The sequence below is a fragment of the Amphiura filiformis genome, chromosome 2 (genome assembly GCF_039555335.1).
Source record: "Amphiura filiformis chromosome 2, Afil_fr2py, whole genome shotgun sequence".
Classification (NCBI taxonomy): Eukaryota; Metazoa; Echinodermata; class Ophiuroidea; order Amphilepidida; family Amphiuridae; genus Amphiura; species Amphiura filiformis.
Genome location: NC_092629.1, coordinates 15,173,157 through 15,245,245, shown reverse-complemented (window position 1 = coordinate 15,245,245; position 72,089 = coordinate 15,173,157).

Below are 72,089 nucleotides of genomic sequence, written 5' to 3'. Positions count from 1 at the left end.
TCATCAGGATCGTTCAAAAGTCAATTAAATACATAAGTTCTGGCAACAGACCAAAAAGAATGAAAGAACTCACTCGAAATATTATCAACTCTATCAGGAGTCTTGTTCCCTCTGTAATGACTGTGGTGTTTCTAGAAGTTGGCAGTCCTAAGTGGCTGTAATGACGTCGTTCCATTTGGAGGTGACAGTTAACCGTTTTGATATGATCTGGTCAATAAACTCTGTCCAATTTGTATGCTCCCTCGTCTTTAGCTAAATCTTCCACAGGGGTAGTGTGGATTTTAAATGGAATATCCCATTGCACGAAGTTTATGACAGATTATCTCAAAACGGCAACCTTCAAACGTGGTGATGTTATCACAGCCACAGAGTGAACAAGACCCCTCGAAATATTTCGAGTGAGTAATATCATTCTTTTGGATCGGTTACCGGAACATATTTATTTAAAGGCCCATTCAGTGGTTTGCTATCCGGACGATCGTAAAAATCATCAAAAATTCAGATTTTGATACCTTTGTCATTGTCACAGATGTGCTATAACATAGCCTGCTAGTGGTCCAGCCGAAAACCGTGTATTTAACATGTTTAAGACAAAATAAGACATTTTACATGAATCTGTAAATTATATACTGACAGTATATAAATTAGCTACATGCATTTGAATGGGGCTTCGACTTCGTAAATACTGCTGTTTTCCTCGTTTTTCCCAATTTGACAATTTGAATGACTTCACTTTTAAGCAATTTACACTTGCGCTAGAATCACTGAATGGGTCTTTAATAAATGGCATCCTTACGCATGGTTGTAGTATAACTCAGATCTCCTCGTCGTAGGATGGTAATATTCAACGAACCGTCATCTTCGTTAACAAAGTATTCCGTGCAATCAAGTAAATAACAAGCCTCTGGAAAAAGAAAGCATTTAATTCAGACCAATGAGGTAGCTCGCTTTTCCCAACGCAACAAAATGCGCTCCACCTCATTGGCTAAAAACCAATCGCTATCGCTCAGCGATGGAGTATAAATTAAGCTTAATCCTATACTTGATCGTAAGAATATTATAACATATTAATAACCAAACCTACATCTACCTCCGTGTTATTGCTTAATAATTACGGATCTTTGATTTGTAAACTCATCAGCCAAAATTCAAACAATTGCAAGGTAATTGATTGATGGTAACATTTCCCAAAAAAGTGACAAACTCTCCCCCTTAACGTGTCCGGAAGATATCCTGCCCCCCCCCCCATACACACACACCCCTACTTCTCATCCTGCCTGACTTTGCCCTCCTTACCACTGCACTTCTTACCCTACCTACCCGTGTCTTCCACCATCTCTTCTCATTCTACCAGTGTGTGTCCTCACCGTCCCTTCTTACACTGATCACCCGATTCCTCTCATCCCCTAATTACCATACCCGCCCATGTCTTCCCCATCTCTTCTCGTCCTACCAATTTGTGTCTTCACCACCCCTTCTTCCACTGATCATCCATCTCCTCCCAATCACTTACTCTGCCCGCCCGCGTCTTCCCTATCGCTTCTCATCCTACCAGTATGTGTCCTCATCGTCCCTTCTTACACTGATCACTCCTATCCTACCGGCCATATCCTTCCCACACCATCTTCTTACCCTGCTCACCCGTATCCTTCCCACGCCCTTCTTACCCTGCTCACCCGTATCCTTCCCACGCCCTTCTTACCCTACTCACCCGTATCCTTCCCATGCCCTTCTTACCTTGTTTACCTGTATCCTTCCCATGCCCTTATTACCCTGTTCACCCGTATCCTTCCCATGCCCTTCTTACCCTGACCACTCGTATCCTTCCCAACCCCTTCTTACCCTGCTCACCCGTATCCTTCCCATGCCCTTCTTACCCTGACCACCCGTATCCTTTCCACGCCCTTCTAACTCTGCTCACCCGTATCCTTCCCATGTCCTTCTTACCCTGACCACCCGTATCCTTCCCACGTCCTTCTTACCCTGCTCACCCGTATCCTTCCCACGCCCTTCTTACCCTGGTCATACGTATCCTTCCCACGCCCTTCTTACCCTGACCACCCGTATCCCTCCCACGCCCTTCTAACCCTGGCCACCCGTATCCTTCCCATGCCCTTCTTACCCTGGCCACCCGTATCCTTCCCACGCCCTTCTTACCCTGCTCATACGTATCTTTCCCACGCCCTTCTTACCCTGCTCACCCGTATCCTTCCCACGCCCTTCTTACCTTGACCACCCGTATCCTTCCCATGCCCTTCTTACCCTGACCACCCGTATCCTTCCCACGCCCTTCTTACCCTGACCACCCGTATCCTTCCCACGCCCTTCTTACCCTGCCCACCGTATCCTTCCCATGCCCTTCTTACCCTGGTCACCCGTATCCTTCCCACGTCCTTCTTACCCTGCTCACCCGTATCCTTCCCACGCCCTTCTTACCTTGACCACCCGTATCCTTCCCATGCCGTTCTTACCCTGACCACATGTATCCTTCCCACGCCCTTCTTACCCTGCTCACCTGTATCCTTCCCACGCCCTTCTTACCTTGACCACCCGTATCCTTCCCACGCCCTTCTTACCCTGGCCACCCGTATCCTTCCCACTCCCTTCTTACCCTGCTCACCCGTATCCTTCCCACGCCCTTCTTACCCTGGCCACCCGTATCCCTCCCACGCCCTTCTAACCCTGGCCACCCGTATCATTCCCACTCCCTTCTTACCCTGCTCACCCGTATCCTTCCCATGCCCTTCTTACCCTGGTCACGCGATTCCTTCCCATGCCCTTCTTACCCTGACCACCCGTATCCTTCCCACGCCCTTCTTACCCTGCTCACCCGTATCCTTCCCTTAGGGATTCAATCATGTTTCACCGTTGTTCATCTTCGTTTAACAATGATGCGGAAGCTGCCCGAGCGAAGTAAACCACGCAGACGCGCCGGACGCGAGTTGTTAAACGGTGATGAACAACGGTGACACATGATTGAATCCCTTTCAACAACTAAAAGAAGCTAAATATCGTATAATTCACGATTATTTTACGAGAAATGTCAGTTAATCATTGCCACTCAGCCTTACAAAAACTTCAAAGATTTCTCTTTTGATATCAGCAATAAAACTACAGAATAAAACGGCAATGTTTAGCCGCTACCTGAAAAATACTGAATTTAACTTGTAAGCTGGCATACGCACAAAGGTTCCAGGCATGACGAATTTTACGCGCTCTCGCGTAACGCGTAGTTTCGCTCGCGTTCGCGTATACGCTACAGTAAAAGTGTGGGTTTATCACGGTTTAACAACGGTTGGCTCCTGTACAAAGGTATAGGAAAAGTTGTTGAAATGCTTTTCTTACCCTGCTCATCACATTTGTCACCAATATCGTCATCATCAGTGTCTGTTTGATCCGCATTAGCTATGTTTATACAATTGTCGCAAACATCCCCAACACCATCGCTATCAGCATCTGTTTGATTAGGATTAGAGTCTTCCATACAATTGTCACACACATCACCGACACCGTCATTATCAGTGTCATCATGATTTACGTTCCCCAGAAGCACACAATTATCACAAGCAAGACCAATGCCATCTCCGTCGATATCCAATTGTCCCGGATTGTAAATGTTCTGGCAATTATCACATACGTCACCAAATCCATCGTCATCAGTATCAGATTGATCCAAGTTCGAAATTGTAGGACAATTATCACAAATGTCACCTAGACCGTCGCCATCAGTATCCGTTTGATCGGCGTCTGATACGACACCACAACCGACACATGAGTTGGGACATTTGTCACATACATCGCCAACACCATCGCCGTCTGTATCTGTTTGATCTTCGTTTGATATATCCACACAGTTGTCACATACATCGCCATGAGTGTCCCCGTCACTGTTTGTCTGATCTCCAGGTGTGTCAGGGCAGTTATCGAATTCATCGATTGTTCCATCCATGTCTTCATCTGTAAATTGAAATTGAATAAGCATGATAAGGGCAATGTTGAGACCCCATGTCACGTCAGGCCACTGTTCGACTTAAGATACATACATCGCCATTTTGAAATAATATTATTAACGTATAGTCCTTGTTTGTTAAGGTTTCCACCGGGTAGTCTGTGGCTAGTCTAAGAGTACCTTTGACCATGCGCAAAGAATAATTGACATGATATTCTGGCTAAATCACTACAGGAAGATATTTAAATGTGATTCGTAGATATCTCAAAAGTCAACGTCGTATTGGATAGATTTACCAAAGAATAGTTTGTAAAGTACCATACTTATATTTAGTAATTGGGAATCGGGGATATTTTAACAAATCATTGTTTTTACCAACCGGTATTACAACTCGTGAATAATATTAGAGAGAGTGCCTGGTGACCTTTAACGTTTCCCCTTTGAACTCTAACCTTCTTGCAATATGGCGTCTATTGCTTAAGATATATGTTCTTAATTTTGACGTAATTTCAGACACCCTTCCCATAAGTCATCAAACTATACCCTGATTGAAAATTTCATTTGGCACATACCCTCTGTCTGAATTTCCAAGAACGTATGGAATAATAAAATGAATAATGAATCTGTTCATCTGGACTTACTACTTTGATAGCGACAGTATCGCGTCTCATCCAAGACGCATCATCAGGCTGATCAGATGATGAACTATTGACCTGTAACGCACTTGGTGGTATGACGTCACAGGAGAGTCGCCGGGGTAGCTTTCTGATTGCTGTGTCGTAGGTCCTTGTGCATCTTCCATTTTAGCCGAAAAACACCATGTTTTGGGCCAAAATAGTGTACAAAATTGCAAAGTTTTGCGCGCTTCGCGCGCACTGGCCTATTATATACCGAAATTCAGCTTCAATTTGGGCTAAAATTGAATTTTGTTTCCGCGCTTCCCGCGCAAATGTCCTAGTAAAATCGAAAAACTTGGCCACATGCTTTACGCACGGTGCGTTGGGGGTTAAAAACATATATTGAAATATTTTGAAATGTGTATTTTGGGGGCTCTTTACTTTAACCTTTATATTAAATTAAAAATTTCGACGTATAGCCAAGAAAACAACCAACTTTGTGAAGAATGTTATTATCACTAAAATTGGTCTGAATGCCTTTCACCGAATGTTTATGCCAGCAGCCATCTTGGTTTTAAAAATGTCCTAGTAAAATCGAAAAACTTGGCCACTTGAGTGCACATGCTTTCCTCACGGTGCGTTGGGGGCCTCCGGGTTTTAAACTGGCCCAGGGCCCCAAAAAAGGTAAATCCGGCCCTGGTCCTCACAGTCAGAGTCATTTTCCTGTGATGTCATACCATCAAGTGTGTCACAGGTCATCATCCGATCAGTCAGCCTGATGATGCGTCTTAGATGAGACGCGATACTGTCGCCATCAAAAATAGTAAGTCCAGATGAACAGATTCAATATTCATTTTATTATGTTTATCTACCTGGATGATTGCGAAGTTAAAGGCGTAACCGCGTAGGGCTATATTGCTTAAAATCGCGTATAATTCTGGATACGAAAAAGATAACTTTGATAATATGAGATACTTGTCCGTCTCTTATTTTGACCAATGACTTGAATCAAGTCTTAAGTACATTATCGTAGGCCGAACTATCTTTACTCTCCTTTCCAGTTTTGTGGCTGTGAACTATCTTTACTCTCCTTTCCAGTTTTGTAACTGCGAAAGTAATGTTTCCCAATTAAAAGTAACAGGCCACTGTGTTGTAATTTCTGTCTGTCGACAATCTTATTTTAAATCTGATATTATATTTTGATACTTTTGATGAACATGGAGTTGGAGGACATCTCCCATTCACCAGGGTGTGGTGAATTGACTACGTAATAATCACACACTCAAGGGTATAGACCAACTGCACGTATTCATTCCTTTCGAAAGCCGTATCTTGGTTTTAAAAAATGTATCAGGTACCATGCAATATTTATATAATATTGATTTTTGTTTTAGTGTGTTACAAGAATATATTGCACAAGAAAATATTATCGAGTGCAATATATTCTTATATCACACGAAAATAAGCCATTCAATATTATTATTATATCAGGCTTTTGTATGCAGTAAAATGAAAATTTAAGCTTACCTAGCCACTGGGTTTAACCAGTGTGTATTGTAATGTAAGCTTACCTTTTGACCTTCTTGTTTTCTGCTCTTTACTCTCCCAAGACAATTTCGGAATAAATATATATAGGTTTATTTGTAGATGAGGATTATATTTCATCATCAATTCATCATCCAGAATTGCCGCGAATTAAGTTCGTGATTTTACTTGTTTAATACAGTATACAGTACGAAATCTCCCGCCGTTACGGTGTCTCTATTGTTGTGCTGTTGTATTATGACGCGTGTAAGTGCGCTAGAAATTGGGGAATGTCAGTTTTAACACGGAAAACAGCTAGCTTCTCTTTTGATATTTACTGGGGTATGGAAAGTGTGGCATTCAACACGTAAAATTGGGAATACCATTTAGCAGAACAAATGTTAGTTTCCGATACACTGTGGAGCAAGGAAAGTGGTTATTTGCATAGTAAACACACTATTAAATCACGGCGAGATGTAAATTGAGTTTGATACTCGGTGTATTGGAACTTGTTGTTATGATCTTACTGATTGTGTTTAGCAAATTCATTGATTGTCACTATCTATTACATACCTGGACCCACATATAGTGTAACACATCTTATTTCCGTGTACTGACTGCAAGTAAATAAAACACATGCCAAAAGTATTAAACGACCCAATACACACATATTGTACATGTGAAAACACTGTGACAATACGTAGTGTATTGTCACAGTGAAGACCGTGCTTGGAAGAGTATGCTGAGTATGATGAGTATGCTAGCATACGTATGGTCACGGTGTATCCCGTTGTCAAAATATCACGTACTTTAGTACAGTAATAGCGCCCTCTGTTGGTTATAATTCACTTTAAAACGTATTTTCAACGTAGTGAAGAAATATTTTAGGTAATATAACACTATAGAATATAAAAACTAGTATTTTTAGAAGTTACATTTCAAGGTCGTTACATTAAGGTTACTCAAGGTTTTAACACTAAGGCTTTTTTTTTAAATTAGAGACAGCCCGTCACCCTTAAGGTTATTCATTGTTGTTTGTTGATGCTGGGGCCCAGTATCAACCAAAAACATCAAGGCCGCAGGGTCGGTAGGCCCGAGGCCGGAGACTCCCATACGACGACTAAACACTCCGAGTGGGACCCCAATATAAGGGCCCCGCAGGGCAAGAAAGCAAGAGTAACCTTAAGGATGACAAACTGATAACGAAAATTCTGTTATATTTACGGACAGCTCGTCACCCATTTCATAGGCCTATTTTTACATTTTTTTTTTACTCTTTACCCCATAATTTCCCTCATTCTTCAGGCCCTGCCCTCTATCGGGGGCTAATTTATAGTTTAAGCTTGTTTGCTATTGTCTTTGGAGCAACATTGTTTCTTTATAAGCCTGCGGCGCAACCTTGAACAATATTGTCTTAGCAATATTGTCTTTTGAAATAATGCCCCGTAGCCACCCCCAGCCAGCCCCATACCTCATTTTGATTTTTAACATACCAATATTCTGCTTTTTATGGGGTCGCATATTACCTCAAATATTTCTTCACTACATTGAAAATACGTAATTATGACCAACAGAGGGCGTTATTACTGTACTAAAGTACGTGGTATTTTGACAACGGTATACACCATGACCATACGTATGCTAGCATACTCAGCATACTCAGCATACTCTTCCAAGCACGGAAGGAGTAATTGAGAATGTTATGAACCGGTTCGTGCATACGTTCATTCCCATGTTTATATGTACAACCTTCATGTAACTCATCTATGAAATTATTAGTACCTGGATGAATGATAATCTTCACAGTCGTAACTCATATATAGTTTCTTTTTCTTCCACTTCATTTTGAAAATCACCAGAAAAACAATATAAATTTTAATTTAAAAATACTTGAAATTAAATATTAAAATAAATACTTTGAAAACAAAACAATCTACAATGATAGAGCCGGAGCTGGTAACCGCGCGCTGTACGTTCGCATTTTCAATGGTAGCTCCGCATGAATGCAATGGAAAATTACATACAAGAGCGGAAGAAGGTAAGTAACCATGGTAACGGAGGTGAGAAAAAATAAGAGGGATTCCGATATAGGCCTACTTACCAACCATCATCAGCGGTAAAGCATAATATATTTGGACCTGCATCGTCCGCAGTTGGAGTCCATGTTTGAGTTATAAACCTCTCATCACCATCAACCATTAGAGCCGATTTAGTCATTCCTTCGGGGGATATTGTTGTAACAGCTGTAACTCTGAAAAGAAATAAAAATGTAATTATTAAAGGTTAATATAATGAAGGACATATATAAAAAGACTAGTTTGCGTCTGACGTCAGGGCAAAGGCGTGCCGTGATTGGTTACCGACCTGCGCAGTACGGTATTTTCTGTCTAGTTGTCAGAATTGTAGACGCGAACAAGTCTTTTTACAAGCCGACGACGGAACGTCGGCTTGTTCTGTCTTCTTCCAATTCTTTCTTCTTACAAGACGACGTCAAACGTCGGCTTGTGCTGTCACTTTCCAATTCTTCTTCTTTCTTCTTCTTTCTTTCTTTTTTCTGGCAACCGCAATCAACTGCATCTAGCTCTGCAAGGGATTGACAGATTTCAACCAAACTTGACCCAAAAAACCACTGGGCTAGGCCAAACCTCCCATTTGACTTTGACCTTGCTGTGACCTTTGACCTAGCTATAATGGTCAAAAATGTGATTTCATAAAAAAATGCTACTCCTTCCACAAATTTCATGCGATGAGAACATGGTTATATCATGTGACTTGACTTTATTCGGTGTCTATAGGGTTAAACATGTTAAAAATATTTATGACCTCAAAGGTTTAGGTCCAATTTTTGCTGGTTAACAAAAAGCAGGCCATTGTCTCATTTCGTGAACAATGGTCCACATACCATTGTTTCCTTGCGTTTCCTTTATAATCCGTTACCCAACTGAAGCTGTATTATAGCAGCTCATTGCGATACCGCACATATAAAACAGACACATGTGCACAGCCAGAGAAGATCCGATTTAATCAGTTGAGCTGTTTCAATGAGTGTTATCTTGGTTTAATAGCTTTTAATAGAGTTTAAGTCCTGCAAAGGTCGAGGTGAATTCTACTGTAGACATGACTGCATCATGTAGTTTAAATCATGGGTTTACCCTTTATTTTTTAAGAAATAAAGGGTAAACCCATCGACCATAACTTAAAAGTAATGGCCCTGGAGAGAGGCACTTAACACAAATTTACCATATTGGTATGTTCCGATCCCCAAAAAGATTCTGGGGGAGTATACCCACCATACATTTATTATGTGCCCCTGTCTCCCGGTGCTTACCGGGTGAGCGAACCCTTAAAGATATCACACCACCAAATAAATCCCTATAGAGATATGTACCTCAAGAAAACGTCATTTTTTCTTCGCAAGAGCGACTCAGTTCTTAGCGCGCGACAGCTATGATGGTTGAAATTAGCCCTAGCCTGATCCCTCTGACTGGGAAAAAATATAGGTTGACCGTCATTATTTTTTACGACTGGCCCTCGAAGTCTATGATGTCTGGGAATTACCTAATTTACCTCCAAAATCATGCCAGTGTATCTGTACAGAAACGACTGCTTAAAATTATTAAAAAATACTCGATCTCTCCCATCTGTGGTACACTTGCAGGATTTGATATTACTAATCATGACCAATCCAAATTTAGCCAAAGTTATGCAAATTTCTGCTCATTTTAATACTTACGTTTTTTCTGAGAAATGCAATCAGGGTGCACGACCGTATAATACTATTTGGTGGTGTGAAATCTGAAAGCCCTAATTTTGACCAAAATAGAACTCAGAAAGACCGTTGATTTTGATCATTACAGCTGTAAAGACGAAGGAATGAGCACACTCATGGTTCCGTTTCAACATAATCACACCCGCTATTAGTTTGATCAGCTCGTAATAGGAGGAAAATGTTAGGCTTTCACCACTACCACATGAAATTTCTTAAAATAAAATATGTTGATTTATCCGCGATGTATAAAGGCCCGTCGATTACGAGCTGATCAAAGTATAATCCTGTGTTATTACTGTAAATTATTGAGCTGTCCATCATTTTCAGACTAATGGTAGGATACTATGGTATTAATTCTACATTTCTTATGACTATACCTCGAACCTTGTATAAAGCTTAGGCTCAATAATTTATTGTGACTCCTAAAGTGATTATCTGCAGTATAATCAGCACGGGCGTCATTCCACCTTTTAATAATTCAGCCCCCCACACATACACCCACACACCCTTATACATACCTCCAAACGAGGACCTCAATACTATCTAACCGAGGACTCACACACAAGTTCTTAAATGACACTACGTGGACCTCAAACTCACACACCAGACCACTTGTCATCCAACCGCGGCCCGCCCTATACCCCTATAGGTGGACACATTTTAAATGCATTTTTACATTATTTGCGATGCCCTGGTTATATCGAGGACGTCCACGGTCGGATTCGAGTCCTAGTTTGTCACGTGTGTATCCATAATGTAGGTTCTCGTTTTTAGGTATTTACAAACGCACCCCCATCAGCACGTCCACACACCCTTAACCAATCTAATACCCGTTGTTTACGTGGCCCTCTCTTCTAATAATTGGTTAAGAGTCTTAAACTTTGCCACTGTTTAAAATGTTACACAATTATTGCTTAAGCCTCAACCCAATAAATGCTTTAAACGCAGGATCACTCAAAGTGGAAAATTTTAGACATTGTTTTGTATTGTATCTTTAAAAGTAATGATGATAAGGAAATGATGCATGGGATCCAACTTAGATACGGCACGATTTAGGGTCGGAAAAAACGGGACATGTTTTGAAAAGAAACCCTAATACCTCATACTCATTTGAGACACTAAACAATATACCATATAATGCGGGATAAAGTAAAAGACAAAATACTAAACTTAATATAAAGATTCTTTTCAATAAATTTGTAATTCTCTTAATTTTTTTTAGATTTACAAACCCTAATAAAAGAAAGTCAAACATAAGAATTTCTAGATTCTTCCTTTCAATGCTTATTTTCCATTCTCATAATTTTCCTCATAATACAATGAAAAACAAAAGAAATGGATTTACAGATCCTAATAAAACAAAGTCAAACATAAAAATGACTTTTTTCTAGATGCTCATTTTTAATTCTCATAATTTTCCTCTTAATACAATAAAAAACAAAAGAAATATAATACAGACCCTTATAAAACAAAGTCAAACATAAGAATGACTTTTTAGATGCTTATTTTCAATTCTAATAATTTTCCTCATAATACAATGTAAAACAAAAGAAACATATTTTCAAACCCTAATAAAACAAAGTCAAAAATAAGAATAACTTTTTCTAGATGCTCATTTTCAATTCTCATAATTTTTCTCATAAAACAATGAAAACAAAAGAAATATTTCTTATTCTTTTTAATTATTCTTATGTTTGACTTTGTTTTATTAGGGTTTGTAAAGTTATTGCTTTTGTTTTTCATTGTATTATGAGGAAAATTGTGAGAATTGAAAATAGTCATCTAGAAAGAAGTTATTCGTATGTTTGATTTTGTTTTATAAGGGGTTTATAAATCTAAATTCTCATAAGTTTCCTCATAGTACAATGAACAACAAAAGAAATATATTTACATTTTCTAATAAAACAAAGTCAAACATAAGAATGACTTTTTTCTAGATGTTTATTTTCAATTCTCATAATTTTTCTCATAATACAATAAAAAACAAAAGAAATGGATTTACAGATCCTAATAAAACAAAGTCAAACATAAGAATGATTTTTTGTATAATGCTTATTCTGAATTCTCATAATTTTCCTCATAATATAATGAAAAACAAAAGAAATATATTTACAGATCCTAATAAAACAAAGTCAAACATAAGAATGACTTTTTTCTAGATGGTTATTTTCAATTCTCATAATTTTCCTCATAATACAATGTAAAACAAAAGAAATAGATTTTCAAACCCCAATGAAATAAAGTCAAACATAAGAATAACTTTTCCTAGATGCTCATTTTCAATTCTTATAATTTTCCTCATAATACAATGAAAAACAAAAGAAATATATTTATATATCCTAATAAAACAAAGTCAACATAAGAATGACTTTTTTTTAGATATATTTTTATTCTTTTTTAATTATTCTTATGTTTGACTTTGTTTTATTAGGGTTTGTAATGCTATTGCTTTTGTTTTTCATTGTATTATGAGGAAAAATATTAGGAATGAAAACCTCATACTAAATTCCCCCTAAATCGTGACATAGCTGATCCAAATAGCACGGCGAATTCCTGCAAAAAATGAGCAGTTTTTGATTTTCCATGCAATTTTGTTTGGGGGGTCCACCAAAACAACTTACCTTAAATATTCAAATTGATAAAAATTGCATACTAAAGGCACAAAACTAGATCCTGTTTTCTGACATTTTTAAATTTTTCCTTCGTTTTAAGAATATACGGTTAAAATTGAAAAAAAAAAGTCAAATTTTGACCTTTTTTGACCAATTATCACATTAATTAATATTCCTTTATTAGGATTGCAGGCATTTACCGCTAAAATTTAGACTTATTTTATCTATTGTTACGAGTCGTACTTGACTCAGGGCCAAAATCACCTTTTACCCGATTTCACACGAATGCACAACACAAATACACTGTTTGATTAAGCTAACAAAATCTAAGTCTTTAATTGAGAGCACGTTATGATTGGTACAATATATGACAACAAATGCACATACACAATAATCAAATATAATCACTCTTTAACTATTTAGTACTTCTTCTTCTTGGTGATCATAGAGTTCTTGCAATGTTCTGGACGACTGATGTAATATATACTTATTCACCTGTCCTGCGAAAATCAGCGAAGTCCAGTGAACACTTGCGTTTATAAATATCCTTGCGTACGAAATCCTCACACAAAAATGGCGTTGCTTTCTCCTTGCGCTGCTTTCTCCAAAATTAACTCCTTGCGCTGCTTTCTCCAAAATTAACTCCTTGCGCTGCTTTCTCCAAAATTGGTGCTATTTCCACCTTTCACACAATATCTTCAGGAAGCAGGATTTCGATGCAGTTGTTCCAACTTATATTGACAGTTGTGTTGCTCCATTAACCAGACGTCAGCAAATCGGCAGAAGAATATATATTCCTTTCTTGGAAGAAGTACGTCATTTGACGTATTCTAGATCTTCTCAGACAACACCGGCAGGCAGTAGTGCATTGACTACGTAAAATATATCTGGATAGCAATTTCCTTTCTTTGAAGGAATTGGACTGTAAGCATATTAGCTAGCTAGCCCAGATCAACACTATAAACTGTGAAGAATTATGTTTACCTTTTCTTATATACCAAGCAGTGGGAAATCCCAAATATTAATAGCCAAATGTGATCTTGGAAATTCCCAAGCCTTAATTATAACATTAACCTTTCACATGACAGCATTTCCTGAGGAGAATCCCGTGATGTCATCTTCACTTTACAACCTCAGGGGGGTTTCCAAATATTCCAAATTAGATATGATTCAATTTTGCTCAATTTAAGAGGGGATCCCCCCCCCTTAAAATGTCATCACTCATGTAATTTTGTAAACAAAGATAAATAATCAAATCAAATTGTGGGATAGGCTTTTACGACGGGAATTCATAACAATTAGTGGGTTTTTAGCGGGTTCGCCGTCGGACAAGTTTAGAACTGTCAAGCTTTCGTCAGAAGTAGCTCTGACTTCTTCAGGACAAAAGTACCTAAGATTGAGACATGTAGACCGCCCCTTGTCTACTGATGACTCTGAAAAGAGTCGTTCACTGAAGACTGCCCCTTGTCAACAGAGAACAAGCAGAACTCGCCTATCTACTAATATAAAGGTTTTGGTGGCTCTGAAAAGAGCCGTTTGCTGAAGACTGCCCCTTGTCTACAGAAACAAGCAGATCTCGCCTATCTGCTGATTTTTAAGTTTTGGTGGCTCTGAAAAGAGCCGTTCACTGAAGACTGCCCCTTGTCTACAGAAAACAAGCAGACCTCGCCTATCTGCTAAATTAAAGGTTTGTTGGCTCCGAGAAAGAGCTGTTCAATGAAGACTGTCCCTTGTCAAAAGAGAACAAGTAGACTGCATATACTGTAGTAGAGCTGTATACTTCTAAATTAAACAATTAGATTTCTCCGTATAACTAACCCATGTTCATTCACACTGCTAATACTTAAATCATCCTCTGGTTCAGGCCTGTCAAAATCGAAAACCATAACACTATAAGCCTCAATTTCAACATAGGCGTAGATCCCGGGGGCGGGGGGATGGGGGATAAAAAAAAAAGCCCAATAATTTACCAGGGGTGGTCCATACAATCATCCCCCCAATGTTGACGCCTGTATGTGGGTTTCAGACGAAATTAACCTCCTATTTGGCCATTTTAGCCCCAAAAGTGCAATTTTTTTGTAATTTATTTCATTTTTGCACCATATTTCAACAGTTTGCTTAAAAATGGCAAATTTTTCGCGCGCGAAACGCGCATTTTAACGATAAACTTATGTCGCCAAAAGGTGCTGAATATACTTCAAGAAATCTTTCCAACCCCATCCCTTCCAATGTCAAAAAGAAATCTACGCCACTGAATTTCAAGCCTAATTTTAATCCAACGATGCCCTTAGCAAGCCCCTAACCCTAACCGCCCTGGCGACGGGAAGGGAAAGAAGGAAAGAATAAAGAGAGAAAAGAAGGAAAGAGACCCCTCGCATGCCAAGCACTCGGTCGGCGACACTTTGCCACGGGTCTTGGGCTTCGCTGGCCAGCGAAACCGTGCCTATATCACTTAGGGCGATTGCGTCATCACACCACGTGGGATGCATGCACGAACAGCGCATATATCAAGTAGTATTTTGTAGTATTCAGGAGCGTTAGGGTTAATGAACACCAAATGTTAAAACCTGATATAGGAGAGCTTATACTCACGGATAACTCGAACCACTTGGCATCACTCTTATTTCACCACTGTACGTACTGCCAAGAGCTATGTTTATGATTTCATCTGCAGCTGGTGTGGGTGGTTCCACAAACACTGGTACATCATTACAAGCAGCATCTGATTCGCACTCACATACCAGGAATTGTAGTGGAATCTTGCTGATAGGTGTATCACCAGGATTGTAGGGAGCCATGAAATCTTCTATAGCTATGGTTATGCCAAAACAAGCTGGTTCATCATCCTCAAGGCGATCACCACTATCAAAATCGCTTTGAAACGTCATTACGCATGTTTCCTGGGAGAGGTATAAGATAATAAATACTCGAGTACCTACTACAAAAGTGTTGTACAGATTTATACGTTGTTGGTAGTAGACATCAAAGAAAAGTAGTCAACAACACTCACGTTTTTGTCCGAATAATTTCAGAGTAACCATACTCCGTCATCAGCGGTGTGATGCTGGTGAATAATTAATGTATGACATTTACTTCTTGTTGACAATGTCCTTTTTTGACCTTTTGTCAGGTGTTTCTAGAAGCAAAGTGTAATAGATTTTGGAAAGTTCTCGGCCCCGTCCCTATAAGGGTCATGAGGGTGGGGCTGTCTTTCTTGATGTAAATTGCTTCTCTCACTTTTCTTGGCGAGCAAGAATAAATCAAAATAGTGTTTGGCAATTATAACATCTCCACCGTCTTCAAACCACATCAAACTTTTGGTGAAGTACTTGTCGCGCCCAAGGATAATGATGAAAAATCAGGAGTGGTGTACCGCGTGTGGAGATTACAACAACGTACACGTGGGAGAAACGATGCAAGGTTTAGGAGAAAGACTAAAAGAACACACTGCCGACACCGCCTCAAATACATCAGCAATTGCAGAGCACCACAAGCGCACAGGACATGATGCTGACACTGACAACGTCGAAGTGCTCTGCAGAGAAGAAAAGCTATTGCCAAGAAAAGTGAGAGAAGCAATTAATTATCATCAAATAAGAGACCAGCCCCATCCTTAATAGGGACGGGGACCGAGAACTTTCCAAAATCTATGACACTTTAATTTTTGCTTCTAGAAACACCTGCCAAAAGGGTCAAAAAAGGACATTGTCAACAGGAAGTAAAAGTCACTCACCAGTATCACACCAGCTTAAACATCATAGAGTCAAGAGTGCACACACACACACTTCTTGAGCTCCCAAACATTTGTCAATTTAACTGTCTTCATCGAAGTATACCACATAAATTTTATACGGTTGTAACCAGCTAAGCACCAGGATTCTACACATGTGCTTTTTATTTTGTATGGACATATAATTTTGGAATTATATTGCATTTTATATATTAATTTTGAGTAATATCTTCAAGGATCTGTGAACTGTACCAACATAATTATTGATTTTCACCACTGCACATCCTGTTTTGCATCCAGCCATCATCTATTCACTGGACAATAATGTCCTAATTGAACAACGGTATCTTCTCTGAACAGGACAATTGGCTCAGCATGGAGTACTTTACATAGTTTTATGAACTTGTCCTTTGCTGGATTTACAAATGGAGAAATCTACAACACTGATAAAAAGAAAATTACTCCAAAAACATTCTCCACTACAATAACTGTGGATCCTGAGTGTGTTGATGAAATTCTCTACCACTTATCAGCTATGTATGGATCCCCTGAAAGCAAGGGCAAATGTGGACTTATCTTCAGATCTTTAACTCCAATGGCAACTATTACTGTGTATACTTCAACATCTACTATTTCTGTCCAAGGCACCTAACATACTGAATGGGTAGACTCTGTGCTTCCTGAAATCAGTGACAGAATTGACTCTGAAACATCATTTGTTAAGCAGACTACTCCTGAAACCTGCAACTCATCCTTAATGGACAGTGATGAAGAAGATATAATTCCCCTCCCTTTACCAGTTACATCTACTCCAAAGGCAGAACATTCTCGGCCTTGTTTCAGTTGGAATACAAACCACCACTGTACCTACACACTGTGACGCTTCTTGTCAGACAGACATTTGCCATGTCTCAACATCAACTGAGACTGATGATATGAACACTACTGCAACAGAAATACATGTATGTGACCCCAGTGTGCATGAACCTGAAGTTCAACAAGTGAATGCATCTAACTTTGAACACCCTTCTGCTGATCTAATTGATGTTCCATCAATTCCTACAAGTAATCCCTTCAGTGTCCTTGAAGTGGATGATTCCCCTGAGGAACCTGATGATGATCTACCCCTATTCCCTTACCATGGAAAACTGTACCTTCCAAGAACTCTTCCCAGAAATCAACTAAATCTGCAAACGTTAAGGCCGTACTACACCCATATATTGGTTTGATTGGTCTAAAAAAAAAATTTCATTTATAGCGAGGCGATATATGCACGGATCATGTGAAATAAAAAAATAAAAAAATAAATAAATAAAAAAGGTGCTTTTAAGCCATTGTATAGTAAGTCATTTTAGCCCTGTATATTTTTTGTTTACCGTATCCTGGTAACTCAGATGCGTGTTTCATAACAAACCATAATTTATTCTTTTCAACATGTTCAAGTAGGGTACATGAATAGAATACATCAAATCCTTTGTTATACTCTCTATAGAAAATCTAGTGGTGCTTGCAAAATATATAACACTGAATAAATTAAATAAATACTTACACAATGGATGAATAGTCATTAGTCAATTTGATACTTTAATGTGTTGTTAGGAGAAGAAAAGGCTATTAGGTCACCGTATGTCAGGTTATAGGTCAATTGGTTCAGGTCAAATTTAAGCATCAATTTTGAATACACATGTGAGAGTCTGTGATACAAAATGTATCAAACTGAGGAATAATTTTGATATTCTGTCTTTAACTGGATATATATCGAGAAGTGCAAGGTGGATATACTAATATACCTTGGGATGTAAATGGTGAGTACAATTTAGAATGCCTAGTTGAGATGGATTTCACAAATAAATATAAAATAGTTACCAAAATCACAAAAGTTAAGCTTACGGAAAAGTACCTAATATGGTGGTATAGGTTACAAGAAATACAATATTTTTCAACATTGCTGTAGTATGGTTGTGGTAACCTTTTACCTGTGGCTTAATTAAGTTTCAGTGAAATAATGTCGCAAGTTAAAAATACAAAATATAGCTCAACATTGAAAATAGAAGCATTTTAACCAGTTCCTTTTTGATAGTTGTGGAGCACCAAGTTCATGAAGTCATAAAAGAAATCAGGAACCACTTATTCCCATTTTACATATCAACTGTATTTCCCTAACGTGTTAGCAACACATATCCAAAATTTTAACGAAATCCGTTGATAGTAAGCTTTCCAAAATGAAGTGAATTTAAATCATCAGTGATGTACCACCTTTTGGCTTCTACTTTTAAAAGCATGCAAGCTACGTTGATACCGATGCCACCAATAAAACGAGAAGATTTGCCCCTTCATTTTGCATACCACTTTGTCCAATTTTTTTTGTAATTTCTTAACAATCAATGGGTGTAGTACCCCCTTAAGCCTACAGAAGCTTCAAGTACATCTACTAAATCTGCAAATGTTCAGCCTACAGAAGCTTCAAGTACATCTACTCCCCCGCCAGATCCAAAACCCTCATCTCCATCTCCGCATCTCCATACAAAGAGCCGAACTGTACTCATCATTGGGGACTCGATACCCAAATATCTTGTAGGGAGACGCTTATCACGTAGACTGAAAGTTATCAATGAATGCATACGTGGAAGCAATATCGAACATTGGATCAAACTTGCCCCCACCCTAATTGCAGATACTCAACCATCTTGTGTGATCATCCATTGTGGAACAAATAACATGGGAGCTTGCTACCCTGAAGAGTGTCTTGATTTACTACTTGAACTTGGAAATATTATTAAAAGGACTAACGCTAATATTCACATTGCTGTGTCATCACTAACCGCACAAAATATCCATTCTGGAAGGACTGCATGGCTGAAAGAGTACAATACTAGACTCTCTGAAAAATGTAAACTGTTTGATTGGACATTCATCGATAATTCAAATATAGGACGCAAGTACATAGCACGCGATGGACTGCATCTCAAGAGAAGTGGTACTACAACTCTGGCAAAGAACTTTATTTCTTTTTTAAGATATACGACAGCCAGCAGCTTGAACACTTGAAAAATGTGACAATATGCAAAGATAATAATTGTAATTCTATGTGTGATAATTGTTTAAACAAAATAATCAAATTTGATATTTTTGTAACTTGTAACAAATGTAGTCTTGATTTCCATGCTAATTGTATTGATATTTCTGATGTTGATAAATCTAAAACTTGGTTTTGCAAATGTTGTTTCTCTAAGACCTGTGATGATGAGCTTCCTTTCAGTGATGGCTTTATTGATTTAAACTGTAAATTGCAAAAGGGATTAAAAATAGCTCATCTAAACATCAGAAGTCTCATTCATAAAGTAGATTATGTCAATCTCCTTTTTACATGATAATGGTATTGATGTGCTTTGTTTAACAGAAACTTGGCTTACAAAGGATATTGATGATTCAGAGATTAAGATAAATGGCTATAATAGTGTATGTAGGCTTGACAGGCAAAATGAAAATGATGAATCACACGGTGGAGTATTATATTACATAAAAGATAATATTCCATATAAGCAAAATACTGATCTATATGAAACAGATATTGAAGCTCTTTTCATGGAAATTAACTTGCCAAAAACCAAACCTATTGTCATTGAAATGTGTATCGTCCACCAAGCTGTACTGTAGAATACTTAGATAAACTTGATTATGTTCCAAAAGTGCAATAATCTTTATGATGATGTCTATATTTTAGGTGATTTCAATTTGGATATTTCCAAAACTGATAAGAAAAAGAAAGTGTCAAATTTGGCAAACAATTCACACATGAAACAGCTAATTAAAGATTATACAAGAATAACAGAAACTAGTAAAACTATAATTGATTTAATATTTGTGTCTAAGCCAGAGCATGTGATATCATCTGGTGTACATAGTTTAGGGCTCAGTGATCACTCATTAATTTATGTTGTAAGAAAATGTAAACTACCTAAACTTCCTCCAAGAATTGTAAAATCAAGATGCTTTAAGAATTTCAATGAATTGGAATTTATCAACACTGTCAATAATATTGATTGGGACAACATTTGCTCTATTGACAATGTAAACAATGCTCTAAACAAATTTGAAACCTTATTCACAGAAGCTTGTGATAAGCATGCACCATTCAGTTAGGACACTGGACAACCGATTGTTATTGTTCTGCAAGGCTCACTCAGTCATTTAATAAGGCAATACAAACGATCGAATTTGGTATTCAAATGAACAAAATTTTGAGTTACACCTTTTCAGTGTAAAATTTTTTTTCTCGGCCAAATGAAAAACAATAATTTTCATTTTTTCAGTAAATGTCAGGAAAAACTGTAATGCTTGATACTGTAGTTTTTTTCAAATCTTAGTGTTAAACTTAGTCGTGAAATTCAGTCATTTAGTGTAAGATTTTCGATTTTGATAGGCTTCAACTCTGCCCGCGAGCCTTTTTTTGGATCAACCATTTAGCTTTTCAAAGTAATATAGTTCGCTAAAGAAGAATTTTTCCCAACTTTCTAACGCACATCACCGTGAGCGATATATCATAGTTTTGTCAGAATTTCCGTTTTGATTCCATAATTTTTGACTACCAGCTGAAATATTTTCAAATCCACGCGTGAAATCTTCGGCTAATACTACCATTGTGGATCGATATCTCTGGGTGCCCGGCCTGGATAGAGTGTTGCCAGAACTTCAATATAGCAAAGAAGTTACCTGGTGTTTCAATTGTCATGAAGGTGACTGGGTATAGTGCCTTTTGTTTGTTTTTGTTTGAAATTGCTTAAACCCACCGAAAGTCATAATGAGGCAGCCAAAACAATACAAGGTTAAACAAGGAAGTTTATAACAACCTATTATAATGACCTAAAGGAAAAATCATTTATGGCAACAATGAGCCTTGCATTGTAAGTCATGGTTAAAATGTGTTGAGTACCCACCCCACCCCCATAGGCCTACATAATATTACATACCGGTACCTTATAATATTTATATAGCACGGCTATAGCTATACATTTATAAAGTAGGTCCTATAGCGCTAAATTATGACAAATAGGCCTACACAAACCCGAACGCAAGTCTGAAGGGTGTAATGAAAATGCCAACCCGCGATGGGCGGGGGGTCATTCAAAATTCACCTGGAGATAGGAGGGACAGAAAATTAAAATCCCCTCTAATAACACGCGAATTTTTCTAGGTTTGGACAGTGGATTTTCCCATGGACCTCATCCTAGGTAAATAAACAAACAAACAAACAGACAAAATGGTTTTCATAATCATGGAATCCATAGCCCCTATAAATTGAAATTGCAGGCTATCACGGGAGCAAATTTCCAAAATTCACCTCATTTACCAGAATTGGGGATTTGGGCTACCAAATCGCTGGTCAGGCAATCCTGGTTTTCAATGGAAAAGGGACCTGGTTGACAACAATTGAAATATCGATTATTTCTGCTGGTTGCTCTCGAGATAAAGTACTGATGTTGACATTTTCGGAGCATGAAGGGAAAAAGGGTAAAATAAAAACGGAAATTCTTACAAAACTATAATATATAGACCCACACGATGTGCTTTACAGAGGTGGGAAATATCTTTCTTTGGCAAACTATATTAGTTTGAGACGCTAAAAATGAATTCTGTAAAAAGCTCACGGGCGAACTAAAGGCCTATAAAAATAAAAAATATCACACTAAAAGACACAATTTGATGCTTAATTTTAACACCAGGATTTTTTAAAAAAATGTTCACCCAAGCACTATGTTTTTATTTGACATTACTGAAGAAAAAAAATTTTTTGCTTTATATTTGACCGAGAAAATAAATTTCATAGCAAAAAGGTGTATCTCGGAATTGTGCTGATTTTAACATGTATCGATCGATTTTTAGCGCGACTAAGCAGAACAAAAGAATCGGTTGTCCTGCGTTTAGACTGCATTTAAAGAGAAAAAAATTAAAGGGTATCTGCCAGAGTGGATCAATGGAGACTTTTTAAGACTGTGCAAAGATAGGGACTATTATTTTGCAAAGGCACATAAAACAAATAATCAAGAGGATTGGAAACTGGCAAAGTCACTCAGAAATAAAGTCAACAATATGAGGTTTTATCTGAAAAAAAGTTATTGTAATGATGCTATTATTAATTATATGCATGATAGTAAGAACTTATGGAAAACAATCAAGAAAATTATACCAAATAAGTCTTCAAGTGTACCAACTTCAATTTCCAATAAGGGCACATGTGTATCAAATGATAAAGCGATTGCCAATGAATTCAATGAGTACTTTACATCTATTGGTAATCAACTTGGCAAAAGATTTAATGAGTATGATAATATCAAATGTCCATGTAATAATGTGTGTTCTGGACAATATTGTAAAGTAAATAAGTTTAAATTTAATGAAATTACGTCGTACACCTGAATTTGTTTGTAATCATATTAGTAATATGCAAAATAACAAATCACCCGGATTGGATCAGTTTAATGTCAGGTTGTTGAAATTGGCTGGACCCTTCATTTCAAATAGTCTAGCTCATATCTGCAACCTGTCATTGAGTGGATCTACTTTTCCTGATGAATGGAAAAAAGCCAAGGTGACACCAATATTTAAGTCAGGTGATAAAACAGATGTAGGGAACTTTAGACCCATTTCAGTATTGTCAATTCTATCTAAAATATGGAAAGGGCTGTGCATGATCAATTGTATATGTATTTAACTAATGCAAGCCTACTGTCTAATGCTCAATCAGGTTTTCGTGCAAATCATTCCACTTCCACCACACTACTTGATGTTCAAGATTTCATTCTAAATAATATGGATGATGGATATGCTACAGGTGTAATATTTCTTGATTTAAAGAAAGCGTTTGATACAGTGAGCCATGAAATTCTTATTAACAAATTTCAGAAGTATGGCATAGAGAACAGTGAACTTTTATGGTTTAAATCGTATTTGAGTAACAGATCGCAGACTGTTAGTGTAAACTCAACACTTTCTGATTTTCAATCTGTCAACATAGGAATTCCTCAAGGCTCTATACTAGGCCCATTATTATTCATAATTTTTGTCAATTGCCTGCCTGATGTTGTTGGTTGTAATTGTAAAACTGTTATGTATGCTGATGACACATCATTAATGTGCAAAGCTAAGACTGTTTCTGATCTTCAAATGCAATTAGAGTCATGTCTAAGTAAAGTAGCTGATTGGTTCAAAGCTAACAAACTCACTTTTTAAATGTTGACAAAACTAAATTTATGATATTTGGCACAAAACATAAGCTTGAAAGGTTCAGTGAAATTCAACTTATCTATAATAGTAACATTATTGAAAGAGTTGATGAATTTAAGTATCTAGGTGTAAAATTTGACTGTAACTTGTCCTGGTCAGCTCATGTTGATTATATGTGTAAGAATGTTTCAAAAAGAACTGGTATTATAAGGCGTGTAAAACACTTTCTTCCATTCCATACCACTGTAATGTTATCAAATGCCCTTGTTCTTCCTCACCTTGACTATGGAAGCACAGTTTGGTCAAATTTTTCAATTGAATTTCATAACAAATTACAGGTTCTTCATAATAATTTGGCCAGATCAATACTTTCTGCAGATATTAGAACGCCAATAAATGAATTGATGGAAACAGTGGCTTAAACTAGAAAATAGATGGTATAATCAATTATTATTGCTCATTTTTAAATGCTTAAGGAGTTTAAGTCCATCATACTTATCTTCTCAATTTGACTTTGTACATGATATCCATACCCACCAAACTAGAAATCATAGTACAAATACATTGATTGTGCCAAAATTTAAATCAAATTCAGGGCTACGTACATTTCATGTGAGAGCAGCCTATGCATGGAATAATTTATCTCCGGTAGTTAGAGCAGAGTTGGAGAATATTTCAATAGGCCAATTCAAATCAAAAGTTTACCAAGCTCCTGTTTGAAAAGTTTATCCTTGAGTATATTGTAATTTTCATTCAATTTCATTATTATCACATAACTTTTTTGTTGTATTTCTAGTAACATACCATTTTTTTTTTTTTTTAATGTGTACATCTTGTGTAAATTTTAATTATGTCTGTATATATTATAATGTACTTTGTATGAGGGTCTGCTTGGAAAGCAGTGCTTGTCACTGAAGCTGTTTTACCCTCAATAAAGAAAGATTTCTATCTATCTATCTACCGCTGACGACGGAGTATGGTTACTCTGAAATTATTCGGACAAAAACGTGAGTGTTGTTGACTAGTTTTAAACTTTTCTTTAATACAGCAGTGTTAGTGGTTAGATGCTTTAGTTGAGGGCGCTTTCAAAATAGCCGCCAAAATCCTATGAAGTATGTTTTGGGGTCATCTCAGGAACCTAAAAACTTTGGTTTGGTTGGATGGCGGGTGCAAAGGAGGTGGTCCTAGCTCCACTAGCATATTTCTCTTGTTTTGGATCAAATGTTTAAAAAAAATAATTTTGATGTCCTTTCTTTAAAATGCTTGCACTAAAATTCTATTCATATGGCTCATCGGTCTCCGAGATACTTATCATTCATCAATAATATTACTTTGAACCCCGGTCTCGGTCTCGGATCTGCCTGTCTCGGTCTTGGTCTCGGACTGCCTGGTCTCGGTCTTGGTCTCGGATAGGCGAGTCTCGACTACATCACTGACACTACTACCGGCCTATCCGAGACTGAGACTGAGACCAGGTAGTCCAAGACCGAGACCAGCTGAAAGAAATATCATTATTGAATGATAACTATCTTGGTGACTGGTAGATGATGAACGATACCTATTAATACCTTGACTTATTTATATATTACTACCAGCAATACTCATCCAAAATCTGGTAAATTATATATAAACTGGCCTCAAAAAGAAACTTATAATTTTTCACAAGGTCATATCTTAAAATCCTCTCCATAAAAATGAACAAAAATTGCACACAGGATAACTTCAATACTCTACTCTAAAAACATGTCAGTAACCAAGCAGTTGTCCAACTGACACAACAACAAAATGCACTGACATAGAACACCTTTCTGGACCAAAATTCACATCCCAACAGATTTCTTTTGTTGGGTTCCAATTATTCGCCTGTGAATGTGGTCTCGGAAGCTGTTCCGTGTCAGTGCTTTTTACTGTTGTGTCAGTTGGACAACTGCTTGGTTACTGACATGTGTTTAGAGTAGAGTATTGAAGTTATCATGTGTGTAATTTTTGTTCATGTACAGGCGAATAATTGGAAGCCAACAAAAGAAATCTGTTGGGATGTGAATTTTAGTCCAGGAAGGTGTTCCATGTCAGTGCATTTTGCTGTTGTGTCAGTTGGACAACTGCTTGGTTACTGACATGTGTTTAGAGTAGAGTATTGAAGTAATACTGTGTGCAAATTTGTTCATTTTCATGGAGAGGGTTTTAAGATATGACCTTGTGAAAAATTATAACTTTCTTTTTGAGGCCAGTTTACATCATAAGTGACCATTATGTGTTTTTCATAAACCTTTGGCGACCATTTTGAAAAGTGCCCTCAGCTGTGACCTTCTGGTACCTTCCCAATAATTCTGTGACTTATTTATACTTACTGCCAACAATACTAATTCAAAATCGGGTAAATTATACCTCATAAGTGAAGCGCATGCATATGGTTTTCATTGGGTTTTTGCGGCCATTTTGAAAAGCGCCCTCAACTGTACCTCTTTGCACCATTCCTATTAATTCCTTAACATAGTTGTACATTAATGCCATCAATACTAATCCAAATTGTAGTTAATTATATCTATTACCTGACTATTTCAACCGAATAATTGCTTTACATTGGATTTTGGTGGCCATTTTGAAGAAGAAAAAAGGGCCTCACATTAAAATCTCTCAGGTTACAGGCTTTTTACCTCATAAACTCTTGTTCCCCATGCAAAACTGGTCCAGAAAAACCATATGAGAATCTCTCCTTTTCTTAGTGGGGCTTTTTATAACCGGTCTAACATTTTCAGCGAAGTAGTGCAAGATGGGGTTTTTATGACCAAGAGTATAAACCTTAATGTCAACGATTTTGTTTTAATAAACATGGTTGGGTTTTAAAAGTATCTCAGATGTAATTTGGGCAACAAATTCTACAATTAAATGCCAACACAACTACGATTGGATCAGGCAGATGTATTTAACATGTTTTTTCTATTGAATCGGATCACATTATTTATACGTCACCTGATTCCTAAATTCTGCATATGCCCAAAGTTTTTCTTCTATCACCTGAAAGGGCATAATGTCATTGTTATATTTCCCAAGAAGGAAGAAAAACAGGGTATCAATCCGGCAACACTGAGTCATTAAAATTGGTTAATAATATAACACATTGCTGGGGTTACTCAACTGTCAAGTCTGTTTGGGCAAAAAATCTACCATCTTAAAGTGCAGTTTTTGCAAAGTTTTTTTTAATATCTTTTTTTGTTTTGCATTGGGGCCAAATAGCTTCTACCTCCCAGACTTGGAGCAAAATCCAAGAGATGTCGTGTCCAAGAGTTTGTCAACGTAGAAAAAAATTGCTTTTATAACCCTGAGGATGACATCATATGAACTCGAGTTGTCAAATCATGCCCGGGAAATCAAGTTTTAAGAGTACTAGCGGGATACCCGCGCTTCGCGCGGGTCCCCGCTAGATGAGTAAATGGGAGCGTTCACTATAACAGGAAGAATTACTGAACAGGTAGAATCATTGAAAAGTACATTTTATTTATCTAAATCTGTCTATTCTTACATTTTCTTTTTTAGTTTCTTCTGCTTAGCTTGTGATTTTCCGTTTCCATGTTATTTATTTATTCAACCCCGTTCCCATTATTTTCTAAATCTGTTCTTTCTTACATTTCCCTTATAGCTTCTTTTTTATTTGCTGCTTGTGATTTCCCGTTTCCATGTTTTTTATTTAATTCTGTTCCCATAATTTTAGCTTCTTTTTTTGTTACATTTCCTGATTAGTTTCTTTCCTTCTTTGTTTCGTTCCCGTTTCATTTCGTTACTTTAACCCGTTGTAAGCCTATACCTTTTTTGTCCTCATTTTAATTTTATTTTTCTTTATAGTATAGTACCGCTTCATGTTGTTCATTCAACACACATCCTTTTCACGTATTTATTACGTCCTTTATTTTTCCTTCTTTCCGTATTATCATGTCCACTGGTCTCTGACTCGCAAGTCGCGTGGCTCTGCGCCGTTTACGCGCGCATTGGCGTAGTGCGCATTACGCACGAGGTGCCGACGCGCTGCCGGCCAGCTGCAGTGACGCGTAGGCTGGCAACCCGGCAATTTTCATAACAAAAACCCCGTTTTTACCCAATATTTTCACTGTTTTTGCAGCCAATTATTGACCGTTTTCAACCAAATTATCGCATTTCCGTCTCGGTATATTCCTCGATCTCCCGTATGAATTTGGCGACATTTGGATCGAAACTGACGGAGCCTTTATACACATACATAGATAGATACATAGATACATACAACATAAACCTATTTATAGTAAGATTCATCTTTCCCTGCAGAGTGGCCGGCGCGATTCCAATATTAAAGCCATATTATAACATTTTCAAACAAAATAGATTAGCATTTCTTTGCCATAAAATGTTAGCCTTTACTGTCAGATATATCCCTTTTATTTTTGAGCCGAAAACTACGGCAAAGCAAAGAAAATTGGAATTTACTACCAGCGCACATGTCGCCAATACGTACCACTCCTTCGGTCATGTTGTGGTACGACCCTTTGTTGTGTATATCACCGTCCCGCACGCCGTGTACGTACTGTGTCATGTGTGTGTTATGAACATCGTGTATGCGTTCGACTAATCATTCCATCGTAATAATAGAGCGCCGGATTCGGCGTTTTATTTAAAATCTCGAATTTTGAGAAAACTACAGCACCTAGAGTCTTGATTTTTGCAGGGTATATTGGTTTACTAAAGTACAATTTAATCGTGTAAAAAAAGGAATTTTAAAAATTCAGTGAGGGCGTCTTCCTCTGCAAATGTTATAATATGGCTTTAATTACGCACATCAAGACTGGAAGAAGTTACCTGTACCACAGACCATCTAATGGTTAAATACCACTAATTATGTATTACACGGGTTTCAATGGGAAAATGGATAATTTCGGGTGGAATTTTCTCATATTCAGAACTCTCACAGTTAAATGACACTAATATCAGGTGAAACTATATGATTTAGATGCCAAATGATCAAAACCTCAACATACTCAACTTGGAAGAGCTTGTTTCCAAAAGGCGCTAAATCCACTTTTGGAAAATTGAGTTATTGGTACCAATGTATAGTGTTACATCATAAGTTTCACGGAATCAAACTATTTTTTCCAAAAGGAGCTCAATCCCATTACAGGATGGGCCAGAAATTTGACTTTTTTTGCAAAAGGCGCTAAATCCATTTCAGTTTGTTTCCAAAAGGCGCTAAATCCATCCGACCAATCACCGTGCTCAGTAGGGAATTAAAGACTAAAATTGCATAGGACTATTCACTTGTTGACAAGGCAACTATTGATCAAAATTTAAATCACAAAAGTTTAGAATTTCAACTTGTACACACACTAGTACACCCCCAGCAAGCACAGACGACACTTTACGTGAAAAATGGAATGATTTGACAGAATTTTCGTTTGTTGAAATAAAGTGCAGTTTGCTTTATAAAAAAAATATGTGTGTGTATTTTGTTTAATATTGCAAATTATTTTGAATATCATTGAATATTTTGTTTCCAAAAGGCGCTAAATCCACGGTTATTGGATATTTTGTTTCCAAAAGGCGCTAAATCCACTTCAAGCTGTTTAATAAAAGAATACTTACAATTACACATTATAATCAGGATCTCAAAAATAGGTGTTTTTGTAGTTACTGACATGAGAACTAACATTTATAGTCCAGGAGCAAGATCCCACAGGGGGCCTAAATAAGGACTTGGTTCACCCTCCACTACATACAAGGTTTGACACCATAGGTAGTTAGTATGGACCCTCTAGATCACTGCAAGGTAGGTAGTGGACTCAAATTGTGGTATCACTTTTTTTTTTACAGGTCATTTTATGTATGGACGTATAATCGCATAAAATCACCAAAAATAGGACAAAATTAAGGGGTAGGGGAGATATAAATTCCCATAACTCAACTTTTACTCGTGGTTTTGAATTCATTTTGATATCAATATGTAGCTAAATGATTTTCCTAACTTTCTAGTATTATTTTTAAACAAAAATCGGTTTCATTTGAGCATATTTGGAAGTATATAGTCCATAAATGAGTGGTAATCTGATTTTTTAAACCATATGTGTAAAGTTTGACATTGGCCTCAAATCTCACAACTATACCACTTTATATTTTCAAAATTGATTCAGTTTCCATTTTTAATTTTTTAATTTAAATTTTGATGTTTAATTTTGTTTTTAATGTTAAGCATATCAAGGGAAACATTATTGTAACAGTTCCAATCATTATAATATGTATGAATTCGTTGGGGGTGTCTGTGGGACGAGGTGTGTGTGTGGGGGGGGGGGTGGGTGTACATAGGGTATGTGTGGGGGTGAGGGGATGAATGTGTGTGTGCATGTCTTAATATGTCACTTCACTGCACCAACTTCCATTTACAAAATCCGTTAAGTTTCCATTGATGTGAATATTTATGTGTAGGACGTGAGTAACCACTGGGAAAAAGAAAAAAAATGTTTAAAAAAACCAAAAAAAAAAAAACAAAAACTGATGTTGATTTCCCTCGTATATCAGCATAACATAGAAAAATATTAAGGGGTAGGGGAAAATAAATCATCAGAACTCAATATTTTACTCATGATATTGACTTCATCTTGGTATTAATTCTATTCAATTCAATTTAATATGTATATCTAATTGATTGTTCTAACTTTTTGTATTATTTTAAAGCAAAGCGACCATTAGTTGTCAGGTAGATACACAGAAACTGTGAGAAAAGGGTACGTTTTCTATGTCTAACAGCGTAAATATGACAATATTAAGGGGTAGGGGAAATATAAACTGCCATAACTCAACTTTTACTCATGAAAATGAATTCATCTTGGTATCAAAATGTATCCAAGTGATTGTTCTAACTTTCTAGTATCATTTTAAAGCAAAGCAACCATTAGTTGTCAGACAGATATACAGAAACTGTGAGGAAAAGGTAACTTTTCTATGTCTAACAGCGTGAAGATGACAATATTACGGGGTAGGGGAAATGTAAACTGTCATAACTCAACTTTTACTCATGAAAATGAATTCATCTTGGTATCAAAATATATCCAAGTTATTGGTCTAGCTTTCTAGTATTATCTTAAAGCAAAGCGACCATTATTTGTCAGGCAGATATACAGAAACTGTGAGGAAAAGGTAAATTTTCTGTGTCTAACAGCGTAAAATGACAATATTAAGGGAGTATGGGAAACTTATAACTGCCATAACTCAACTTTTTCTCGTGAAGATGAATTCATCTTGGTATCAAAATGTATCTAAGTGATTGTTCTAACTTTCTAGTATTATTTTAAAGCAAAGCGACCATTATTTGTCAGGTAGATACACAGTATTTGTGAGGAAAAGGTAACTATTCTATGTCTAACAGCATAAATAAATATGACAATATTAAGGGTAGGGAAATATAAACTGCCACAACTCAACTTTTACTCATGAAAATGAATTCATCTTGGTATCAAAATGTATTTAAGTGATTGTTCTAACTTTCTAGTATTATTTCAAAGCAAAGCGATCATTAGTTGTCAGGTAGATACACAGTAACTGTGAGGAAAGGGTAAATATTCTATGTCTAACAGCGTAAATATGACAATATTATGGGGTAGGGGAAATGTAAACAGCCATAACTCAACTTTTACTCATGAAAATGAATTCATCTTGGTATCAAAATATATCCAAGTGATTGGTCTAGCTTTCTAGTATTATCTTAAAGCAAAGCGACCATTATTTGTCAGGCAGTATATACAGAAACTGTGAGGAAAGGGTAATGTTTCTATGTCTAACAGCGTAAAATGACAATATTAAGGGGTAGGGGAAATATATAACTGCCATAACTCAACTTTTACTCATGAAAATGAATTCATCTTGGTATCAAAATGTATCTGATTGGCTGTTCTAACTTTCTATAAACAAAGCGATCATTAGTTGTCAGGTAGATACACAGAAAGTCATTTTCTATATCTAGCAGAAGAAGTCATTTTCTATATCTAGCAGCGTAATAGACCGTTCACAAACACTTGTAAGGGGGAGGGGCCTGATGCAAAAAAAATTCATCGCAAAATATTCTTTCGAGCCCCCCCCCACTTTACAGACCTCAAAAATTGTAGGGCCCCTTTTTGACATGAAAATTATGGGTCAACCCCATAGAAAATCATATAAACTCAATTTTTCCAGGAAAATTTGTGATCATTTTTGTCAGACCCCCGCAAAAAATTCAGACCCCCCTTTTGCATCAGGCCCCCCTTTCAAGTGTATGTGAACGGTCCCTAAATATGACAATATCAAGGTAGGGGAAATATAAACTCCCATAACTCAACTTTTACTCTTGATAATGAATTCATCGAACGTTCTGGTATCATTAGTTGTTATGTAGATACAAAGGAAATGTGAGAAAAAACTCACATGTGTAACAGTGTCAAATATGATAATATTAAGGGTAGGGGAAATATTACCATAACTCAACTTTGGCTGCATTAACTGTGAAGGGGAACACAGGAATACAAATCGTTGCACCAAAATTTGAATGTAGTATACGATTGAGGTTTCTTACGTTTTTAAAAATTTGACCTTTATTTATGATATTGATATATTCGACGTTATAACCCCTGAACTAAGCTTCGTAGAACTATGACAATTGTCTTTTTTTTTAATTCTTAGCGATGAGAGGAACAATTTGAGACTACAACATTACAACATGATAGGATAATTTTTAGTATTGGCCCCATTATGACCTTCAACCCTCGTGGGAAACTTAATTGCTTTTAAAATAATGCCAGAAAATGAGAACAATCAAATAGCTACATATTGATGCCAAAATGGAATTCATTTTCGTCAGTGAAACTTGTGTTTTGGTGATTTGTATGTCCCCTTACCCCTTAATATTGTCATATTTTACGCTGTTAGACATTGAATATTAACATTTTCATACATTTTATATCTATCTACCTGACAACTAATGAATTTTAAGTTGCTTTTAAAATAATACTAGAAAGTTAGAACTATCAAATAGCTACATATTGATGCCAAAATGGAATTCATTTTCGTCAGTGAAACCTGTGTTTTGGTGATTTGTATGTCCCCTTACCCCTTAATATTGTCATATTTTACGCTATTAGACATTGAATATTAACATTTTCATACATTTTATGTCTATCTACCGGACAACTAATGAATTTTAAGTTGCTTTTAAAATAATACTAGAAAGTTAGAACTATCAAATAGCTACATATTGATACCAAAATTAATTCATTTTCATCAGTAAAACTTGAGTTTTGGTGATTTGTATGTCCCCTACCCCTTAATAATTGTCATATTTTACGCTGTTATTGAATATTAACATTTTCATACATTTTATGTCTATCTACCGGACAACTAATGAATTTTAAGTTGCTTTTAAAATAATACTAGAAAGTTAGAACTATCAAATAGCTACATATTGATACCAAAATTAATTCATTTTCATCAGTAAAACTTGAGTTTTGGTGATTTGTATGTCCCCTTACCCTTAATAATTGTCATATTGTACGCTGTTAGACATTGAATATTAACATTTTCATGCATTTTATGTCTATCTACCGGACAACTAATGGCTTAATTGCTTTTAAAATAATACTAGAAAGTTAGAACTATCAAATAGCTAAATATTGATACCAATAGGAAGTCATTTTCATCAGTAAAACTTGAGTTTGGGTGATTTGTATGTCCCTTACCCCTTAATATTGTCATATTTTACGCTGTTAGACATTGAATATTAACATTTTCATACATTTTATGTCTATCTACCGGACAACTAATAGCTTAATTGCTTTTAAAATAATACTACAAGGTTAGAACTATCAAATAGCTACATATTGATACCAAAATGAATTCATTTTCATCAGTAAAACTTGAGTTTTGGTGATTTGTATGTCCCCTACCCTTAATATTGTCATATTTTACGCTGTTAGACATTGAATATTAACATTTTTCTCATATTGTATATTTAACTACCTGATAACTAATGGTTTAATTGTTTTTAAAATAATGCCAGAAAATGAGAACAATCAAATAGCTACATATTGATACCAAAATGGAATTCATTTTCGTCAGTGAAACCATGTGTTTTGGTGATTTGTATGCCCCCTTACTCCTTAATATTGTCATATTTTACGCTGTTAGACATTGAATATTAACATGTTCGTACATTTTATGTCTATCTACCTCACAACTAATGGTTTAATTGCTTTTAAATAATACTAGAAAGTTAGAACTAACAATTAACTACATATTGTTACCAAAATGAATTCATTTTCATCAGTAAAACTTGAGTTTTGGTGATTTGAATGTCCCCTACACCTTAATATTGTCATATTTTACGGTACTACACATGAAAAATTGACATTTTTTAACATTTTATGTCTTTCCAGCTAACAATTAATGGTTATTTTGCTTTAAAAGATTACAACAACCAAATAGCTATATATTAATGCCAAAATGAATGAATTATAATGAATAAATGTCGAGTTACGTTGGTTTGTACGTCCCCTAACCTTTAATATTGTCAAATTTTACGCTGTTACACATTGGAATATTTACATTTTTATCATATTTTATGTCTATCTTATGGTTTTTCTGTTTAAAATAATACTGGAAAGACCAATCAATTAGCTACATGTTGATACCAAAATGAATTCATTATTATGAGTAAAGGTTGAGTTATGGTGGTTTTATTTCCCTACCCTTAATAATGCCATATTTGACATGGTTATACATAGAAAAGTAACCTTTTCTCACATTTTATGGCTATCTACCTGACAATTAATGTTTGCTTTGCTTTAAAATAATACTAACACGTTTGAACAATCAATTAGCTACATATTAATTCCAAAATGAATTCATTATCATGAGTTGAAGTTGAGTTATGATTGTTTATATTTCCCCTACCCCTTAATATTGTTACACACGCTGCTACATGTGGAAAAGTAACTATTTTTTTTACATTTTCAGTCTATTTTCCTGACAAACAGCGGTTGATCTCACCCCACACATATAAATATTCAAAAATATTACATGAATGGCAACTTAACAAACAAATTTTGTTAATAGAACTTATATAGTTCAGCTGAGTGACATATTAAAACATGTAAAACCCCCCCACCCTGAACCCTACACCCCCCCCGCACCCCCCACACATACCCCCCCCCCCCCCACACACACCTACCCCAAACCCACACAACACAAACCAACATGCAGGCAAACATGCACATACATAAATATTTGAACCAGAACATCAAAGTTTGCCTAGATATGCTTGATATTAAAAACAAAATTTAAAAAAGGAAACTTAATTAATTTTGAAAATAGTAAAATTTGAAGCCAATGTCACAAAAACACCCACCCTGCGCATCGTTGTGAAAAATCTGATTTTTCACTAGTGTATGGACTGGCCACTTCCAATCATGATCAAATGAAACCTAGGTTTGCTTTCAAATAATACTAGGCAGTTAGAACAATCAATTAGCTACATATTCATACCAAAATAAATTCATTATTATGAGTTAAAGGTGAGTTATGAGAATTTATATCTCCCCTACCCCTTAATTTTGTCCTATTTTTGGTGATTTTATGCGATTATACGTCCACACATAAAATGACCTGTAAAAAAAAAGTGATACCACAATTTGAGTCCACTACCTACCTAGCAGTGATCTAGAGGGTCCATACTAACTACCTATGGTGTCAAACCTTGTATGTAGTGGAGGGTGAACGAAGTCATTTTTTTGAGGTTGCTGCTCCTGTACTATTAAAACCAAAAAATAAATTAATAAATACCAATAAGGCTTTTAATTTAAAAAACGATGATTTTCTCCTATTTCACTAATATGGATTTAGCGCCTTTTGGAAACAAGCTCTTAAGACTTTTCTTGTTTTAACGCACTGAACCGTAAACACCTTAAAATGGCAGTGCGCCCTCAAAGCTGAAAGATACAATAATGGTAGGGCGAATATTTACTAATAAAAATTCCTGGAATGGGGCGCCGCTTGGACGTGACGGTGAATTCCATGGTGTGTAGATTTGGTATTATAATGATTTTTCTAGGGAAGAGTAGAAGATGATCAAATGCAAGAGAAATGTGTTTGATTGGGGAAGGTGTATGACAGGACCGTTTTGGATGAAATAAATGGGATTGAAGCTTTCGTGTCAATTTGCGATTATGTGGGGTGGGGGATTTCTGTTTTTGGGACCTATTGTAGTGAGGAGATTGCTTTGGATATTGAATATTGTTGAATTTCGTTATGCAGGGGTATATGATGAATAGTGCTTGGACGTGATATGGTGAATTCCATGGTGTGTAGATTTGGTATTATAATGATTTTTCTAGGGAAGAGTAGGAAATGATCAAATGCAAGAGAAATGTGTTTGATTGGGGAAGATGTATGACAGGACCGTTTTGGATGAAAAAAATGGGAATGAAGCTTTCGTGTCAATTTGCGATTATGTGGGGTGGGAAAAAATTCTGTTTTGGGGACCTATATTATAGTGAGGATATTGCTTTGGATATTGAATATTGTTGAATTTCGTTATGCAGGGGTATATGATGAATAGTATAGAAGACACAAATAAGTACCGTAAGCTCCCCTGGCAAAATATGGGGGGGGGGGGTTATCCCCCACCCGGGATCTACGCCTATGTTGACCAATAGAAAACGTTAAGTTTTTATAAATGTATAACGTCTGTGATACATATACATCATCTACTTGCTAATACACTGAAAATCAAATAGAGATGAAGGATAAAGAGGAAGAGTCTTTCAAAATGACACAGTTCACGAATCAGGTGCATAGTCATTTGTTGTAACTTTCCATTTTCATATCTAACCTACTCTGCACTAAATCTTACAATAATTCGTGATTTGAGTCATAATGATACCTACATCCTGACTCTGACATATAGGCCTATAACTCCCCAGCAAACAAACTTTCCAAGTCAATTATACCATGCAAATAATAACACTTGGCCTACTAGAGCTCTAATTAAGATAACATCTAATTAAGCAAACATTACTGGGTAGCATCAAGGTTTAAGAACTGTTCCCATGATAGATAAGCATGTTGTGGATCCTAGTGTATGGTCAAAGTATATGCCGTGTTGTTTCCATACAGTTTGCCGCCCAATTGTGCCACCATATTACAACTCTGGCAATAACCGCTCTATAGATTTGTTTATGGTAATTGGCAAACAAAGGCCATTGATCTTATGGTCAAATGTCATCGTCTATCGGGTTTTAAGACAAACGGTGGTCAGGTTGAAGGCATACAAAGGTCGCGGATTATTTGGTGTTTTTACAAATCCATTAATTTTGTCTTTTAAACAAAGAATATACGCACACCATTTTATCCTGTGCATAACAGAAAACAATAATAAAATAAAATCCAAACATATTGTGGTTTTATTTCTGAGCAAGGGCATAATTTTAGCAAAACAATTGCGGAGTAAATCTAGTAAGAGTGAAATTAGAAGCTTCTCACAAACACATGCCTATATTGTGGGACGCCTCCGTAGAGGGCGCCCCAAAAACCGAAGCCGTGTGTATGAATTTTGGTACTATTACAACAAAAATGTCATATGAGAGAAAATATACCATTTTGAAGCATCAAACCCTAAAAAGTACTTTTTCGGCTATATAACTTGATTAATTTCAGCGATTTTAATGCAGTCTTTTCAGATGCCATGCAAACAAATAGTTACTCGTCGTATTTCCATGTATCGCCCAGTTAGTGGTATGTAACCTAATAATGGTTTGTACCATATCATGTCACATTTTGCGCTGGTACAAGCATGATGGTCTATATAGATGGTTTATGCTTGTACCAGCGCAATGAAGAATAGGACCACAGTACTGGTCTGGCCAACACATGTTATTCATTCATGCTGTATGTTGACAATCTATGTTTAAAAACATACTGAGGTCATGGTCGTGTCCTAAAAGTACCCACCACAGTTCCCAGTCTGGAAAACTCTCAAACAACATAGCAACATAGTGTCACATTTAGTGCAACTTAATAGCATGTAAATCAGAGCAAAACCATTTGACCATTGTTTCCTCTGTTTACAGCTCAAGTTATTTCTATTATTGTGAGGTAAAAGAAAAATTTTGTGATTCAGACATGTGACAATAGACGGCCACGTGGTCAGCAAACTGAGCTACTGTTCAATTAGCTTAGATTCTTGAATTATTAAGATATTTGAAAAAATAACAAAATGTGGTCAAAGTCATCAAAGACAACTTAGTGTTAGCACAGCCTTAGACCCAAAGTGATTTATACTTTTCAAATTCCAATTTAAATTTAAATTTAAAACCCCATTTCTTTTAAATTTTGCCTCATTTTAGGCAGTTACTTGGGTCCGCCAAAAGGGTTCGCGACCATTTCACAAATCGAGTGGGCTGGTCCATTCTCAACTTAGGTCATAGACCCTATTCAATGTATCAAAAATTCTGTCCACCAATCTGTCTTACCATTTCAATTGTTATACCGTTCCGGTTATTGGATAGGGTCTATGTGATGAAAGTCCACCGGTTTTTGTTGCACGCCTGATTATAATAAAGTATAGGTGAAGATCCGTGAGGTATGCGCGATTACGTGTGATGCATAACATTATTCCGAGCATTATTTTTTTCCTAAACAATAACATTGAAATTATGGATTTCGTTCTTATTTTAACTGGTTTCATCGATATACAATGTAAATTGAGTTTTGTTTAATGCCATCATTTTCCCAAGAATATCAGCGTTCGCTTGACATTTTCAGATAGAGTGACTTTACAAAAATTGTTTTCTGTAACCTAAGTCATTGTTTTACATAATATTTTCTAGTACAAAAGTTCTTTGTTTCCAATGTCCTTCTCATAGTTTGTATTCAACAAACAAAACGAAATAACAAGTTGAAAATAAATGTGTAGTTTTATAATAGGTCTAAGCCCTAAGCCATCCACACAATAAATAAAGAAATAAAGTAATAAATAGATAAATTAATTAATTAATTAATTAATTAATTCCTTGCGTATTAATTAATTAATTAATATTGTTAATATTATTATTGGCAAATATAGCTATTTTGCTGGACAATAGACCGTATCGAATAAACTCAAGCAGAACGGTATAACAATTGAAATGGCAGCCACGTTGGTTCTAAGTTTTAAGTAACAGGGGGACAGGTGTCTAGTTCGATTCCAAAACCATTCATACCTATCACATGTTTATTGTATTATCGTGCGTATTGCCCTGTTGTACACAGAATTTTATTTAAATAAGGACAAGTGACGTATATTCGATAGGGTCTATACTTCCTGATGGTCGAAATAAATACTATCACAGCGCATCTAATTCTTATGACAATCGTCCCCTTGGCACTAAATGGATTGATTCTAAAATGTTTATGGTACCCGACGTCCTACGGCTTGTTATGTATAAAAAATATCCCGGGAAAAGAACAAGATTGAAAAGAAATGGGGTTTCAAAATGAACTTTGGAATTTGAAAATTTATAAATCACGCTGGGGCTAAGGCTGTGCTAACACTTTTTTTTTTTGATGACTTTGACCATAAGAATCTAAGCTAATTGAACAGATAGTATTAGTAGTTCAACATGCAATTTATTGATTTCCACCGGTTTGATCAGTGGCGTAACTACGGGGGGGGGGGGCAGAGGGGGGCAACGTGCCTCGGGCGCCACCCTTAGTGGGCGCCAAATTGACCAATTCAGCATCGATTCTGCGCCCCTACATCAGACATATCGAATTGCATTCTGAATACGAAGAATGTCTTTCTGATATCAAATAATTTCACAATACAATACAAATTTTATGACAAATTATTAAAATTTGATATTTTTCACATCTTTGATATATAACAGTTCTCGTAAATTTTATAAATCTAATAATATATTCTTAAAGTGTATGTAGCTGGGAGGAAAAGCCGACGATAAATTGAAAATTTTGACCTTTCATATTGAAGATATGGATTTTTTCCCCAAAAAGACCTAATTTTTTTTTGTGTGTTTGGTGTTATGGGAAAAAAATCCATATCTTCAATACGAAAGGTCAAAATTTTCAATTGATCGTCGGCTTTTTATCTCACCTTCATACACAAGTACATACATAAGTATAAATCATCAGATTTATAAACTTCGAGTTCTGTTAAATATAAAAAATATCCATTTTTAATCATTTGCCATAAAATGTGTATTACATTGAGAATTTCAAAAAATCTAAATTATTTGATATCAGAAAGACATTCTTCGTATTCAGAATGCAATTCGATATGTCTGATGTGCTCTAAATGTCTCACAATAAATACTGTCCAAACGTTCATACCCATCCCTTAAGACAATATTCAACTTCTAGTAACCAAAATTAATTAGTGGTAGGCCTTATTTGTCCAAAATTTCGCGCGCTCCGCGCGCAATTGTTTCAAGAATTGGGGAGGGACGTCTAAGATATTCTCGGATGGGGGTAGGTAAGTAAGTAGAGTCACAATGACGGCGGTTCGGGATGCTATGGTCCTTTTTTCTTATTCCAACCTCAATGTGCGCAATTAATTTTGGAATCGCGCCGGTCACTCTTGGGGAACGTGGGGAAAGATGAGCATTCGTGAGACTTAACAACTTGAGTTGATCAAGGTTTTGTGAATATTTCAAGATGACGATAGCTTATTTGCACGCTATTCCTCTTACATCAAGAACTCACCTCGTCAAGAGAATATGAACTTGTAGCAGACTGACCCGCGGACCCAGGCTCATCAATTCGACCATAGTTATCGTAATCCCAACGACACCTTACGACATCGCCATCATCATCAAACACTAAAGAAGTGGAATAAAAAGACAATAAAAAAGAATGATGATGATGATGATGATGATGATGATGATGATGATGATGATGATGATGATGATGATGATGATGATGATAAGGAGGAGGAGGAGGAAAGTAACAACCCATTCTCATTCTTATTTTGTACATAAAATACAAATGGTCAAAGAAGTTAAAATGTATATATGATACAAATTACACCATGCGCAAGAATGGATGCGCAGTAGTCAAGGATCTTCATCATTATCATCGTCATCAAATTATACGGCAGTAAATAGCGCCCTCTGTTGATCAAAATTCAATTTAGTAAGTATTTTTAAGAGAGTTAATAAATATCAATGTAACACAGAGGGCGCTAATTACTGCCGTGGTAAATATACAAAATAAGCACCATCACTTCCATGAAATGCGCAGAAGTTTGGTTTTTCTAAAAATAAGTATGGCTATGGGTGACGAGCTGTCGATAACAGAATCCCATTTTCGGTTTCATACTACCCTGCCGCTTGCCGCTGGGCGGCTTGGCGCACGCGTATTGCAGACAAACGGACACAATCAAGGCTTGTCATTGGTTGAAACGCCCTGCCGCTTGACGCAGCGGCAAGCGGCAGCGGCAAGCGGCAGGAAAGTATGAAGGAAGCTTAACCCTATCCCACTAACCCTAACCCACTAACCCTAACCCACTAACCCTAACCCTAACCCACTAATCCTAACCCACTAACCCTAACGCACTAACCCTAACCCCAACCCACTAACCCCAACCCTAACCCACTACCCTAACCCACTAACCCTAACCCACTAATCCTAACCCTAATCCACTATCCCTAACCCTAAACTTAATGTAACATTGACCAACAGTAACCTTAATGTATAAAATTGCCCAACAGTAACCTTAATGTAACACAGTGGGCGCTAATTTACTGCCGTGCTAAATATACAAAATAAGCACCATCATCACTTCAGTGAAATGCGCAGAAGTCTGGTTTTTCTTAAAATGTAATATATTTACATTTTAATCTTTCTATTGCGCATGCCTTAAAATGTATAGCATAAACGAAATTACGTGTTTACGATTTGTAACATACGAGTGTATACAATTTAGCTAGAGAATGACTTGCAACATCATCATGTTGATGATGATGATGACGATTATGTTGGTGGTGATGATGATGATGATAATTGTTTGATATAATAATATGCAAAAGATAAATGCTATATTTACTTGAATTTACTTACCCGGAATACCAACAATTAAAGGACAATCTGCCTGGATATGTACCACTGGTATCATAGCAGTTATAGGTGATGTGTTGATGTATCCTGTATCACTTCGTACAGACAAATCAACCGTTGCTTCCATAAGCCATCGGGAATCTTGGGAACCGGTGGAATCTCCACCATCATTTAGTAATGGTATCCAATTTTGTCCTGCATAACTATTGGAATGTAGTAACATTATTTAGTAATGGTATCCAATTTTGTCCTGCATAACTATTGGAATGTAGTAACATTATTTGAGCTATTTGAAGTACACTATAACGTTTTTATTGTGGCCGCCGGCACATGTACATCGTCGCCAAGGTACCTGACTGGAACACGCAGATTACCTAAACAGTACCGATACTGCCACTGCACAGGACACACCAGCAAAAGTACTGCACTGGTACTAAGGAGGCATTTTAGTCCTTAGTTTTGTTTTGTTTTTATATCAGCTGTATACTTATCTATGCCCATAGATATTGTATTTGTTGCGTTTAGTCTTCTCCTTCTTCTTCTTCGCCTTCTTCTTCTCCTCCTTCTTCTTAGGACCACTTCTTTACACTTCTCTAGCGAAAGAATACTTATGGCCCATGACCCCTAGAAATTTGGTAGGGTAGACCCCAGAGGCCAAAGGTCATGGGCTACAGGGCGCAATATGTGTTAAATTTAAAACATCTCTAGCTCAAGAACTAAAGCGCCCTTATGGTTCATACTTAGTATAATGATAGCCCATGACCCCTAGAAGTAATTTATGGTAGACACGACCACAGAGGTCAAAGGTCATAGGCTACAGGGAGCAATATGTGTAAATTTTTAAAACCGCTTTAGGGAGCGATCGTTATTTACGACAGGGGGAATAGGCATTTTTAGGGGGAACCCGAAATATTTTTTGGGTCTTGTTTTTTCGTTGAACCAGGAGGGGGGATTGTTAAGTTTTAAATGGAGAAATTCGGGAAAACAAGGAGGAATCCGAAAATTTTGAGCGGACGCGAGGGGGGAACGCGATTTTTGTTGTCGATATTTTTTCCTAAACGCACCCCACCCTGCCATCAATAACGCTCAAGAACTATAGCGCCCTCAGGGTTCATGCTAGGTACAATGATGGCCCATGACCCTTAGATATTTCCTGCAGTAACAACGACCTCAGAGGTCAAAGGTCATGGACAGTGAGCAATATGTGTAAAATTTCAAACAGCTCTAGCTCAAGAACTACAGCGCTCTCATGGTTCATACTTGGTACAATGATGACCCATGACCCTAGATGTATGCAAAATAGGTACGATCTATTAACACAGTGTAGCAATATAAGTAGTATTAAGCTTTCTGTGTTTGCAATGATAAAGGCCTGAATCTTACGTCAAGGAAACTGATCACTTGACAAAAACTCCCTTAAAGGGGAATGTGTACTGTGTAGCGGTTTCGATCTTGGTTCCTTGGACCACGCGTTTTTTGCAGGTTTACAAGGTCCAATAACCATCAGATGACTGACATGTGGTAAAAAAGGAAGCAGTCACTGCAATTTGATTACGTCCCCTATGATTGGGCATTCAATACATCCCTGTGAATACACCATAGCAAGTTTTGAATAATCCGCGCTGCAAAGTCCCATTCAGTGATCCCAGCGAAAGTGAAAAAAAATCAAATTGTAACGTTTATGAATTTTTTAATGAAAAGAATTGGCAAAAAAGAAACAAGAAAGCGACAGTATTGGCGAAGTTGAAGCCCCATTTAAATACATGTAGCTAATTTATATACTGTCAGTATATAAATTACAGATTATGTAAATGCATTATTTTTGTCTTAGATACACGGCTTTCGGCTGAACCCAGACGAGGTCTAATTCTGCATAAAACCGGGCCACGTTATTTCTATAGATCTGCTGCGCATTCAAATTTCATTGTATTGTATCGTAATTTCATTTGTGTCCATGCTAATTATGTTTACATAACATGAACTCACGTGTTTTCAAGCAAATTCGCCGATAAAAGGTGATCAAAACAGATCGCATTCAGCTTACTTCATATGAGATGATCTTTGGAAAAATACGGCATAATTTGTCATGGTGCTTGCGGAATGCCATGCAGTAAAATTCAAAAACGTTGCGGCAATTCATGATTGACAACTAAAAATCGGCATGTCGTTCGTATCCTCCGCTGTCAATTTCTTATCCACTTACTAGTCCTCACAAAAGCTTTGTGTTGATTACTTGATGTGGAGGCAAATTGCAATAGTACAATGAAATAATGAGTAGGGCGGGCACCGGGCGGGTTTCTTCTTCGTCTTACGTAACAGTATTGTTCTCCAAAAAAAACCCGGAAGCGCTACATATGGCGCTCTAGCTGAAATACAGCAAGATAATGTGAGATAGTAAATGTAAACTTGTATTTTAGCTAGTTACATAGCACAGAAACGTCACTTGCAAACATTCATGTCCTATAGCCAGTGTCTAAAAGTTGTTCACAGAATTCGGGTCAAAGGTCACTTAGGAGTCATTTGTCGGTTAGGGGTCGGTTTGTAACTAAATGCCTTAAAAATGCTGCTGCTTACACAAATTACATAATACAGTGCTTGCGGATATACATAGGCTATAGCCAGTGTCTATATTATGGTGTACAAAAGTTGGGGTCAAAGGTCAATTAGAGGGCGCAACACTAAATCACTCCGCATTTTATGTAACAACGAAATTCGGCTAATATAGACCATAGTGAATATGAGACTATGATTGTAGCGCCCATATCTACCGACATGTTCACTTTAAATCACTCAATATCGGCTCATATGAATTCGACAAGCGTCTTTAATGTTAACATGCAGGAAAAAAACTGGACAATTGATCTCAAAAGCAATTCTCTGTGGCGGATTAAGAGAAAACCCGATTTTGAAATGTGAGTGGTGAGTTTAGTATATTTTAGCTCTTTGTTTTGCACCGCAAAATAGCGAAAAAAGTCAATGGTCATCGATATATGCCGACAAAAGTTTTGGAATCTAGAGAAACGGAGCTTTAATTTATTTTGCCAAGTATTGCTGGGACGCCAGAAATGGCGCTTGAAGCAGGCCGAATTCACACGATATCCTATGGGACGCTGAATTAATGTTGCGCCCCCTTATAAAGGCCGTCGTTATGAACGCGTTCCTTTTACATTCTTCGCGCAAAATAAGAGATGCACTTCACATCAATCATGATGATAAACAAAGATTACAAAAAGTCATCCTCATGAAATATTATTGTAAAAACACTTTATTGGCCGAGTAGGCGCATGCAAAGTCTAGAAATGCGTCCAAAAGTCCTCAAAAAGGCTCAAAAATGGACTTGAAGGTTAATAGACATTGTTAATCTGCATGAAGCCGTTTTGCTGAATATTCAGTAGGCCTACGCAAAAACATCGTAATTGTTACCACTGGAACGGGGGGTGTGGTTATGCTTCAGGCTCAGTAATAATGATTTCCAAAACAAAATGGCAACACTGATAATCTAGAAAAGAAATTAAACTTGGTTCAACGACGTGCTCAAATTGTCGTCTGTCACTAATTTAGTGAGTTTTGTACAAACTTTCGCATATTGGAGGAAAAGTCGAAATATTCGATTTTGGGCGTTTCGCACTGATCTTTAAAACATCATTTCTCTTGAACGGAATGTCGCAGAGACATGAAATCTTCGGTGTTGAGCTTCAAATTGTCTCTAGTTTACTTAATGAGTAATCCATGTGCCGCAAATAGATTCATCAGGATTGTCCATTGAAATTTATTTACATTGTTCTAAAACAAATCCAGTAAAATAGGTGATGTTAACATACCTCAATGACGTTTCGTGCTGTATCACAGCACTTTCTCAAATTGAATGACCAGCTTTGACCTTAGACGTCTGTTGCTTCCTGTTGGTAGCTGACGTAGGTGGCGCTGTTAGAAGCTGATCATAGATGTGCGGAAGGAAGTAGTTTCCACAATCCCTGTTGAGAGTGTTAGCCTGCCCCCTCTTTCGTATCCAAATTGATTTCTTTATATGCCTTCTTTTTCTGTTGGTTTCAATGTCTTTTATCTTGGCTTCGTCCCAACCGATCACCTGATTGTCTTCAGCGACATGGTCCGTGAGAGCGGATTTTCTAGGAGCGCTTTCAACCGAAGTTTTTCTTTGGGCCCTAGTGTAGGGTTTTTCCGAAGCTGCGTCTGATTCAGATTTGTGCTCTTTCATTCTTGTACCAAAGAGTCTTTTCATAAACACAATCAGCCGTAGTTTTGACGTCCCGTTTGTCTTTGGGGTGAACTAGATGGTTTCTGAGTGTTTTGTGTGGCTTGAAATTTGCTTGGTAACCGTGCTTCTTAAAGATTCTCTTTGTCTTTTCTGAAAGACCCTGTTTGTACGGGAGACACACAAAGCCGCGGCTTTTTGTTTGCGACTGATCTTTAATAACTGGCTTGCTCGGTTTTTGAACAGATTTAAATGCCCACTCCGGGTATCCACAGCGAGAAAGCGCTTCCTTTATTCTTGTTTCCTCCAACTCTCTATCTTTCTCCTCGGTGACAACTTTATCTTTCCTGTCCAGAAGTGTCCGGATTACACTGAGTTTGTGTTGTAGGGGGTGGTGCGATTGGAAATGCAGATATTGATCTGTTTGTGTCGCTTTTCTGTAAACTAAGAGCTTGATTGAACCGTTGGGTTTTTTGACTATTAGTGTATCCAAAAAAGGAATTTGCATGTTTTCTTCAGTTTCATAGGTGAACTTTATATTGCCGGTTTTGTCTATTTGATTTAGATGCTCTGTGAGAGGTTCTGCGGATCCTTTGTTAACAATTTCCAACACGTCATCCACGTAACGTTTCCAAAGCCTAGGTTTTATGTCTTTGGTACAAGAATGAAAGAGCACAAATCTGAATCAGACGCAGCTTCGGAAAAACCCTACACTAGGGCACAAAGAAAACTTCGGTTGAAAGCGCTCCTAGAAAATCCGCTCTCACGGACTATGTCGCTGAAGACAATCATGTGATCGGTTGGGACGAAGCCAAGATAAAAGACATTGAAACCAACAGAAAAAGAAGGCATATAAAGGAATCAATTTGGATACGAAAGAGGGGGCAGGCTAACACTCTCAACAGGGATTGTGGAAACTACTTCCTTCCGCACATCTATGATCAGCTTCTAACAGCGCCACCTACGTCAGCTACCAACAGGAAGCAACAGACGTCTAAGGTCAAAGCTGGTCATTCAATTTGAGAAAGTGCTGTGATACAGCACGAAACGTCATTGAGGTATGTTAACATCACCTATTTTACTGGATTTGTTTTAGAACAATGTAAATAAAAAAAAAAGTAATCCATGTGGATTTTGAAAACTTTTAACACCTTATAAGAGGGCGCAACACTAAATCAATCCGCATTTTATGTAACAACGAAATTCGGCTAATTTAAATATAGTCCATTGTGAATATGAGATTGTAGCGCCCATATCTACCGACATGTTCACTTTAAATCACTCAATATTGGCTCATATGAATTCGACAAGAGTCTTTAATGATAACATGCAGAAAAAAACTGGACAATTGATCTCAAAAGCAATTCTCTGTGGCGGATTAAGAGAAAACCCGATTTTAAAAGGTGAGTGGTGAGTTAAGTATATTTCAGAGGATGTTTAAAGACATTCCCACAACCCAATGGAGTTTCTGACCTTGTATGTCTGGCTTTTGTACAGATGTGGTACAGCTGATCATACGTTGCATTGGGATTGTGTGCAAATATCTGGTGTTTTCATCCTATTATTTAACATTCAAAACATCGAGACTTAGGAGTAAAATTAACGCAGTGGGACAATGTGAATGTTTCCTGTAAGAAAATCAAATATCAGTCATAAGTCTCAACTATTAACTTGTTGGCTGCAGTTTTAAAATTACCATTTTGTGTGTGTGGCAATGGGGACTTTGCCTTTAAAATTAAGTTATATTGATCAAATTTCCCAATCATAGTGCATTGTAGGAATGCCTTTAAGCCTCCTCTGGACATGAAGCTACCGAGTTTTGGCTGTCCCGGGAAGCAATTCCCTGGGTATATATCACTTAGGCTGATTGCGTCATCAAGTCACGTGGAATGCATGCACGCATAGTGGTTTTAATAGTGAGCTTTAGTGAGACTCAGTTGGGTTAGGGTTAATAAATGATCACATAAACAACCGAGACAAACGCAGCATATTCTATGCTACACACAAGCAGAAAGTGCCTTTTCCTTCCAGAGCAACCTGATACAAAACATTCGTCTACCAAATAAGTGCAGCATCTGCTACGTTATTTATGTGTTGATTTAAGGGATCTGGAATGAGCGTTTTGAGCGTTTCGACAGTATTTTTGTGGGACATGAGAGAACATCAGACATATCGAATTGCATTCTGAATACGAAGAATGTCTTTCTGATATCAAGTATTTTTCATTTTTTCAAAATCACAATATAACACAAATTTTATGACAAATTATAAAAATTTGATATTTTTCAAATTTTTGATATATAACAGTCCTCGAAGTAAATTATATTATATACTTTGCCTTTAAAATTAGGTTATATTGATCAAATTTCCCAATCATAGTGCATTGTAGGAATAGTCCAGGAGCAGGATCCCACAGGGGGCCTAAATAAGGACTTGGTTCACCCCCCACTACATACAAGGTTTGACACCATAGGTAGTTAGTATGGACCCTCTAGATCACTGCTAGGTAGGTAGTGGACTCAAATTGTGGTATCACTTTTTTTTACAGGTCATTTTATGTATGGACGTATAATCGCATAAATTCACCAAAATTAGGACAAAATTAAGGGGTAGGGGAAATATAAACTCCAAGAACTCAACTTTTACTCATAATAATGAATTTATTTTGGTATGAATATGTAGCTAATTGATTGTTCTAACTGCCTAGTATTATTTGAAAGCAAACCTAGGTTTCATTTGATCATGATTTGAAGTGGCCAGTCCATACACTAGTAAAAAATCGGATTTTTCACTACAATGCGTAGGGTGGGTGTTTTTGTGACATTGGCTTCAAATTTTACTATTGTGCCAATTTCTATTTTCAAAATTTATTAAGTTTCCATTTTTTAATTTTGTTTTTAATATCAATCATATCTAGGCAAACTTTGATGTTCTGGTTCAAATATTTATGTATGTGCATGTTTGCTTGCATGTTGGTTTGTGTTGTGTGGGTTTGGGGGGGTGGGTGGGTATGTGGAGTGGGTGCGGGTGTGTATAGGGTTCAGGGTTGGGGTGTTTTACATGTCTTAATATGTCACTCGGCTGAACTATATAAGTTCTATTAACAAAATTTGTTTGGTAAGTTGCCATTCATGTAATATTTTGAATATTTATATGTGTGGCGTGAGATCAACCGCTGTTTGTCATGAAAATAGACTGAAAATGTAAAAATAGTTACTTTTCCACATGAAGCAGCGTGTGTAACAATATTAAGGGGTAGGGGAATTATAAACCATCATAACTCAACTTCAACCCATGATAATGAAATAATTTTGGAATTAATATGTAGCTAATTGATTGTTCAAACGTATTAGTATTATTTTAAAGCAAAGCAAACATTAATTGTCAGGTAGATAGCCATAAAATGTGAGAAAAGGTTACTTTTCTATGTATAACCATGTCAAATATGGCATTATTAAGGGTAGGGGAAATAAAAAACCACCATAACTCAACCTTTACTCAAAATAATGAATTTATTTTGGTATCAACATGTAGCTAATTGATTGCTCTAACTTTCCAGTATTATTTTTAACAGAAAAACCATAAGATAGACATAAAATATGATAAAAATGTTAATTTTCCAATGTGTAACAGCGTAAAATTTGACAATATTAAACGTACAAACCAACGTAACTCGACATTTATTCATTATAATTCATTCATTTTGGCATTAATATTTGGTTGTTGTAATCTTTTGAAGCAAAATAACCATTAATTGTTAGCTTGAAAGACATAAAATGTTAAAAATTAATTTTTCATGTGTAGTACCGTAAAATATGACAATATTAAGGTGTAGGGGACATTCAAATCACCAAAACTCAAGTTTTACTGATGAATGTTTTTTCTCACATTTCCTACATAACAATGATACTAGAACGTTAGATGAATTCATTATCATGAGTAAAAGTTGAGTTATGGGAGTTTATATTTCCCCTACCCCTTGATATTGTCATATTTAGGGACCGTTCACAAACACTTGTAAGGGGGGGGCTGATGCAAAAAGGGGGGTCTGAAAAATTTTGACCCTCCTAAGGGGGGCCTGAAAAAAATGACCAAAAATTTTCCTGGAAAAATTGAGTTTATATGATTTTCTATGGGGTTGACCCATAAAAAAAAAAAAAAAAAGGGGGCCCTAAAATTTTTGAGGTCCGTAAGGGGGCCGAAAAATTTTGCGATGAATTTTTTGCATCAGGCCCCTCCCCTTACAAGTGTTTGGTGAACGGTCCCTTCTGACAGTTTCTGTGTATCTACCTGACAACTAATGATCGCTTTGTTTATAGAAAGTTAGAACAGCCAATCAGATACATTTTGATACCAAGATGAATTCATTTTCATGAGTAAAAGTTGAGTTATGCCAGTTATAAATTTCCCCTACCCCTTAATATTGTCATTTAACGCTGTTAGACATAGAAAATTTACCTTTTCCTCACAGTTTCTGTATATCTGCCTGACAAATAATGATCGCTTTGATTTATAATAATACTAGAAAGTTAGAACAACAAATTAGATACATTTTGATACCAAGATGAATTAATTCTCATGAGTAAATGTTGAGTTGTGGCAGTTTATATGTCCTCTACCCCTTAATATTGTCATATTTAAGCTGTTAGACATAGAATATTTACCTTTTCCTCACAGTTACTGTGTATCTACCTGACAACTAATGATCGCTTTGCTTTGAAATAATACTAGAAAGTTAGAACAATCACTTAAATACATTTTGATACCAAGATGAATTCATTTTCATGAGTAAAAGTTGAGTTGTGGCAGTTTATATTTCCCCTACCCCTTAATATTGTCATATTTATTTATGCTGTTAGACATAGAATAGTTACTTTCCTCACAAATACTACTGCACTGTGTATCTACCTGACAAATAATGGTCGCTTTATTCAAAATAATACTAGAAAGTTAGAACAATCACTTAGATACATTTTGATACCAAGATGAATTCATTTTCATGAGTAAAAGTTGAGTTATGGCAGTTACAAATTTCCCCTACCCCTTAATATTGTCATTTTACGCTGTTAGACATAGAAAATTTACCTTTTCCTCACAGTTTCTGTATCCCGGGGTTCTGTATATCTGCCTGACAAATAATGGTCGCTTTGCTTTAAAATGATACTAGAAAGCTAGACCAATAACTTGGATATATTTTGATACCAAGATGAATTCAATTTCATGAGTAAAAGTTGAGTTATGACAGTTTACATTTCCCCTACCCCGTAATATTGTCATCTTCGCGCTGTAAGACATAGAAAAGTTACCTTTTCTTCAGAGTTTCTGTATATCTGTCTGACAACTAATGGTTGCTTTGCTTTAAAATGATATTAGAAAGTTAGAACAATCACTTAGATACATTTTGATACCAAGATGAATTCATTTTCATGAGTAAAAGTTGAGTTATGGCAGTTTATATTTCCCCTACCCCTTAATATTGTCATATTTACGCTGTTAGACATAGAAAACGTACCCTTTTCTCACAGTTTCTGTGTATCTACCTGACAACTAATGGTCGCTTTGCTTTAAAATAATACTAAAAAGTTAGAACAATCAATTAGATATACATATTGAATTGAATTGAATAGAATTAATACCAAGATGAAGTCAATATCATGAGTAAAATATTGAGTTCTGATGATTTATTTTCCCCTACCCCTTAATATTTTTCTATGTTATGCTGATATACTAGGGAAATCAACATCAGATTTTGTTGGGTTTTTTGGGTTTTTTAAACATTTTTTGTCTTTTCCCAGTGGTTACTCACGTCCTACACATAAATATTCAAAATATTACATCAATGGAAAGTTAACGGATTTTGTAAATGGAAGTTGGTGCAGTGTAGTGACATATTCATGTACACACACATTCATCCCCTCACTCACTTACATACCCTATGTACACCCAGCACCCCACACACACCTCGTCCCACAGACACCCCAACGAAATCATACATATTATAATGATTGGAACTGTTACAATAATGTTTCCTTTGATATGCTTAACATTAAAAACAAAATAAAACATTAAAATTTAAACTAAAAAATTAAAAATGGAAACTGAATCAATTTTGAAAATATAAAGTGGTATTATACTATAATACAACTATAATAGTTGTGAGATTTGAGGCCAATGTCAAACTTTACACATATGGTTTAAAAAATCAGATTACCACTCATTTATGGACTATATACTTCCAAATATGCTCAAATGAAACCTGTTTTTGTTTAAAAATAATACTAGAAAGTTAGGACAATCATTTAGCTACATATTGATACCAAAATGAATTCAAAATCACGAGTAAAAGTTGAGTTCTTGGAGTTTATATCTCCCCTACCCCTTAATTTTGTCCTATTTTTGGTGATTTTATGCGATTATACGTCCATACATAAAATGACCTGTAAAAAAGGTGATACCACAATTTGAGTCCACTACCTACCTAGCAGTGATCTAGAGGGTCCATACTAACTACCTATGGTGTCAAACCTTGTATGTAGTGGGGGGTGAACGAAGTCATTTTTTTGAGGTTGCTGCTCCTGTACTAGAATGCCTTTAAGCCTCCTCTGGTATATTTTTAGATCTTTTTTTTTTTTTTTGCACCACAAAATAGCGAAAAAAGTCAATGGTCATCGATATATGCCGACAAAAGTTTTGGAATCTAGAGAAACAGAGCTTTAATTTGATACCTAATTTATTTTGCCAAGTATTGCAGGGACGGCAGAAATGGCGCTTGAAGTAGGCCGAATTGACACGTTATCCTATGGGACGCTGAATTAGTGTTGCGTCCCCTTTAGGGTCCAGTTCCGGTATGGAACCAAATAGCTTCAAAATGCCTCTTCTGTCACAAATAACATAGCTGTGTGACGCCTCATGCACACGCACATATGTATTAAAATTACACAGAGATACGACTGACACATATGCATTGACATTAGCTGGTGCCTATGGGGTTCTCACAAATTTCAAGGTCATAAAGGGGACAAACAGGGTTGATTACTGAAAATCACTTTAAAATTCAATATTTGCTGCATATTAATAGGTATGTCACAGTGGCTGCACAATAATTCTGCCACACTGTGCATGCAAGCATAACAGTGAATTGAAAAGCGCGCGCTTCAAAGTTGACCAATTTTAGAAAACATCATGTCAAAAAATGAATTTCCTCACAATGCTTCATTTATCCAAAATGTTTGAATTTTTAATATATGGTGTGTGAAGACTTTCCGAGGCTACCATCGGGTCCGCAAAAATTAAATATTGTTTTGTTTAAGAGCTACTGCCTGTTTTTATGGATTTTTGAAGATCGCTCATAAATCAGTAAATATAGGCCTATTGATATAAAGGGACCTACCACCATTTAGCTGAAATATTAATCTTTCTTAGCATGTAAATTATTCCCGTCGACAACGAATGACACACTTCCCTAGCCTTGAGTAAAACTAATTAAAAACAAAACATTATCAAAGAAATTTTTAGGGAGTAATTTTCCAAACCACAATAGCTCTAAGCCATTGTGCGTGCCCAAGGCCATACTATTTTTGTATACGCGATACAGTAGGATGGCTGTTCTTTTTACCATTTGTCTTCCCGTATTAATCCAGATAACAAAATGTTAATTTAAAGTCTCATTGCAAATGAATTTTTATTTTTACTTTTCGGATTTAGCTTTGAGCAATGGTGACACATACCATGTTTACAGAAAAAAATGAAAATTCTATTCCAGACATCGTCAAAATGTCAAACTTTGTATTTTTTTGTATTATATTTAAGTAATTAACTGCAGTTTCTTTATTCAACATCATAACAGATTCATACTTGACAAATTTATGGTGAATGGATAGACTTTCATTAAATATTGAAAAAACCCAAAACTACTAATGCCTAATTTACATAATAATATCATGAATACATAATTAGCTGTAATTAGCTAATTTGCATAATTAATTACTTTTTGTGTATTTTTTGTTATCAATTGAAATAACTTTGTATACATATGTGTGCAAAAAAAAACCGCACCCTGATATCATGTACGGTTTTCTATTGGCATCAATTTTGCATATTAATTAGCTGAACTTTGTCATTTTTTCACCTTTAATTTGTCTGCAGATTGGCTGAAATAGCTAAAATAGTATATTTGGTTAATTTATTATAATTATTCAATGATAGATTTTTAAATTTTGTTTTCTTTAACGAAGTACGGAAAGATAGGCATTTAACCTGTGATACTTAAATTAACGCTGCTTTTTCAAGCAAGGGTCCAAATAAACCTTCAAAATCTCGAAATGTGCCAATTTTGTCATTATAGCCATTTGTGGCAGGTTTTAATTCCATTTACGAGCATCTTAAAATTGACACTACATCACAATGCATTGACCGATTTCAATTCCGTTTTTTGATTTTTGATTCTTTAATAAAGCTCATTCATGTAGAAACATTAAATAACGTGTTTCGGCTGCGCTTATTTTTGGGGTGATATGCCTAATATTAAGTGTTGTGATCATCGGAATAATGTCAAAAGGGCTCAAGCATTGTGTTGACTTAAACATGGAGGCGGGTCTGTTTTGGGGTCAAAAGGGGTAGAATTCTCAAATTTGTCCAATTTGAATAATAATTAGTATTATGTGTTCTTGACATATCAAGGTCATCAGAGGTCAACCAAAGGTCAAAAGAGGTAAAATTTTAAAGTTTGTTAAATTTGAATGAACATTTATGTGATGTTGATATGATGCAAAACATGATGGAGGTCATTTCAAGGTCATCAGAAGTCAACCGAAGGTCAAATGCTTGTATTAGATAGATTGTTATAAAGTTTAGTGCTATTATATTCCCAAAGTCATTTCAAGGTCATCATTTAAGGTCACGGCTAGACTTCGTGGTCTTATAAGGAGTTAAAATGTGAATTTTTCTGTTCAAAAATGAGATAAATCCTTTAATAGGGTGACTGGTGCCATGGAAACGGAATAGAACTCGCCAGTTGCAAATTTGGCAACATAGCAGGTAAGATTCTCTATTTTGATATATGAATCGATAAACACAGCACTTTTGCCCGCATGGTATCCCTACTGCAGACACTGGGTACTGAATGTGTACAAGTGAAACCATCATATTAGTGATAGAAGAGGTATTTTGCAGTCGGAGGGCCATCATGCGCGTTTTCTGTTAAAGGTCAAATTATTAACGGACGCGACCTTGGCAAAAATGACCGTCGCACTCTTGGGTATGCTTTTTTACTTTTCCCGCGGAAAATTTCGATTTGAAATGTATCGTATTATGTGTAGCCAATCATCTTGGGCAATTAACAAATAAGTTTTATTAGAAAATATCTTCACAATTCTCTACTTGATTTCCATTTTGTCTACTTTTGTCGTTAGAATTCGTGATTTTTGCGTTTGCTTTACCTTCAAATTTATTTTCGTTGCTAAGGACTTCTAACCCGGATATTTTCTGTCTTAACGCTTTAATCATTCTAATTTTTAGCCAGACAAGTAATTTCAACCTTTATCTATCGATTAGTCTTTGTCCCAAATTTTGAACTTAAAATTCTAAATTGTTATAATAGTTTAAATTGGTTACCCAGATTAGGCCCATCGACGAAAATTAAGTAAACAACTTCATAACAATACCGCGCGACTTGACACCATGAACGAGTACACGCGCGTGACTTTGTTGCGCCCAAGCGCGCCATTCATCTGCGTTCAGTGAAATACGCGCTCGCAGTTTAACACTGCTCGCATGAACCTTCTCAATGCTGTTGTCGCATGGCCTACTGTTTACTGGTATTTTTCCGTCTTGTAAAATACCCTTTTCATCCCGGCAGGTTTTGTCTTAACCAACCAAAAATCTTGATTTTTAATATGAGGATAATAAGCCATGTTTCTAATCATATGCAAATTCCTGATTTATGAACTCGCACCATTTTTAAGATAACGCAGTTTTTCTTACTCTTTTATCTCAATTCATGACAAAAATTTGTGTTTATGTGCCCATATCATATTCTTTGCAAAGTTACGGTATTTTTTGTGAACATATATGGAATGTTGAAAGCCTTTCTTGTAGTTATATATAAAATATATAGCTATTAAGAGTTGTAGAGAGAAATTTGGAAGCTTTTAAAACTGCAACCCAAATCAAGCAAATTTAAATTTTCGTTGTGTGCGTATTCATAGCGTACAGTTTAATAATAGCGCGTCAAAGTTGAATGGCCCTCCAACTGTTTGATATATTTTGTCTCAGACCGGAATTGATCATTTAATGACCTTTGACCCAAAATCTGTTACAGCTGTTAGCACCTCATATTCACTGGTTTATGTCTTGAGTGCCGGGAATGTATGCAAATGTCGCCATCGTGCTATTTTATTTGCGGCATTTACGGTATTTCGTTTCAGACCTCGTGATGACCTTTGGCCCAAATAAGTTGGAACCTCGGCAGATGTCTCATTTAAGACAGACCATCAGGATATGTTAGTTATGGTTAGTGTTATATTAATTAGGGTTAGTGGTTAGGTAGGGTTAGGTATTATCATATCGTGATGGTCTTAAATGAGGCATTTACCGGAACCACGTATAAGGTTAAGGCCTGGGTGATGCATGGAAATAGGACGATGAACTATTTGTTTGTGAAAAGACTGCTTTAAAATCACTGAAATTTGCCAAATTATATAGCTAAAAAGTACATTTTGGGTTTTGATGCTTCGAAATTGTATATTTTCACTCATTATATGACATTTGTGTTGTAATATTACCAAAATTCATCCGCACGTCATCGGTTTATAATAAATATTCGCCCTACCTGATTGTAACTTTCAGCTTCGAGGGCGCACTGCCATTTTAAGTTGTTTACGGTTCAATGCGTTAAAACAAGAAAAGTCTCAGGTCAACCTATGTTGAGTTTTTGATCATTTGGCATCTAAATCATCTAGTTTCACCTGAAATTGGTGGTGTTGAACTGTGAGAGTTCTAAATATGAGAACAAAATCACCTGACATTAACTATTTTCCCATTGAAAACTGTATGAATAATTACTGGTATTTAACCATAGAGTACAATGTGAGAAAAAGTCTCTGACTTTCGGGGCTTTTACTTTTGTAAATCATTAAAGGCATTGTAAACGTTTTACGCGTCGGATCTGAAGGGACCCTTTAATAACCTTTGACCCAATATGTGGCGGAAGCTGGAACACAGTCCCTCCTAAATCTTTTCATGTGGGACATCCCAAAAATAATCGCAAAAAACACTGGTCCGAAACTGAAACGTTTTTGGCGATTTGTACGCAAATGTCCCAGTAAAACTGGCACAAAATATACTTCCCTTAAATTTGTTGCTTTTATCTTTTCAATATCCGTATTCGTTTTCGTAAGTCATTGTTATTCTGAAGTGTTAGCCTGCTAGGTGTGACCAATCTTTTATTCTAGCCTTTTGTTAGTTACTAATAATTTAAAGCAAGTTAATTTCTGTTTTCGTTTTGGTAAGTTATGTTAATTTCTGACATGAAAACCTGAGATGAGAGGTTTGGTGCTAATCTAGACAAAAGAAGAGTCTAAATTTTACGGGCCTAAATTCGCGGTAAGTTGTACGGCTTTAACTAATTTGCGTTTGGTGTATATGCATTTACGCCTAGGCATGAGTGACTCGTAAAAATAGTCTAGCATTAAAATTATATACTAACCATGTTGCCAAGTTATAAGCAAAAGTCTATCATATTGGCGATGAAACGAGCGTCTGAAATAGTAAAATATCTCCCAATGGGGCAAGCTAATCTGTCTGATAATTGGTTGGGCCTATATGCAAGACTCGGTTTCATTTTAAATGTTTATTTTTGCAGAGCTTATTTTCAGTCATGGATCATACTGATAAATTAAATGGGAGGGGTATATCTCTCAAAGACGAGAGGGCGCTAGACTATTAAAAACACCGGTGTTCCATAATCCTGTCTCTCCAGCCTTTATTGACACAGGCATCTACCTCTATTGAAATAAGCTGACTGGTACTTCAAAGTTAACAATGAATTCAAGTTACAGATCAACTCACTTAATCCCTTGCGTTTTCGTTTCAATAGACTTACAAAAACTGAAAAGATAAAAAGACCCTTGATAAAGCAATGCATGTGTGCAAGTGATGTCACTATCCCATTTAATTTCAGAGGCGTTTCGAGTTGAAATCACGTTTTTGACCTCCGTGACTCCCGGATCCTCTTTGATGGTCTTTGTGATCAAGTTAGGTCAACATCTGGCAAAGAATATGAGTGCTAGAGTAAATGTAAGAGTTGACAGAAAGACAAAAGACGAAGAAGAAAAACTAGATGGCACAGTTGTGTTTGAGCAAACACGAATATCTATGCCCGTGACCCCCTTCCCCTGTTCACAACCGAAAACTTGGTGACCATCATGTGGAAGCCCTTGTTAAAACATTTAATTGACATAAGTATCATCATCGTGGCACATATAATAAAAACCGCCCAATTGGGCGCCAAATCTAAAACAATGGTGACCACCAAATCATCCCTTACAAACCGTGACCACCTTAACCCACCCTTACACCCACATTAATACACATTAACCAACCACACCCCATGTCTCACAATGACAACCTTTTTAGGTGGTCTAATATATCAAAATGCCTACACATTCCCTTTTTTAAGGAATTTGTGCCAAACGACCAGTTTCCTTGATTCAGGCAGTCTTCATTGCAAATACAGGTAGCTACATTTTGCGCTACACTGTGTTAATAGGTCATACCTATTTTGCCTTTTAAAGCCTTTGAACTTTAACATCTGGGGTTGCGGCTACCACAGAATATATCTAGGGTCATGGGCCATCATTGTAACAAGTATGAACCCTGAGGGCGCTGTAGTTCTTGAGCTGGAGATGTTTGAAATTTTACACATATTGCTCCCTGTAGCCTATGTCCTTTGACCTATGGGGTCGATGTTACTGCAGGTAATATCTAAGGGTCATGGGCCATCATTGTACCAAGCATGAACCCTGAGGGCGCTATAGTTCTTGAGCTAAATCTCAAAATTGGTGACCCACATGTCACTTCCTTACAAAACTTTGACAACCCTTAACCCACCCTAACACCCCTTAACCAACAACACCCCTTGTTCCATCATGACATCTTGAGATTGTCCAAGGAACCAAAATCAAAATGCTCACACATTCCCTTTTAAGGGAGTTTTGTCAAGTGATCAGATCCCTGTACGATTCAGGCTTTTATCATTGCAAACACAAGGAGCCAGCAAAATACTATATATTGCGCTACACTGTGTTAATAGGTCGACCTATTTCGCCTTTTAAAGTCTTTGAAGTTTGACTTCTGGGGATGCGGCTAATATTGAATACATCTAGGGTCATGGGTCATCATTGTACCAAGTATGAATCCTGAATCCACACTTTCTCTAATACCATACCCCTTAACCAACCACACCCCTTGTCCCATCATGACAACCTTTTGAGGTGGTCCAAGAAACCAAAATCAAAATGCTTACACATTCCATTTTAAGGGAGTTTTTGTCAAGTAATTAGTTTCCTTGATGTATGATTGAGACCTTTATCATTGCAAACAAAGGTAGCTAACAAAATACTACCTATTGCGCTACACTGTATTAATAAGTCGTACCTATTTTGCTTTTTAAAGCCTTTAAACTTTGACCTCTGGGGATGCGGCTAATATAGAATACATCAAGGGTCATAGGTCATCATTGTACCAAGTATGAACCCTGAGGGAGCTGTAGTTCTTGAGTTAAAGTTGTTTGAAATTTTACACATATTGCTCACTGTAGCCCATGACCTTTGACCTCTGGGGTGATATTACTGCAGGAAATATTTAAAGGTCATGGGCCATCATTGTACCAAGCATGAACCCTGAGGGCGCTATAGTTCTTGAGCTAAAGCGGTTTTAAAAAAATTACACCTATCGCCCCCTTCTAGGAGTTACTTCTAGGAGTTATGGGCCATCATTGTACTAAGTATGAACCCTGAGGGCGCTGTATCTCTTGAGCTAGAGCTGTTTGAAATTTTACACATATTGCCTGGGTACACTAGGAAACATTTAGGGGTCATGGGCCATCATTGTCCCAAGTATGGGTCCCGAGGCTACTTTAGTTCTTGAGCTACATGTAGTGGAGTGCAACGGAAGCGTGAGAAGAAGGAGAAGGAGAAGACCAAACAGAACAAATACAATATCTAAGCCCCGTTGCACGGGCATAGATAACTGGATGACACAGCTGTGTTTGAGGAAACACGAATATCTATGCCCGTGAGCCCTTCCCTGTCCACAAACAAAAACTTGGTGGCCGCCTAAAGCAAGCCCTTGTTGTTATAGCTTTAATTGATATAAGGCCAAAAAAAGGTTCGTCCCATCCATGACCTTTGACCTCTGGGGTCGAGACTACCCTACCAAATTTTCTGGGACCATGGGCCATCATTGTACCAAGTATGGGCCCCGAGGCTACTTTAGTTCTTGAGCTAGAGGAGAGCAAGGTGTGGTCTTAAGAAGGAGGAGAAGAAGAAGCCGAAGACTAAACACAACAAATACAATATCTATGCCCCGTTGCACGGGCATAGACGGGCATATTACTAAACACAACAAATACAATATCTATGCCCCGTTGCACGGGCATAGATAACTATCAAAGAAAAACACTCACGATAAAGTCAATAACTGTCTAAAACAGTAAAAAGACAGTAGCAGTGACAAAGTCACGGCTGTATAACTAAACATCTACCAAAAAGTAATTACCCCTCCCCCTTACTTAATGTCCATTGTTCTACAATGGTTGATCGTATGCCTATGGTTGTAATTGTCCAAATATTTATGTCGCAGTGTATATTAAATGACAGTAACCCAAGATTTGAAGGTTGCAGCAAATTTCTATTGCCTTGTATTAGGTGTCCATGGAAGGAAATGTTTTCAGCTCTCATTTGATTAGTCTTCTTGTTTCTTGAATTTGGAGGTCAAAACATATGATATTCATTATTCATATCAGTGTTCATTGTTTACTAATCCCATATTAAAACATGACAAGTTCAATGTTTTGGGGAACCAACACGGTCACAAGAAGTGGACGACCAAGAGATACATCTGTTGGTAACACCGCTCAATCAGGACATTTTGCATCTAACTTTACCACTGAAAATTATTATAACTTGCAATTATTGTACGCCATTTGGGACATTGGTGGTTAGAAAAAATATTGATCTCTTCATGTTATAATTCGACATTACATGACAAATAATCACTGATGTGAATAATGACAATTGTTATTGATTATCACATGTTTTGATCCCCACCAAGAGCATGAAACAAAAAGGATAATTCAATGAGAGCTGAACAGATTTCCTTCAATAGTTACCGCATACAAGGCAATAGGATTATACTGCAACTTTCAAATCTTGGGTTACGTTCATGTTGGGATCTTTGCAATAAATAAGGTGTCATAATGCGCAGAAATAAATTCTTCTTCGAATGCATATCCCACATTTGGCATACGATCAACCAATTTAAAACAATGGATATTAATTAAGGGAGGGTAATTACTTTTTGGTATATGTTTATTTATCAACCAAACACACTCACGATACGACTGTCGTTGTTCCTGATGTTATTGTGAACGTGGCCTTAGCTGCACCTGACTTCCAATTCTTACCGGGGGGGTCTGAAGGACTGAAATCGAAACAAGCCAATTCCGCATCCGTTTGGCCTGGAGAGCAATTAGGGTCACAGTCGATATCATGTCCAATTGCAATGTTTACCTCACCAATGTTGTTCTGATCACATTCATCCCACATATCGTAATTATTTCGGAATGCCAAACTCCATCTTGCCTCAAACTAGAATATTGATGGGTATAAATGTATATTGAGAGCTTTTTCAGTGAAACAAATAACAAAACTGACTTTAAGCAATATTCTATACAGACTTTTAATATTTTTTCACGAAGGACCATAAGGGTCTGCATATTAACCGCACAGGCTAATTATCAATTGGGTGTGGTGGTGTCAAATAACCTTTGATATGAAATGTGCTTTTTGTGAGGTTACATACTGGTGTTCATAATATAGTGAATTTGTCTAAAATGGCGGTATTAAGGAGGTTGATTTAAACTTTTTGGGTGCAAATTTTCGGAATTTGTGCACCATTGTCAAAGCAATATTGTGATTTGCATAAAGAATTTAAATAATAGTTTTCCCTGATAGCTACTGATCACATTGTTCCCTTTTGATTGCTAGCCAAACAAATGAGGTGAAACGAAAAAAAATTGCTGTTTTCATTACCCCACCCACAATGCGTGTATCAGCTCGCTGAACGTATTTTTTGCCATGAATATTGGCGTAGCTTTACACAGCTAGGACGAACAAAAAATGAGACGTAAGACGAGTAGCAATATGCAGACAGATTATACGTCAAGACGGACAGCGCTTACAATGCGTGTATAATCTCGCCGATCGTATTTGTTATCATGATTATAGGCAGAGCTACACGCAGCTGACGTGATGTACAAACAAGACGTAAGAGGAATAGTGATATGCATACATTTTATACGGTACGTCACTGATTAAATGATTCGATGGTAAACACGCACGCGATATGTCTATCCAGTACTCGATCAGTGAGCTTAGAATAAAACCGGAGATAGCCGTTAAATGTTAAATGTTACTGTAATTAAAGCAATTCAGGCTTAGTCTTTCACAGCGCATATATGTACACCAAAAGCCATTACAATGGTGCAAAAAGTAGAAATTCGAAAACAAATTGAGGGCGTTGCTGTGGAGCAAATCACACATTGTGGCTTTAACAAATTTATTGGCTTTGAGGTGATACTATATTTCCTTCACTTAAACATCATAGTCAGAAACGAAATGGGGTGCTAACCTTAGACATAATGCAAACTCATGAAAACCACATTTTCTATCAAACAATTATTTTACACCATCTCCCAACACACCATAATTAATATTTAGCCCGCGCGGTTTATGTAGACCCATTCCAGTCTTGAAATTTTGCGAACAAAATTCCATTAATGTCAAGCATGTTCTGCTTGAGATCCCCGGGTAAGTCACGACCAACCACTGGCTAAACTCCCCGCCGTTTAATTTGCCAGGGCTTTTGCTAACGTCAATCATTTTCTTGTACCAATTCCAGGCCTACGCCCGGCTGCGGGGACAAATTTGAATCAAATCCCGGGTTACATGATGCCAAGTTCCAATCCATCCCCGGGTACCCAGGGGCCGGGGTAGTAATTGATAGATGCATTAATCCTTGACATTTTTAACGAAATAAATTAATGCAAAAATGCATAAAGCATGCATGTTAAAAAGAACATGGAAATGTTTCTTGTAAATGGAATACTTTATAATTCCATATGGAATTACTGACATTTATTTATATCATGACTGATATAGTATTTAGTATTTTTATTAATGATAATCATGTAATAAATTGATATCAAATGAGAGATTCTATTTTTCTCATTAACATAATTGAAATTAGGAGTTCCAAATCGGTGTATTTCCGAAGATATCATCAAGATTGGTCGAATTATCTATCCCAATTGCTCCTTTTGGGACCAGTCCACTAAAACCCTTGTGCACCTATTTTATGAATGTATTATTATCACTCCTCTTTGGGATGATTTCTTGGTTTTCATCAATGATATTACTAAGGAGAACCAAAGTTTCTCCTCATTTATAAAGCAAACGCAAGGTAACAATACTGGTGAGCCTTTGTTTACGAAATGAGACAATTGCCTGCATATTGTTAACCAGCATTCTTGAAAATGAGAAACATAATGGTTGCAGACTTAACACGGTTTGGAAATAATTTCTTCATATTTTTGGTGTTATCTGTCGTTTACATATCCTTCCTAAAACACCAAAGTGCGAATATTTCCAAACACCTAAATTAACTAAAATTTAGGACATGTTACAAACTATATTTTCTAAAATTTCAGAGACAACTTTAAATATTGGCCGCTTATTTTTCACACAGTGACGTTAACTAGGCAATGCCCTATTACCTATAACATACACTAAAACACCAAAGTGTGAATATTTCCAAAACACTGCTGGTTGGCTTTTTGCCATTGAATAATGTTGTGTTAGTTGAAGACTTCCTGTCAGCCGGAAAAGAAAGAAAAAAAATGAGGGAGGAAACACGGTTGTTTGATGGGATCATTTATAAGGTTTTCAAACAAAACATCATGTACAACCAAATTTTAAGCTTAAACAGCTAAATGTGATATCATGCTAATGTATACAGATGCTTTTGAGTCATTCTCAACTTTAATTTCCCCTCTTTTACAAAATTATTCACTTTTATAGCCTTTTTATAGCTTTTTCAGATATAAAATGTATCTATTGATGACAAAATTGGTGGCGCTATTTAGTTACTGGAAATTACTCTTTCAAGCTTTTAATACAAATCATTCCTTTTATTGTTTGATAAAATATGTTTATAAAATGTCCTTGTTGCTTGTCTCACCTATTCCAACTGTTTTTATGGCAGTATTAATCACCTACCCCTTGCAAATAAAGCAATATGATTTAGGATAAATAGCGCCATCTATAGTTTGTATTTAGTTAAAAATGAAGCCAATTCTATATACATCAAACAACCGTGGAAAGCAATACAGAATACAGAAAAAGAAGGAACGAACAAAATTCAACCACGCTTAGACTCGAACCCGCAGGTTTGAATCTTTAAAAAAGATTTACAGTCTATCGCTCTATCCTATCAGCCTTGCAGTCTTACAGTATCACAGGTCTCAGGTAGCCAACTGAGATCTGAAATACTGCACAGTAGCCACCTGAGACCCTAAAATACCATATGGCTGTGCGGTAGCCACCTGAGACCTGAGATACTATAGCGGTAGCCATCTGAGACCTAAGATACTGTAGGGCTGTACAGTAGCCACCAGAGACCTGAAACCTTATAGAACTGTAAGGTAGCCACCTGAGACCTGAGATACTGTAGCCAACTAAGACGTAAAATTCTGTAGCGCCATGCGGTACACGGTGTCATCGCCCCGATATCTTCATCTGTCGTCTTAGGGTATTTATATAAAGGCACTTAATTTAATGCCCACGTGACCAGATGGGCGCTGACATTACAGCTCCTAGACAGGAAGTCTGGAAAAGTGACCTTTAGCACAGCGGGTGGTCTTCCTGTGTAGTTCAATTTTAAACGCGGGATGCTTGTCCACATTTTCTAGCAAATTTGTCATTGTTTTGCAACTTTGTAGCATTATTGTAAGAGTTTCCGTCGATAACTTTTTTTTTCGTCGGTGAAAACTTCCAAACTTTAGTTCTTGAAAACATACTAAAAAGCAGAATCTCCCAATGTGTAATTAATTTGCCTTATACATTATTTCAGCAATTTTGATGATATTTATCTATAAAATGCCTATCTCTTAGCATTGTAGCACATCTACTGGTCACTTGGTCTTGGTATGGCGGCGCCCATGGGTCACGTGGGCATTAGATTTTGTGTCTTTTATTAAATAGCCTATGGTGACTGTTCATGGCAGAAATCACCATGATGATAAGTCGAATCCACTAGTCATCAACAGCCACCCATGGCCATTTCGTGAAATACTGTGCGGTAGCCACCTGAGACATGAAATACTGTGCGGTAGCCACCTGAGACATGAAATACTGTGCGGTAGCTACCTGAGACATGAAATACTGTGTGGTAGCCACCTGCGACATTAAATACTGTGCGGTAGCCATCTGAGACCTGAGATCATACTGCACTTACTGTCCGTTTTCCTATACATACTACACAGTACTCTCACCATTGACGCGTGACCTCTACAAACAGTGTATGTTATAGGTATATGGGCATTGCCTAGTTAACGTCACTGTGTGAAAAATAACCGGCCAATATTTAAAGTACTCTCTGAAATTCTAGAAAATATAGTTTTGTAACATGTCCTAATTTTTTAGCTAATTTAGATGTTTGGAAATATTCGCATTTTGGTGTTTTAGTGTATGTTATAGGTAATAAGGCATTGCCTAGTTAACGTCACTGTGTGAAAAATAACCGACCAATATTTAAAGTTCTCTCTGAAATTCTAGAAAATATAGTTTTGTAACATGTCCTAAATTTTTAGCTAATTTAGGTGTTTGGAAATATTTGCACTTTGGTGTTTTAGGAAGGATATGTAAACGACAGATAACACCAAACATATGAAGAAATTATTTCCAAACCGTGTTAAGTCTACAACCATTATGTTTCTCATTTTCAAGAATGCTGGTTAACAATTATGCAGACTATTGTCTCATTTCGTAAACAAAGGCCCACCAGTATTGTTAACTTGCGTTTGCTTTATAATCGTTCACCCAACTGAAACTATAATACCAGCTCATTGCAATACGCACAGGTAAAACAGAAACATGTGTAGTGTGGATTTAACCAGAGAAGATCTGATTTAACATAGTTGAGCTGTTTTCAATGAGTGTTATATTGGTTTAATAGCTTTTAATGGGTTTTAAGTCCTGCAAAGGTCGTGGTGAATTCTACTGCAGACATGACTGCATCATGTACTGTGCGGTAGGCACCTGAGACCTGAGTTACAGTGCGGTAGCCACCTGAGACATGAACTACTGAGCGGTAGCCACCAGAAATACTGGATACTGAATACACTGGAGACACTGGGCTGTGCGATCTACGTAGTGTTTTACATTTGAAAACGTTTTTTTATCTTCCTACCTCATCTGCAGATACTGTTGGGATATTATCGCAGCATTGCATGGATTCATCTACCGCTACTATTGGTTCCCACGTAATATATCCGCCCCTAAAATGTGTCGCGGCCACTGGTTCAAAAATTCCCAGCAAAAAGATCAGCATGAACGGAACTCCTCGAGGCTTCAGCTTCCACTGCAACCAAAGAAAAAAACGTCATGAATTTAAAATTGCACGTATTATTTCTTAAGAACTGAATATTATGAATATTATTTAGTTATGATAGTTACTTCTAGTGCTACGTGGGGAGCTGCTGTAACGGGAAAACAACCACTGAGATTTTACAGACCCAAAAACCCCGTAACATTTGATTAAACTAGACATAACATATTATTACGGAATCCCTGACTTATATATTTTTGACCCGTTGCGTGTACAACTTTATATTTTTGTGATCCTTACGATCAGATGGATTTATAATAAGCCCAATCGGCATTGTAACTTCCGGTTTTTTAGAGCAGTTTGGGGGAACTTTGACCTCTGACATATCGGTTTGCTGTAATTATTATTGATTAATTAATTATTGTAATGTTATCATTAAAATATTAATATTAAATTGATAAAAATAACTATGTTTTTTTAGTTTGTTTTCTTTTAGTAAAACATTTTCAATTATATTTTGCATGCACAAAAAAAAATTTTTCTGAATTTTCCCGATAGTCAGAGGGCAAAGTGTCCCAAAACTGCAAAAACCGTCCCACAATGCATTGCAAACTTTCAATGCCGATTTGGCTCATTCACTATTCTTTGAATAGCGAATTGTTTTTTTAGTTTGCTTTATTTTAGTAAAACATTTTCAATTACATTTTGTATGTACAAAAAACAATTTTTCTGAATTTTCCCGATAGTCAGAAGGCAAAGTGTCCCAAAACTGCAAGAACCGTCCCACAATGCATTGCAAACTTTCAATGCCGATTTGGCTCATTCGCTATTCTTTGAATAAAAACGGAACATGATTTATTTTTTCCCCTTTATAATCCAGAATTTTTGGACACGTCTACAGCCCTCGGTGGGCATCACCTTCACACTACTTTTTCAGATTCACTTCCAAATATACCCTAGCATTTTCTGTGATACCCTACATACAAATTCTGAGCCCCATTCGCCAAATAATCAAGTTTTTCACAATTCTTTTGTTCTTATCAGTTAATGCCAGTAACCTTGGAAGTCCGTCAACCACCACCAGTGGCACTTCATCCCACAGTCGCTCATCCATTGATTCTAAGCCCAATCCTGGCTCTCCTCTTCAACAATCTTCCCCCATTAAGCCCAAGAAAAGGAGGAAAAATGATCCTAGACCTTTGAAGGTCCTCTCAGTCAACTTGCAAAGTCTGGATGCCACTTTTTGGGAAGCAGTTGAAAGTTGCCAGCCTGATGTGTTAATTGCAAATGAAACCTGGCTGAAACCATCCAAGTTAAGTTCTGAAATGATGCCTCCTGGATTACAATCCCCCCATCAGGAACGACCGTGCCGATGGCTATGGAGGTGTATTACTTGTTACCAAAAATGACATCATTGATGGTGAAATCAAAATTAATGGTAATTGTTAGCTAGTTGCAACTAAGATCCAGCTGTATGGTCAACAACAACCTCTCATTGTTATGTCAGCGTATCGACCACCAAATCGTGATCTTGCCTACGCCCAGTCCCTGTGCCAGTCTATTCGACATGTCGTCTCTAGCAATCCGTCAGCTGTAGTCTGGCTCAGCGGGGATTTCAATCTTCCGGACATAGATTGGGACACATCAGCTGTTGTTGGCCACCAATACAGTCTCGCAGTTCCCGACCAGAGAGGAAAACACCTTGGACCTGTTTTTTACGAACAGACCAGCCCTCGTCAGCAAGTGTTTGCCTATGCCTGGTGTAAGCGACCACGAGATGGTTCTTACATTGTCTGACATCCGTGCCAAAAGACAAAAGCCAGTCCACCGCAAAATTTTCTTATGGAAGAAAGCTGATATGAGCAACATCAAGTCAGAAGTCAACACTTTTGGCAGTCACTATGTCTTGTCGCATCCAATTCAACTGAAACAGATGTCAACAACCTTTGGGAACAGATAACAACCTTCCTCCTCAACATCTTGGATTCGATGGTCCCTTCCAAACTGTCTTCTTCAAGATTCAGTCAACCATGGATCAATCGCCACATGAAGGCCTTATCTAGGAGGAAGAAGAAAGCTTATGCAAGAGCCACCAGATCAAAGGATCCAAAAGACTGGACCCGATATAAGAACCTAAAGAAACTCCTGCAAAGAGACCAAAGAGACTGCAAATCAGCCTACCACAACTACATCAGTGACATGATGTGTGTGGAGAAGGAGATAGCAACCCTAAAAGGTTCTGGTCCTACATCAAGCGCAAACGATGCGAGAATTCCGGTGTTGCGCAACTGATGAAAGACGGTGTCCTGCAAAGTGACAGCACAACTAAGTCAAACATGCTGAACGATCAGTTTGCTTCTGTCTTCACCAATGAGGATGCATCAGATTTACCAGATCTTGGCATCAGCCCACACCCACCAGTACCATCTTTCTCCATCAACACTGAAGGTGTTAGGAATGTCCTTGCCAACATCAAACCCCACACAGCCAGTGGTCCTGATAACCTGCCTGCCTATCTTCTCAAAGAAGCAGCGGATGAGCTTGCACCAATCCTGTGCCTACTTTTCAACGCCACCGTCCATCAAGGAAAGATCCCTCTTGCATGGAAATGTGCTGACGTGACTCCTATCTTTAAGAAGGGTGACAAACACAAACCTGAAAAATATCGCCCAATATTTCTCACATCAATTGTCTGCAAAACCGCTGAGCATATCATCCACAGCCAATACAGCCAGATCATACAACACCTTGATGCCCACAACCTGCTAACTGAATGCCAATTTGAATTCAGGAAGAAGCGTTCCTGCGATTCACAGCTCCTGATAACAATTGACGACCTGGCCAGAGGACTTCGAGACAAGCAGCAGATCGATGCAGTTCTTCTTGATTTCTCGAAGGCCTTCGATCGTGTACCTCATGAACGTCTTCTTTTGAGGCTCCATCACTACGGGGTCCGAGGCCAGCTACTCTTTTGGATCCGAGACTTCTTATCAGGGCGAACCCAGTGTGTGATTCTAGAGGGGGAAAAGAGCAGCGTTGCCGTAACTTTAGGGGTGCCTCAAGGCACTGTTCTGGGACCCATGTTGTTCTTGGTCTTCATTAACGACCTTCCCGAGGGTGTTTCGTCAAGTATACGACTCTTTGCTGATGATGCCCTCCTGTATAGACCAATCCAATCTCAAGATGACATCACTGCTCTTCACCAAGACCTCACCAACCTTCAGGAGTGGGAGAAGAAGTGGCTAATGCAATTCAACGCTGACAAATGCGAAGTTCTCAGAATCTCCAACAAGCGAAGTAACATCTTGGGTGCAACCCCGTATTCAATACATGGGACTGCACTCCGAACTGTTGACGAGGCAAAGTATCTGGGTGTCACTATCCACCGTAACCTCAGCTGGAAGCCGCATATTCAGAACATCTGCAACAAAAACAACAGCACCCTCGGCTTTCTCCGCCGCAATCTGAGGAAATGTTCCCCAAAGATCAAGGAACTGGCCTACGAGACATATGTTCGTCCCACACTGGAATATTTATCTACGGTGTGGGATCCACATACGCAGGACCTGATTGCCCAGATTGACATGGTCCAACGGCATGCTGCTAGGTTTGTGACGGCCGACTACAACCAACAGAGCAGCGTAACCCAGATGCTACAAAGTCTACAATGGCAGACACTCTATGAACGTAGGGCCCACAGCAAAATCATCATGCTGTACAGGATAGTGCATGGTCTTGCCGCCATTCCTGCTGCTCCACCATACTTGTTCCCATCTTCACCAGACTAGAGGCCACAATCAACAGTTCAAAGAACAACACTGCAGAATCCTGTCTTATCAACACAGTTTCTTCCCAAGTGCCATCTGTATCTGGAATTCTCTACCAACCACTGTGGTGTCAGCTCAGTCACTGGATATTCTCCGGAACCGTCTGGGACCACTCACCCTCCGTTAGTCTGCCACAGGGTCATCTTTTTACTTGCACCTTGTTTTTAGTTATCTGCACATTTCGTTGAAATTTGTTCCTGTGACCAGGCACCTTTTGCACCCAAGTACGACTGTACTGTACTTCGACACAGTCATCAGGCGGCTGACACTGAAAAATTTGCATGGAAAAATGACCCGTCTCCTCCGCAGCCAATTTGGTTCCGCTCCATCGAAATCAAGCTGGTCACGGAGGAGACTACCCTCCTTTGTGTTTGTTCATTTGTGTATGGAGAGCCCTTTTTGGAGTCCGGAATGACTTAGGCTACGCTCTCAGCTAGACTCCGACGCTGCATTGCACTAGAAATACCTTTTCTGTGAAATCGCTATAGAGCCAACCGGGAGCACGTATTCGTTTTGAAAATATAGCATTAAAATTAATATCACCCTTGTGGCCCCCGTGCAGTGGAAAACCTTAATTCTTTCATTAAAAGGAAATGAAAATTAAAAAAAACACGGATCTACTTGTGCACCAATAAAATTGGCACAGCAATTTGTCTCAAATATCAATGAATTTTAAGAAACATACCGGGTATGATGAACATTGACCTGACGCCATGATAGTAGGATCTATTAGTCGTTTTATATACAATGTATATACCGTATTGTCATAATACCAATATTTGTCATTATATATAATGAGTAATATCTAGCAACGTAAATGTGCAGTTCATATGCACAAACGAATACTGATCTTTATGATATTCAGGTTTTTGTACATCACATATAACATGTCACATAGGAGGTCATACGTGTTGACCTTCATCTATTGTATTTGTTCATCTGTGTATGGAGAGGATTAGCGCCATTAAACGCCATTAAAACGCCATCAGTATTAGGGCGTAGTTCAGTGAACTCACCGGATTGCTATTCCAAGTACTTTGATAATACAGATAATATGTATTAATGGGTCGAGGCGATTGCATTGAAAAACCTAATAAATTATTCATAACAGTTACGTAATCAATCGATAGTGCGGACACTTTTCATTTGCAAACCACCAAAATTCGGGATCTTTTAGCGTTGGAAAAGAAACCACGTGAATAGAGTGCCCTCTCAAGAATATCAACTCTCTGCAGTCATTTACAGCAGAGTCCAGTTGCTTAATGGTTCGGGCGCTCGACTCCAGATACTTTTACCCGAGTTCGAGATCCGGTGACCAACTGATTTTTTTTCAATGTTTTATTAAACATATTTTAAACATCCAATGCTATTGTGATATTATTTTTTTTGTTAAAGCAAGGTGTTTGATTCTCAGGTAAATTGTCCCGGAAATTGTTTATTGTGTTAAGGGCCTATTAAAAAAAACAGCACAGTGTGATACAACATCATCAAGGATCAAAAGAAATCTGAATAACACAAGAAACTAGATCAGGTTAACAATACGCTGGCGAAGTTACGTAATTAATCGGATTAATTACCATAGCAATAGGTGAAAACAATTTTGAACATACCGCGCTGCACTACAAGCAGGTTACACTCATCACCTGTGTAT